This window comes from Microcaecilia unicolor, chromosome 1 (assembly GCF_901765095.1).
Source record: "Microcaecilia unicolor chromosome 1, aMicUni1.1, whole genome shotgun sequence".
Lineage (NCBI taxonomy): Eukaryota > Metazoa > Chordata > Amphibia > Gymnophiona > Siphonopidae > Microcaecilia > Microcaecilia unicolor.
Window position 1 is genome coordinate 630,662,548 of NC_044031.1, and position 72,089 is coordinate 630,734,636.

Genomic DNA, 72,089 nt, shown 5'->3' on the forward strand with positions numbered 1-72,089 from the left:
GAAAAGGTACAGCGAAGGGCGACGAAAATGATAGTGGGGATGGGACGACTTTCCTATGAAGAGAGGCTGAGAAGGCTAGGGCTTTTCAGCTTGGAGAAGAGACGGCTGAGGGGAGATATGATAGAAGTGTATAAAATAATGAGTGGAATGGATCGGGTGGATGTGAAGCGACTGTTCACGCTATCCAAAAATACTAGGACTAGAGGGCATGAGTTGAAGCTACAGTGTGGTAAATTTAAAACGAATCGGAGAAAATTTTTCTTCACCCAACGTGTAATTAGACTCTGGAATTCATTGCCGGAGAACGTGGTACGGGCGGTTAGCTTGACGGAGTTTAAAAAGGGGTTAGATAGATTCCTAAAGGACAAGTCCATAGACCGCTATTAAATGGACTAGAAAAATTCCTCATTTTTAGGTATAACTTGTCTGGAATGTTTTTACGTTTGGGGAGCGTGCCAGGTGCCCTTGACCTGGATTGGCCACTGTCGGTGACAGGATGCTGGGCTAGATGGACCTTTGGTCTTTCCCAGTATGGCACTACTTATGTACTTATGTACTTATGTACCCCGAACTAGATAGAACTAAACCGACAGGGAGGGAACTGGCCAGAACAGAGAGGGGTGTGGCTCGATTATGTAGTATCCTTGACCTAGTGGATGTGTGGAGAACTCTACATCCAGTGGAGAGAGATTTTACACATTTGTCCAGGGCCCACTCAACCATGTCTAGAATAGATTACATACTGTTATCACCTGAGTTATTGACCAAGGTGGAAGAGGCTCATATTGGACCTATAATGATTTCGGACCATGCATGGGTTAAAGTCTGTTTGAGGGGGGGAGAGGGAAGGCCTGCATTAGGGTCCTGGCGATTTCCAGCTTCACTATACAGAGATAGTCACTTTCTGCCTTATTTGATAGAAAAATGGCGTGACTATCGAGACAATAATACGCAACACAGGGAGGATCCCATTCTCTTCTGGGAGTCCGCAAAGGCGGTTCTAAGAGGAGAAATCATATCTTATGTAGCATTCAAAAGAAAGGTCAGAGATGGGGAGGTGGCAAGATTGGAAAGGCAAGTGACATCGCTTAGGAGACAATATGGCCAAGGGCATTCACTAAATATTAAAGCACAATTATTAGAAGCGCAGCAGGCCTTAAATGAACTCCTACAGGAGAGAATTCAGAAATCAACTACCTATTATAGATACCAGCTATACAGGTTTGTGAATAAAAGTGGGCGGTTACTGGCTAAATTGGTTAACCAGAAAACTGGGGCTAAAATTTTTTTAACCATGATAGACGAGGGAGGCAGGTGGACCCATACTGACCAAGAGATCAATGCGGTGCTGGCAGCATTCTTTAAAAAGTTATACTCATGGCAAGCAGACTTAGTAACCCCTAGTAGGATATATTTAGATAGTATTGATCTGCCACAAGTCTCAGAAGGGGACTTGGAGGTTTTGAACACTCCAGTGACAGCAGAAGAGATTGAATGGGTGGTTAAACAAAGCAAACTGAATACAGCACCAGGACCGGATGGAATGAGGTCCGAGTTTTACAAATTGCTGGGTGCGGAAATCAGCCCGGTGCTCACAGAGGTATTCAACACATCAATACAACATGGTTGTCTACCAGCACATTCAAATAGGGCACAAATTATAGTCTTACCAAAGCCAGGCAAACCAAGGGATCGCCCTGAATCTTATAGGCCAATATCGCTATTAAATGTAGAAACAAAAATGCTGGCTAAAATATTAGCAAATAGGCTATCGCGGTTTCTCCCTGCTTTGGTCATGGAACCGCAGGTGGGGTTCACTTGTGGTAGGGTAATAGCAAAAAACATGCGAAGAATTTGGGCTGCATTGGGAAGTGTAAAGATGGAGCACGTCCCAGCAATGTTAATAAGTTTCGATGCCGAAAAGGCATTCGACAGAGTAGGGTGGGAATTCCTTTTTGGGGTGCTAAAGGCATATGATATTACGGGACTATTTACTAAGGCAGTGGAGGTACTATATACTGAACCAAAAGCGCAAGTCTATGCTAATGGGCAGTTAGAGTGGTTCCCAATCCAGAGGGGTACAAGGCAGGGCTGTCCGCTGTCACCTCTTCTCTTCATCCTAGCTATGGACCCCCTATTAAGGGAAATACAGAGTAATGTAGATATTAAAGGGGTCCAGATTAGAGACATCACATACAAGACAGCGGCCTTTGCAGATGATCTCCTGGTATTATTAACAGAACCCCGGAGATCATTACCATACTTGATGGAAAGCTTGCAGGAGTAGGGGACTTCTCTGGCTTTAAATTAAATTACTTAAAATCTGAAGCACTGGCAAATACAGAAGAACTAAAAAGCGGGTGGGGTACTACGTTCCCTCTTTGCTGGGCACCGGGAGAGTTTAGATATTTAGGCACCCGATTAGCTATGGATACTCGGCAACTTTATGGCCTTAATGTAGCACGGTTACTGAAAGACACGAGGGATCAGTTTTCTAGATGGACTGCCCTGCCTCTGTCTCTCATGGGCAGAATACATCTATACCGTATGATAATATTCCCCCGGTGGCTATATATAATGCAGGCTATGCCGATCAAACTTCTGAGAAAAGATCTGGTACTACTCAGGAGATTGGTGGTATCATTTTGTTGGGCCGGCAAAAAACCCAAGATGAAGTGGCAGCATTTGGTGGGAGCTCAGAAGCATGGAGGTTTGGGGATGCCAGAAATGCATAAATATAATAAGGCCTGCTTATTGCGTCATCTTAGAGACTGGATCTTGGGAACCAACACTTATACAGATATAGAGCTGGAAAAAGCATACTTTCACCCATGGCATGTGAATTACCTGTTACACGTGACACGGAAAAAGATACCGACAAGGGTTAGGCAAAGTATACTATTAGAACCTCTGAGATGGGTATGGAAAGATCTGTTGGTAGGATGGAGACAAGACCCGACCAGCAGCGTCCTATTGCCGCTGCATGGTAATGATGACTTCTCACCAGGTAGAGATAACAGTATTTTCCGGCGCTTTAAGGAACAAGGAGTCACTTTCCTGGAGAGTTTTATCAGGGAGGAGGGAGCGCTGCTGACAACACAAGAATTCACAGGCATTTGTTCGGGGGGCTTAATGGCGCTTTTTGCGTACCATCAGCTTCTTCATTATGTACACAGGCTTCTGCAAGCAAGTCTACACCTTAGTTTTGGGAGGAAGTTGAGGGAGTATTTAGAGGGTGACGCTGCGGGGCAAATCTCAGTCTCCTGGTTCTGTAGACTTATGGAGACCGATCAGTCACCAAGGGAAGTAGCAGAAGTAGCAGCATGTTGGAGTGCAGACATGCAGAAATCAGTATCTGAGACACTTATACGGCGGTCATTGATGGGGGTAACTAAAATAGTACATAATGCAGAACTTCAAGAATGTCAATTCAGAACGGTGCACAGAGCATATTTTTCTCAGAGGAGAGCTTTTCTTGCAGGAGTAGTAGAGGAAGATAAATGCCTAAAATGCAAGCAGCCACGAGCTACCTTTACACACTGTATCTGGCAATGCAGATATGTTAAATCATTCTGGCAGAGGGTGGAGACCTTCCTTAGAGGGGTACTAGGGCATAGGACACGGGTTACATTTGAACGCATGATGTTTAATGTGGAGGGGCACGAGGGAGGGGGAACCAAGGATACACAGATGCTGACAAACAAAGCTTGTATATTGGGGAAAAATGCATTCTAAACGGATGGGTGTCAGACATGCCTCCCTCTTATTGGTGTTGGAGGAATATGCTCCATCAGCTTATGCTTTGGGAGTCCAGAGGGGTGAGACAGTCACCAAAAAGACAGGGGAGATTCTTGGCCATATGGCAACCTTACTTCAACATCATATCCAGCAGAGCATGCAGCCAAGTCCTGAATAGATTATCGGGGAGTACAGTGAGAAGAGGGGAATGATATCCTAAAAGACCAGCATGTAGACTGGAGGATGGGGAGGGTTGAGAGTTTAAAGAAGGGGGAAGAAGGTGGGGGGATTAGGGTATAGAATTAGGGGAGTTGTTGCGGGTGGAAAACTAAGAATATGATGACATAATTACTATTTCGCTATCGCTGTACTAGTATTTGTTTGTATTATTCTTTCTAATTGAATTCATCAGTGTTCAACTTGTTCAAAATGGTTATCTAAAGCTGTCATAAATTCAAATGTTACAACATAAAGAAAATACACTGGTGTGAAGTACAGTGTTAAAATGTTAAAATGTGGGAGATCACGTGATGAGATGAGGGGAGCGGACGTGCGATAGCTCTCCTCTGAGGCCTCGCCCTCCCACTCGCGCCCAGCGCAGATTGCCTTGTGACAAAACTATCACTCCACGGTGGAAGAGTGTTCGCGGGAGTATATGGACCAGTTCATTACCCGCAGCGAGCCGAATATGCCACCAAAAAGCGGGAAGAAGGATGAGAAGGCCCGACCCATCGAAACCAAAATGGCCGCGAGCCCTGCACCGGAGAAACACTCATTTGACTTTACTGAAGCGCAGCTACTGCAGATCACAACAGCAGTAAAGTCCGCGATGCAGCCCCAATTACAGCAGCTCTCCAGCCAACTTACCTCCCTCGAATCGCTGCTAGCTGATACTACAAAACGAACTGGCGAGCTGGAACAAAGGGTGTCGGCGGTAGAGGATGAGGAGGCAGGGCTGACGTCGCGGATGAAGGAGCTTAATGATCTGGTGCAGAAACATTCTCAAATAATGGATGAATTAGAAAATAGATCAAGACGGGACAACCTTCGGATTGTCGGCTTCCCGGAATCCACTCCGGAACAGCACCTCTCTGAAGTATTAGAAAAATGGCTCAAATCGGAATTTGCACTCTCTGATAGCGTCGAGCCATTGTGCCTTGAGAGAGCCCATCGGGTGGGACGTAAGACAGATCCAGGTCAACGGCCGCGAGTAATTATGATCAAAATACATAATTACATCCATAAAGTGGAAATACTGAGAGGAATGCGGCAGAAGAGGGACTCCTTGGTATTTGAAGGTGCTCCAATTAAAATATTTCAGGACTTCTCCGCATCGTTGCAAGAACGGCGCAGGGCTGTGTGCAAAGCTTCGGCACACTCCAAACGAAGATTTGCCTTGATATACCCCGCGATCTTAAAAGTCTACTATCAAGAGAAATGGCAGACCTATAGAGACCCGCAGGAAGTGCCAGAGGACTTAACCAAGGCCTCCCCACCGTGAGGACTAAAGACTATTACAGCTGAAGAGAAGTTAGGGGGCAAGTTGTACCAAATGTTGGAGTAGTGAGTATGTCTGTGGGAACAGGCTGTTAAGATATAGTTTTGACATTAGTTGTTTTTGAGTGCTGGACGGTGGGGGAGGGGGGGCCATCACCATTGATCTCCATAGAAGTTACAGTTAAGTGAAGGGAGTTATAATTTGAATAAGGGAATGGGACAAGTTAATGGGGAGGGAGGGTACTGTGGGTGGGGAGATGGGTTGAGACACATGACTTTTGTACTCTATTCGATTGACAAAGGTTTTGCAGGAGACACACATGGAATTGCCTTTTCCAAGCACGGAACAGGGACACAGACAAATAGGTCCCCCGGGTGAGGCTGGGCGCCTGGGGACGGGTATTTACTTTTCATTATCTGCACATGATAATCTGCTCAAACTCAATAGTCAAGTCAATCCGGTTCACTACGTGGAATGTGGGGGGTATTTCAACTCCGGTTAAAAGAGTGAAAATCCTAGCAGCTTTACGCAGGCATAAGACAGACATAGGGTACTTGCAGGAAACTAAGCTATCGGAGGAGGAACATGCAAAGTTAAAACGCCAGTGGGTTGGAGAGGTCCATTCATCATCATCGGGTGACCGTAAGGCTGGGGTGGCCATATTAGTGCGGAAAGGACTAGCAGCAAAATCAGAAGTAGTTGAAATGGACCAGAAAGGGCGCTATATCCAAATCCGGCTGTGGGTACATGACAGGGAGTTATTGATTCTGGGTGTATACGAGCCAAATGTATATGATCCCAAATTCTTTACTAAACTAATGAATCTTTGTATGCCCTATCAATCGAAGCAACTCATGGTGATGGGAGATTTCAATTTAGTGTCACACCCGCAACAGGATTGCTCTAATCCTCGCTCAGCACACAGAGGAGGCCCCAAAAGCACATGCACTTCCCCACTTTATGCAAACCCTTAATTTAATTGACGCATGGCGCGGCCTTCACCCGATGGAGCATGGTTACACCCATATATCACGTGCCCATGGGACATTCTCAAGATTGGATTATATTTTAGTTACTTGCACTACCTTCCCATGGGTCATCAATGCAGAGATTGGTCCGGAGGAGGTCTCGGACCACTCTCCTGTGTGGGTGGATCTGGAGACACCTCCTTTTACCAGCAGGCGAGGAGATGGCGATTCCCTGCTTATCTCTCCCAAAATAAAGAATTTAAGGAGTATCTAACTCAGAAATGGGAAGATTATGCTAAACATAATGACCAACATAGAGATCAACCAGGTTTATTCTGGGCGACGGCTAAGGCTGTGTTACGTGGCGAGATTATAGCCTATGTCTCTGCTAATAACAAAAAAATTGCAGCGGCAATATTGAAATTAGAAAAAGACCTTAAAAAAGCAAAGTTGCAGCATCTTAAGCGCCCCACCACATCCACAAAAGAACAGCTCCATACAGTTCAGGTGGCCCTTAACTCCTTATTACATCAATGTGCTTGTCGATTTTTGGCACACCAAAAATATAGGTTTCAATGCTATGGAAATAAATCAGGGGCATTTTTAAACGAGGCTGGTCAAGGCTGGGGGGCCACAGAGATCCATTGTTTCTCTTAGAGATCCTAGTGGGAGACTTCATAACAAGAGTGAGAAGATGGCCGAGATTTTCCAGAACTTCTTTAGTTCTCTATATGAGCCGTCTCGGTCGCTAAGCCTAGAAGAGACCAATAAATTTTTAGACCAAGTCCACCTGCCGCATTTGACCGAGCAAGAACAGGCTGATCTAGACCACCCACTAACCCTTAAAGAAATACAAGAGGCAGTCAAAACTTTACCTGTGGGATCGGCGCCCGGCCCAGACGGGTACTCAGGGGAGTTTTATAAAATGTTACCAACATCTGTTTACCCCCGACTGTATGAGTTTTATGAGCAGATTATCCGGGAGAACAAATTTCCCCAACACTTTTATATGGCATTCATAACATTAATACATAAGCCGGGTCGCCCACAGGATCAGGCAAACTCTTACAGGCCCATTTCATTAATAAACGTTGGTCTTAAGATCCTGGCAAAAGTCATAGCGAATCGCATGTCAAAGATTCTACCCAGAGTGATTGGGAAAGAGCAGGTTGGTTTTGTTAAAACTAGACAAGCAGCTGGTAATGTTCGTTGGTTACTATTAGCTATGGCGGCCAGCCAGCAACAACAACTTCCCACTTGCCTGTATTCCCTGGATGCTGAAAAAGCTTTTGATAAGATAGAGTGGGACTATGTATTTACGGTGTTAACATATATGGGATTTGGCGGGTGGATCATGGGGGCTGTAAGAGCCTTATATTCAGGCCCTGAAGCAACTGTGTTAATTAATGGAGCTCAATCACAACCCTTTCGTATGCAAAAGGGCACCAGGCAGGGATGCCCCCTTTCACCATCACTATTCATTTTGGCTATAGAACCCCTCCTGCGTGCTATTAAGTACTCAGTAGAGATCCCAGGAATAACAGTAGGAGGTGAATTAATTAAAGCCCTGTCCTTTGCAGATGACCTTTTGATAATTACCACTCAGCCGCATACTACACTGGGTAAGCTGCTTGACCTAATTCGTGTATATGGGGGTATTTCGGGTTTCACGCTAAATGTACAAAAATCAATAGGCTTAAATGTATACCCCACAGATGAGGGACCGGGCGAGTTGAGCACTCCTCTAACTTGGGCTGGGAGTAGAATTAGATACCTAGGTACATACATCACTCAGGAACTGACGAAGCTGTATCATGACAATGTAACACCACTGATGGAAATGACATGTCATAAGCTGAGAATGTGGAAAGATTACCCGTTATCACTGTTAGGCAGAATAGCGCTGTACAATATTTTGGTAGTGCCGAAATGGCTGTACCTTTTTCAGACACTGCCGCTCTTCCTCAGACTTGAAGACGAAAAGAAACTAAACAAACATTTACAATGCTTCTTATGGAGAGGAAAAAGGGCTCGTCTTCCTATTAAGACTTTGCATGTCCCGGTGGAACACGGTGGGCTTGGACTTTTGAGCATACGCCATCTTACCATAGCTAGTAGCATGCGACACATCTCTGATTGGTATCGGTCAACATCAGACTTTTCTGCTACTACAATAGAAACAGTGCTTACTCAAGATACCCATTTCAGTTGTTTACTACATGTGGGAGGAGGACCAATCCCGTCTGTCCTGGCCACTTCACACATTTTCCCCACAGCAAAAGCAACATGGAAGTGGATTTGTCACCACCATCAGTTTTCAGCAAGAACAACCCCGTTTCTGGCGATATGTGGCAACCCAAAGTTCCCACCTGGAAACATATATCCAGCCTTCGTCAGGTGGAAAGGGAAAGGTCTACAATACTTATTGCAAGTTCTAACAGAAGAAGGATGGATGCGATCATTTGAAGAGTTGCAAACTCAATTCTCGTTGCCTTCCTCTGGCTACTTTCATTATATCCAGTTAAGACATTATGTACACAGCCTACCTTGGGAGATGCTAACAGAAGATGCACAAGAAGAGCTATCATCAGCCTTTTCTCTCCAGGCACAAATCAAAGTTCTATTGAGGATGCACCACACACACATCAGAGATTCAGTACAAGAACCTAATTATACAGCATTGGCAGAAGCCTGGAGCGTGGATTTGGCAGTGTTAGTATCCAGGGACATATTGCAAGGCTTTGTCCTTCACATCATGGGCTCTTCAAAAATGGCGGGGTATCGGGAGATGGACTACAAGTTTGCAATGCGGGTGCATATGTCTCCACGTCAGGCATTTTATGTAGGAGTATCACCTGATGGGGCATGCCCCAAGTGTATGGCCCCGGGTTCAACATTGGGACATATGTTTTGGTCCTGCCCAAAAATTGTCACTTTTTGGACAAATCTCTTACGCTATATCTCGGCACTGTGGCACTCTAGATGGAGATGGGATCCACTTCTATTGTTTGGACGTCCATCTTTGACCACTCCCCATCCAGCGGGATATAAAAGATTTGTGAGCAGATCGACAATAATAGCCAAGTCATTAATCTTGAAAGAATGGATCTCTCCTAAAAGCCCTACACCTCAACAATGGCGGAGCAAAATGATTGAATACATGAAGTTTGAGTGGAGAGTGGCAAGGTCTGATGTAAAGTTTACAGAATTAGCATTTTTCCGTGTTTGGACACCTTTTTGGCAAACGTTAACTCCAGCGGGGAAAGGCCATCTTATGAATATGTAACTCCATATGTGTAAATTAATACCTGTACAGTAAGATGTGAATCATACTTATCTAGGGTAGGAGGTTTGGGGGGGGAGTTTGGGGAAGGGAAAAATTGTGAGTATATCTCTTGCACTTGGCAGTGACCGCTGCTCTTAAGGAGTTTATTGTCTTTAAGTTATATTTTGTATAATCCTCAAATGTCACTTTGTTGTACATGTTTTTGTTCTCTTTTTGATATGCTGTGCTTTCATAAATGACTCACAATAAACAGAAATGAAAATTTAAAAAAATGTTAAAATGTTGGAGTATAAACAGAGGGAGGGTGTGTGGGGGGGATATAATGATAAAAGTTTGATGACTGTAAGTAGCAAATTATCTTAATTGGTTACTTATGCATGACTGAGTTTTTGTACATTCAGAATGTGGAATGTGATTTTTGTCCGGAAGTGTCATCAATAAAAAAACGTTGAAACATAAGCTTTATGGACTCATTATTTGCTTCATACTCATTCTTGCATTAATCATTTATCTATTACATCTGTTTAAGGTTTAGTGTTTAAGGTTTAACTACATTTTAGTTATTTTTAGTGTTAAGATTAAGGTTTAACAACATTTTAGGTTTAACAACTAATGGAAGGACTGGTGACCAAACAACTCAATGACTACATAAACAAATTCACCATACTACATGAGTCACAATCAGGATTTCAACCCCTACACAGCACTGAAACAGTACTACTCACTCTACTAACCAAGTTCAAACAGGAAATAGCAATGGGCAAGAGCATTCTCCTCCTCCAATTCAACATGTCAAGTGCATTCGACATGGTTAACCATAACATATTGCTAAAACTCCTAGAATACTTCAGAATCAGTGATGGCACTCTCAATTGGATTAAGAGTTTTTTAACCACAAGAACATATCAAGTGAAATCAAAAACAAACATATCATCACCCTGGAAACCAGGCTGCGGAGTACCGCAAGGATCACCAATATCACCAATCCTTTTCAACCTCATGATGACTCCACTAGCCAAGACCCTATCCACCTAAGGCATCAACCCATTTATCTACGCTGATGATGTTACATTATGCATCCCATACAAACATGATCTGGCAGAAATCATGAATTCATGGGCAAATGCATTCCAACTAAAACTCAATACAGAAAAAACACACTGTCTCATCATCTCATCCCAATACAATACATACAAACCCACAAACATTAACACCCCAGGATACACCCTCCCTGTCTCAGACAGCCTGAAAATTCTCGGAGTAACAATCGACCCGTAACCTATCACTAGAGACCCAAGCGAAATCCACCATAAAGAAAATGTTTCTCTCAATGTGGAAACTCAAATGCATAAAACCATTCTTCCGAGGGAAATATTTTGTATCCTGGTACAGTCCATGGTACTAAGCCATGCAGATTACTGTAATGGAATCTATGCGGGATGCAAGGATCAAATCATAAAGAAACTTCAAACCGCCCAAAACACAGCAGCCAGGCTTATATTTGGAAAAACACGTTTTGACAGCGCCAAACCACTCAGAGAAAAACTGCACTGGCTACCAATCAAAGAAAGTATCAGTTTCAAAATCTGCATGACTGTTCATAAAATTATTTACGGTGAGTCACCAGGATACATGACAGACCTCATCGACCTGCCAACCAGGAACACCACAAAATCTACACGATCATACCTAAACCTCCACTACCCAAACAGCAAAGGACTCAAATATAAATCCACCTATGCAACCAGCTTTTCCTACCTAAGCGCACAACTATGGAACGCATTGCCAAAAGCAATAAAAACTACGCTCGACCACCTAAATTTTCGGAAAGCACTAAAGACAGACCTGTTCAGAAGAGCATACCCCACTGACCCAACATAAAAATGCCTGTTCACCTGCGACACAATGCAACCAAAGACCGTAACGAACATTACCTGACTCTTCTTCCCCCTTTTCCTCTCTAAGTTCCCCCAACTGTACCTACCATACATGTACCTCATGCTACTATAATATCACTTTGTATTCATTCATACCATGTATTTGTTCAGACCGTAATCGGTAACGCCGTTAACGGTTATATGTAAGCCACATAATAATTTTAGTTATTTTTAGTGTTAAGATTAAGGTTTAACAACATTTTAGTTATTTTTAGTGTTAAGATTTAGTTTTTTTGTTAAGATTTAGTTTAGTTTAACATTTTTTTAATAGTATTTGCTTATCATATAGTTTAGCTCCAATATTCGTTAAGATTTAGTTTTCTTATTTACAGAATGCTCCTATGTCACACTGATAACATACTACTGGTTGTGATCATTTATTTGCTGTGTTTTACTTTTAGCTTTACACTTGTGTTTGCCCTCATATTGTTTATGCTGGAGCAGTATCAATACATAGGAAAGATTTCTCTCACTGATTAATTTAACAGTACACCTCACCCATCAGATTTGTAGGTCCTCCAGAGAGATTTTTTCCAGGGAATGCTTGGTACCTCCAGTGGCGTAGCGAGGGTGGCTGACACCCGGGGCGGAGTGCATTATTACCACTGGCGCTCCGCCCTGCAGAGTGCACGTCGTCACTGGGAGCTGCGTTGGCTCTGTTGGTTCCCTGCTCTCTCTGCCCCCGGAACAGGAAGTAACCTGTTCCGGGGCAGAGAGAGCAGGTAACCAGCAGCGCCGACACCCCCCAGCGGCGTGCACCCGGGGCAGACCACCCCACCGCCTCCCCCTTCCTACGCCACTGGGTACCTCCATTAATAATCCGGTATTTCTTGTTTTCATCCACTTCCTGTGATTTGCTATCACAACCACTGTTATTTTCACTTTGGTTTCTCCTGGAGATATTTACATTTCATATTGATAACCTTTTTCTCTTAAACACATATCACATACAGTTTCCTCCGACTCTGTATACCATTTAACACTACAATGTTTGCTGCTAGACTTTTCCTACTATTCTTTTCCCCTACCCTTCTATACGCCCAAACCTTCCTCAATTGGGGTCAGACCGTAATGAAAAAGCCAAAGGGTGATGACAAATATTTCAGAACTTACCCCATTGTGACCACCAAATACCTTAAGGAGACTTCTGAGACTGTCACACTGCAATTTGACGTTTGCAATATTGACCTTTGCGGTGCCCTCGAAACCCAGAGGCAATTTGCCCAAGCCAAAACCAATGTTTACCTTTGTACATATAAGACCTTGAGATTCGAAGATTATGATCGTAATCCCTGTGCTTTGTGGAATGATGCTTGGTGGTATACAGGATCTAACCACCCAACTGAGAGCCACCCTCATTGGAATGAGCCCATCCGATCAAAAATCTCTATAATTCGGCAGCCCGTTGCTAATCCTAATTCCTGCAGTATGTCACGATGCAACCCCATACTGATCACCTTTAAAGGTGTAACCACTGCCATGAATGATACTTATGGTATTGGTCTAGATGTGGATGGAGGAGACCCCATTGGTCGCTTCCGTATCACCGTTATCCCCAAACCTCCTCCAGAAGAACCCCACAATCCTCTTCTACCTAATCTTTTTGATATCCAGTCCTTCCCAGGAACTAACACCTCCATTAAAGTTCTTTCCATTACAGATCTTAGAGATACCTTTGCCCTTAAAACTGGATTCACCGACTCCAATTTATGGCTAGAATGGATAAATTATACCACTAACAGTTTGCATGTTTCTGATTGCTATGTTTGTTCTACCCCTCGTCCTGAACCTACTGTTGTTCCCTTTCCCTTGGATTTTGATAATGACTTCAACGGTACCTTGTGCATTCTAAAGTTGTTACAGAGCCATACCCTTGCTGATCCCTATTGCTTGTCTCTTCATTTGCTCTTTCCTTCGATTTGTAGGAAATCTGTCCTCATGCTCCTTCAAAATTGGTAAAATCCTTCCCCTCATTGACTTTTCAAAAATTTCCACTCCCCGTGCAGATGTGTGGTGGTACCAAAACATTATATCCCACTTTACCTCCCAATTGGCAAGGACAATGTGCCCTAGTGCAATTTATAATCCCACTCGTTATTGCTACTCACCATACCAATACCCCCTCTCTTTCTAGGACTCGTAGGGAACTTAAAGGCTCATTTGATGACAGAATTTATCTTGATTCCATTGGAGTACCAAGGGGGGTGCCAGATGAATTCAAGGCCCGCAACCAGATTGCTGCTGGTTTTGAATCCATATTCTGGTGGGTTACTATTAACAAAAATGTTGACTGGATTAACTACATATACTACAATCAACAGTGTTTCATTAACTACACTAGAGACGCTGTACAGGGCATTGCTGAACAACCGGATGCTACCAGTTGCATGGCTTGGGAGAACCGGATGGTTCTCGATATCATGTTGGCCGAGAAAGGGGGCGTATGTACTATGTTAGGTGGCCATTGCTGCACCTACATTCCTAACAACACTACCCCTGATGGCACTATCACAAAAGCTTTACAGGGACTTACTACTTTGGCTGAGGAACTTGCTGAAAATTCTGGTGTTGATACATCCTGGATAGGATGGATGGATAATGTTTTTGGTACATAAGTATTGCCATACTAGGAAAGACCAAAGATCCATCAAGCCCAGCATCCTGTTTCCAACAGTGGCCAATCCATAAGTACATAAGTATTGCCATACTGGGAAAAACCAAAGGTCAATCAAGTCCAGCATCCTGTTTCCCACAGTGGCCAATCCAGATCACATATACCTGGCAAGATCCCAAAAAAGTACAAAACATTTTATACTGCTTATCCCAGAAATAGTGGATTTTCCCCAAGTCCATTCAATAACAGTCTATGGACTTTTCCTTTAGGAAGCGGTTCAAACTTTTTTAAAACTCTGCCTTTACCACATTCTCTGGCAACGAATTCCAGCCATTTTCTACAAGTAGCCAAAGGGGCGGGAGCGAGTGAGCTTTGCTCCTGCCCCCATCGCCCCCATTGGATGACTAGGGTATGAATGTAGGCTCAGAGAAGCTTATCAAGAGCAGGAGGGTAGGGGATTCTGCTGGGGGATGGGAGTTCTGACTGGGGGGAAGGGGAAGGGATGTGATAGGGCAGGGTATCAGGGACCAGAAGGGGCTCCCAGAGCTCCACAGATCTTTTCAATAGTTATGCGGGTCTCAGACAATATTCAGCCAGGGCCTACATAACTGCCTTATGCGGGCCCCAGCTGAATATTGGTCAGGACCCACACTACTACTACTACAAATCATTTCTATAGCGCTACCAGTCGTACGCAGCGCTTCGGCTCTGGCAGCCTCCCCCACTTAAATTAGCTCCGGATATTCAGTGCTGGTGCAATGACATGATGACCCAGCACTGAATATCTGAGGTTAATTCTGCCCACAGCTATCAATGTTTAAAAAAATACTGGCTGCTGTGAGATGAATATTGCCCCACAGACTACAAATAGGTGCCTTTTTGCTCTTCACACAGGTCACTGTTTATAAAATTACCCTTGTGTGAAGGCCATGTAGCTGCATCTTTTTAGCCTATTTTATAAAGAGACAGAGGTGACTATCCGACTAATATTTAAAACCATTTAACTAGCCTGGAACAGCTCCTGGACATTTAAATGACACTTAACCGGCTATCCGGCAACATTTAGCGAGAGATCGCTGGTTATCTCCCACTGAATATTGCTGGTTAGTGCTTAGCAGATAACCGGTTATATCATGCGATACAACTGGCTATCCGCTAATATTCAGTGCATCACCGGCTAAGTTTGGTTGCCAAATTAGGCCGCTGAAATAGCAGGTATATCTTTGGCCGGTTTAAACTTAACCAAGTTTTTGCAGCCCAAATGCATGACCCTGCTGAATATTGACTTGGCCAGTTAAGTTGAAACCGACCAAAAAATACCTGGATATTCAGTTCCAGTCACCGGAAATGCCTGGCAATGAATATCCGGGCTCAGCACCAACCACAAAAGGTAGCCTGGCTAACTCCCACAGTCTGAATATCGGGCCCTACATTTCTTTCTCAAATACAAGGAGTAAAATGACAAAATTTGTACTGAGATTGACATCATAGACATAGGAGCCAACTTTTCAAAATTATTGGGGGTGCTAAGCCCAATGGAAACGACCCCTCCCTGGACACATACAAGGAATTTTCTCAATATTGGGGGTGCTCAAGCACCCACAGCACCCACAGAGTTGGCTCCAATGATCATAGATATTTGCATCTGCTTAGGAGCAGGCAAGTATTAATGCATAAAGCTTACACCTACATCACAATTTCATTTGTGATGTTCCCAAACTCTATCTCTGAATACACCTACATGCAGGTCATGGAAAATATGTACTTGCATGGCACCACATGCACATTTGGGCAGTGTAACTCCTGGAGCAAAAAAAAAGGTCTTTATGTGAGAAAATATTTACAAAATTATTCCAGACTTTAGGCTACAATTCCCCACAGCTAAGGATCCACTGAGATTCTCAGGTTTTACCCCTCACTCCCCCCACAGCTAAGGCTCCTCTGTGCTTATCCCAGGCTTTAACTCTCACCCCCACCCATCCCCCCAGCTAAGGATCCTCTGTGCTTATCCCAGACTTCACCCCTCACACCCCCCACAGCTAAGGATCCTCTGTGCTTATTCCAGGTTTAACTCTCACTTCCCCCACAGCTAAAGATCCTGTGTGCTTATACCAGGCTTCACCTCTCCCTACATCAAGCTTAGAATGATCTGTTTGGTATGTGTGAGTGGAGGAAACGGGTGGGTGTGTAACACTTGCTCCACTAACTGGAGTAAAGGTAGAGGTGTTTATATAATTGTTATATGTTTACCTGTAGGTAGATATGCCTTGAATCATACGCGTCTGAGATTCTTTAGAAAAAGATTGTGCCAAAGTTTTATTGACAGGAACTGGAGGGTCAGGAATCGAATCTGGAAGGTCCATGTATATCAGCTGTTTAATGAATAAGAGTAACATTGAGGAAATGAGGAGCAGCAGCAGAGACCCTGCCAATGAGAAATATAACTGTAGCCACAGCATTGAGTCAATGTTATACATTTACATTTATTTATGCTTATATATCACTCATACCAAAGGTTCAAAGCGGTTTACAATAAGAGGTACCAAGATAGTCACTTGGAGGCATATTTTCAAAGCACTTAGACTTACAAAGTTATGTAGTAATCTATGGAACTTTAACTTTGTAACTCTAACTGCTTTGGGAAAATGAGCCCCTTAGGAATACAAATAATGTAAAAATAATTTCACATTACAGGACCTAAGTCTCAAGTCAGTCTCAGTCTCTATTATAAGCAACAAAATGTTTAGAAACTTAAGCTTTTAACCTTTTTTTTTTTTTTTAAAGGGGGAATAACTAGGATTATCACTAAAATACAAAGCAAATTCCATTCAACTTTTAGGTGCTTGATAAGCAAGAATTTTCTCACAAAACTTAAGTTGTTTTACACCCTTAACAGAAGAGAACATAAAAGGGGAGTTAGTATGAGTCCTTCTATTTCTAGAAGGAACTGAGAACTCCAAATGGGATAACAAACATTCAGCAGGGCCGGTCTTAGCAAGTGCGGGGCCCTGTGCAGACCAATTTGGTGGGGCCCCATCCTAGCCCTGCCCCGCCCTAACTCCACCCCATTGATAAGATTATTCAATTTTTAGAAAGTTTTTTTATTTATGAAATTTCAAATAAAGACAAATGAAGCTAAACTTGTACAAAAAACTGATTGAAATAATAAGCACAATGCTATCATGAACCCCACCCACCCCCCCCCCCCCCAGAAATTATTCAGTTCAAGTCCACTACAATTAGTGGTTCCAATTCTCATAACAAAGGAGAATAAAGGAAAAATATTAAGAAAAGATTCAGTACTTTCAAATTCCCCTATTACTCTGTAACCCATCAAACCAGAGAGGCAAGTAGCCAAAAAAGATGTAAGTGCAAGGTTCCCATTAAAGACAAAACCATAACACATTTACAGTACCTAAAGTCTCCATAAATCAGCTATATTACAGATAGACTGACTAACTATCCTAAATCTAGTCCTCCTGCTCCTGGGTGTGCTGCTTTGAAATCAGCCCCCCTGCTGCCGCGAATCTTCCATGAAGAAGGAAAGATTGACTTTTGTGCTTCCATTTCCTCAACCAGCATATGACCATGTAAATTGACCAAAATCTGAAGGACTGTTATTGAAAAAAAAAATACCCATTAGTATATCTAGTGAAAAAAGGACTACCACGGATGGTTCTCACTGGCCTTCAGTCAGAGAGCTATGTGCTCCATGTGTTAGGAGAACTTGAGGCCCACGGCTGCAAGGGTGAGGGCCTTGGGTCAGGGCTCCATATTATCTTTGGTCCCTGCAGGAACTGCTCCTGTCCCATTCTCTCTCTGCACACTGCTCCTGAGAAGAAAAGAGTCAAAAGGGTCCACCATCTGTCTGCTCAAAGGTCTAATAGGGGCTGTCCTCCCTTCCGATTCCCAAATCCCAATTGTAAGAGGAAATATACCAGCTGAAACAGAAATCTCTGCTGACCTACAAAATGTTAAAACAACAAAACAATACTTATAAAGTAACCTTTCTTGCTCTCTCTTCTGCAAAGGCTCTCAATATTTTGTTGAACTTTAATTTTTTAGCTTCTTCACTTTCTATGGATAATATTGCAAGGCTGTTCAGTCTATCTTGGAGCATGTTTGACCTTAGATATGATTTGATCAATTTTAATTTGGAAAAGCTCCTTTCCCCTGATGCCACTGTGACTGGAATAGTCAAAAATATGCGTAGAGCAATAAAAAAGTGTGGAAATCCAGTTGCTCTCTCATTCAGTGCAAGGAATTCCAATATTTACAATGGCTTTCCAAAAGACGAAGAAGGAAGAATTGGCTTTAGTGCTTCCATTTTCTCAACCAGCATATGACCATCTAAATCTGAATTGACATCATCATCATTTTCCTGAATGAGTTTGACATCAGTTAGCGCAATTTCCAATGCCGCAGCATATTTTTGTAATTCCTGTTTTGGAATTTGTTGAAATGTACTTAAAACGCCAAATAAATCAACATTTTTTCAGTTGCTTAAACCGTGGCTCCAAAGACTGCATAGCTTTGTCTAAGACTTGGTTGAAGCAATTTACCTTGTAAGCTTCCTTGGGATCGGTAATGGGATTATCAGCAGACTCATAAATAAAGTGTTGGGTTTTTTTTCGCAGTCGGTTTGTTTGGAAGTCATTTGCAAGCTCAGTTGCACCAACCAAGACTTGTTCAAAGCCAGTTTCTCTATACTGTTTCAGCCATTGCAAGAGCTTTTCAAATGAAGAAAGAGCTGTGGCAAGATGTACTGTTTTATTCTGTAGCTCTTTGCTGACAAAATTAACTTGAAACAGCAATTCATACCAGAAAACCAAAGAAACAGTGAATTTGTAATCTTTCATTTGGTTAGCTAATGATTCAGCTTCACTCCTTGCCTGTGCGTCCTCTGATGCTTCAGCTATTTCTATCAGTGCATCATAGAAATTGCCAGCTTGATACCTTACAGCCCTTACACTTTGTATTCGACACTCCCACCTTGTGTCAGAGAGAGGCTTTGCAGTAAGACTCCTCACATGCTTGCAAAAAACTGCCCACCTCTTCATGGTTGCAGAGAAAATCACATAAAGACACCGCAGTGTTCCAAAAAAAGTGATTGCATCAGGGCAGGTTTTAGCCATATCTCCTAGGATTAGATTGTATTGTAATTGTGACAAGCACATGGTGTAAAAAATGTTCTTGGATTTTCTTGTAAAAGTCGAGCCTGAACACCTGATTCCTTTCCTCTCATGTTAGCTCCATTATCATATCCCTGACCGCGGATATTACTAATGTCTAATCCTAATTTTTCAAGTTCATGCTTTAGTACATTGTACAAATTTTCTCCAGTGCTGCTGTTCACATCTAAAAACTTTATGAAGTGTTCATATACACCGGCTGGTGGTGCACTGGGTAATTTACCATTGGACAAGTATCTAATTATCAAGGACATTTGCTCTTGTTGGCTGATATCTGGAGTGCAATCAAGAATTACAGCAAAATACTTTGCTGCTTTTATTCGATGAATTATGTTATCCAGAACTGCATTTCCCATGATTCGGATTAGCTCATTTTGAAAATGTTTTCCAAGGTAGTGGTCATGAATTTCTTTACAGGAAATTCTTCAAAGATGCTCTTGAATTACTGGGTCAAATTTTCCCAACAATTCTATAAATCCCAGAAAGTTGCCATTGTGTGAACTTCCTAACTGTTCAACAGAGCCACAAAATGCCAAATTACGCTCTGATAAAACCTGAGCTAGAGCTACTAGTCTTTCCATAACTTGGTGCCATCGCTTTTTCTCTTTATTCATCAGTTTCTGTTGAACCTTGTCAATAGTTTCTTCAGCACTGAGTCGTCTCTGAAGTTCAGTGCAATTTACCATTGCCACTAAATGTCCTTTTGATTTTTCGTGTTCTGCCAATCTTATATTGACATTGGACCACTGGTTGAATCCAGTACTAGTCAAGGCACTTTTCACATCATTTCCAAAAATGCGACAATAAAAACAAAATATCTTGTTTGCTGGTACGGAGTATATCACCCATGGGCGATGAATGATTTCACCATTTGGAAGCTTTCTTTTGCAATGTGCTTTTGAGAAATGTCTTCCATTTTTGTTGCAAGGAAATTCTTCCAAAAGAATTTTAGGTGGTCCTTTTTTCACTAAACAGTCCTTCAGATGATGGTCAATTATTTCTGGCCAGGTGGCTAGATCATCTGATATGGTTAGACTTTCAAGACTTTTAGGGTTTTCATAATCTGCCACTGAAATGTTCAAACTTTCATTTTCCTGAAAGTGTTCTTGTTCTGGACTATCTTGATCCTTCATGTCATGGGTTTCTTTGGTCTCTGCTTTGACTAGTAGTTGCTTGATCAGACTGAGGTATTTCTGTGTCATCATTTGTTTCTTGGGCTTTTCTGTTGCTTTCTGTCAGCTCTGGCGAAACACCTTCTTCTCTACTAGCAACACTTTCATATCCCTGGCCTGCCACTTCAAATGTCTCCAAGTTGGCTCTTCTGAAATACTTATTTAGAGCACCTTTTTGCTTTTCTTCAGCAGTCTTTTTTCTTTGTTTATTTTTCTTTTCATAAATCCACTCAGGTATTTCCTGCCGGCATCTCAAGCTCGCTTTGTTTGACTCATAATATGCTCCTTATTTGCTGAAGGACATAAGGAAGGCAGGGTTAGTTCTAATTTGTAACTAAACAGAAAATTTGAAATAGTAGTCAATGTAAAATTAAATGTTTACCCAGCAGCATAAAAGCAAAAATAATATAGATATATGCAATAAAAATGAAATGAAAAGATATACAATAAAATAAAATGATGTGTAAAATATAATGTACAATATAAAAACACATAGACCACCAAGGTATTAAAATTGTTAAAAAATATATACCACAACTCTCTGACTCAAGAAGACTCCGACTCTGTCTGTCATCCATAATTGTCTGACAACACACAGAAAAAAAATAAGTAAAAATAAAATAGTCACAATTAATACCTTATACATCAATATACCAGCCATACGGAAAATGCAGACCGTCAACAATATGAAGCTAGCAAGGGATCATAATATCACAATACTCATGTAGAGCCACAAAACACCCTTTTAGAGGTAGTGTCATGATTTAGGCTAACGTGGAGGGGCATAATTGAACGAAAACGTCTATCTCCATGGGCGTTTATCTCCGAGAACGGGTCCGTGAAGGGGCGGACCGAACCGTATTTTCGCAAAAAAATAGACGTCCATGTTTTATTCGACAATTTGTGAGCTAGGCGTTTTTGTTTTTCAGTGATAATGGAAAATGAAAGCGCCCAGCTCAAAAACGAATAAATCCAAGGCATTTGTTCGTGGGAGGGGCCAGGAGTCGTAGTGCACTGGTCCCCCTCACATGCCAGGACACCAACCGGGCACCCTAGGGGGCACTTTTACAAAAACAAAAAAAAAGGTAAAAGAGCTCCCAGGTGCATAGCACCCTTCCCTTGTGTGTTGAGCCCCCCAAATCCCACTCAAAACCCACTGCCCACAAGTCTACACCATTACTATAGCCCTAAGGGGTGAAGGGGGGCACCTACATGTGGGTACAGTGGGTTTGGGGGGGTTGGACGACTAAGCATTAAGCAGCACAATTGTAACAGGTAGGGGGGGATGGGCCTGGGTCCACCTGCCTGAAGTCCACTGCACCCCCTAACAACTGCTCCAGGGACTTGCATACTGCTGCCAGGGAGGTGGGTATGACATTTGAGGGTGAAAATAAAAAGTTGTGAAACATCATTTTTTTGTGGTGGGAGGGGGTTAGTGACCACTGGGGGAGTCAGGGGAGGTCATTCCCGATTCCCTCTGGTGGTAATCTGGTCATTTAGGGCACTTTTTGGGGCCTTATTCGTGAAAAAACAGGGTCCAGGAAAAGTGCCCTAAATTCTAGCTACAAACGTATACTTTTTTTCCATGATCGGCGAAAGGCGCCCATCTCTCCTCGGCCGATAACCACGCCCCAGTTCCACCTTCGCCACGCCTCCGACACGCCCCCATCAACTTTGTACGCTTCCGCGATGGAGTGCAGTTGAAAACGTCCAAAATTGGCTTTCCATTATACCGATTTATTCGTTTTTGTGAGATAAACGTCTATCTCCCGATTTGGGTCGAAATCTAGGCATTTTTCTCTTTCAATTAAAAGGTGGATAGTAACATAGTAGATGACGGCAGAAAAAGACCTGCATGGTCCATCCAGTCTGCCCAAGACAAACTCATGTGTATACCTTACCTTGATTTGCACCTGTCTCTCCCAGGGCCCAGACTGTACAAGTCTGCCCAGCAGTTTTTCCCGCCTCCCAACCACCTGTCCCGCCTCCCATCACCGGCTCTGGCACAGACCATACAAGTCTGCCCTCCCCTATTCTCGCCTCCGAACCACCAACCCCTCTTCCCCCCACCTGCTCCGCCACCCAATTTTAGCTAAGCTTCTGAGGATCCATTCCTTTTGCACAGGATTCCTTTATGCATATTCCACGCATGTTTAAATTCCGTTACCGTTTTCATCTCCACCACCTCCCGCTGGAGGGCATTCCAAGCATCCACCACCCTCTCCGTGAAAAAAATACTTCCTGACATCTTTCCTGAGTCTGCCCCCCTTCAATCTCATTTCATGTCCTCTCGTTCTACCACCTTCCCATCTCCGGAAAAGATTCATTTGCAGATTAATACCTTTCAAATATTTAAACGTCGGTATCATATCACCCCTGTTCCTCCTTTCCTCCAGGGTATACATGTTCAGGTCAGCAAGTCTCTCTTCATACGTCTTGGAACGCAAATCCCATACCATTCTCGTAGCTTTTCTTTGCACCGCTTCCATTTTTTTTACATCCTTCGCAAGGTACGGCCTCCAAAACTGAACACAATACTCCAGGTGGGGCCTCACCAACGTTTTATACAGGGGCATTAAAACCTCCTTTCTTCTGCTGGTCACACCTCTCCCTATACAGCCTAGCAATCTTCTCGCTACGGCTACCGCCTTGTCGCACTGTTTCGTCGCCTTCAGGTCCTCAGATACTATCACCCCAATATCCCTCTCCCCGTCCGTGCCAATCAGACTCTCCCCGCCTAACACATACGTCTCCCTTGGATTTCTACTCCCTAAGTGCATCACTTTGCATTTCTTCACATTGAATTTTAATTGCCAAACGTTAGACCATTCTTCTAGCTTCTTCAGATCTTTTTTCATGTTTTCCACTCCCTCCAGGGTGTCCACTCTGTTGCAAATCTTGGTGTCATCCGCAAAAAGGCAAACTTTACCTTGTAACCCTTCGGCAATGTCACTCACAAATATATTGAACAGAATCGGCCCCAGCACCGATCCCTGAGGCACTCCACTACTCACCTTTCCCTCCTTCGAGCGAACTCCATTCACCACCACCCTCTGGCGTCTGCTCGTCAACCAGTTCCTAATCCAGTTCACCACTTCGGGTCCTATCTTGAGCCCATCCAGTTTATTCAAGAGCCTCCTGTGGGGAACCGTGTCAAAAGCTTTGCTGAAATCTAAATAGATTACGTCCATAGCACGTCCTTGATTTAATTCTCCTGTCACCCAGTCAAAGAATTCAATGAGATTCGTTTGGCACGATTTCCCTTTGGTGAAACCATGTTGTCTCGGATCTTGCAACTTATTTGCTTCCCGGAAATTCACTATCCTTTCCTTCAGCATGGCTTCCATTACTTTTCCAATAACCGAAGTGAGGCTTACCGGCCTGTAGTTTCCAGCTTCTTCCCTATCACCACTTTTGTGAAGAGGGACCACCTCCGCCGTTCTCCAGTCCCTCGGAACCTCTCCCGTCTCCAAGGATTTATTAAACAAATCTTTAAGAGGACCCGCCAGAACCTCTCTGAGCTCCCTCAGTATCCTGGGGTGGATCCCGTCCGGTCCCATGGCTTTGTCCACCTTTAGCTTTCCAAGTTGCTGATACACACTCTCTTCCGTGAACGGTGCTCTGTCCACTCCATTCTCAGGTGTACTTTTGCCAGTCCCTCGCGGTCCTTCTCCAGGATTTTCTTCAGTGAAAACAGAACAAAAGTATCTATTAAGCAAATTGGCTTTTTCTTCATCATTTTCTACATAGCGTTTCGCTGTATCTTTTAGTCTCACAATTCTGTTTTTAGTCTTTCTCCTTTCACTAATATACCTGAAGAAGTTTTTGTCTCCCCTTCTTACATTTCTAGCCATTTGTTCTTCCGCTTGCGCCTTCGCCAGACGTACCTCTCTCTTGGCTTCTTTCAGTTTCATCCGGTATTCCTCCCCGTGTTCCTCCTCTTGAGATTTTCTATATTTCTGGAACGCCAACTCTTTAGCCTTTATTTTCTCAGCCACTTGCTTGGAGAACCATATCGGTTTCCTTTTTCTCTTGCTTTTATCTACTCTCCTTACATAAAGGTCTGTGGCCCTATTTATTACTTCTTTCAGCCTGGACCAATAAATTCTGAATAAAATACTTTTTTCTACCTTTGTTGTCTGATCATTTAGTTTTTCTATTCGCTTTGGTACCAGTGTCTTCTGTTTTATGCAATGTCTTCTTTCCATTTGATATTTTTTCTCTCATCATGTCCACAATCCTCCTATGTCCTTATGTGTCCTGTCTACCATCTGTAGCCCTGTCCCTATCCTTTCTCCAGTTTCAGCATCTGCCTTCAAAGTGTTCTGATCCAGCCCTTAAATTCAGCAATTTTCCCTCCATCCATATCCAGCATTTCTCCTCACTCCCCTCCATCCATGTGCATCTACTTTCCTCCCCTCCCCTACATCCATGCCCAGCATTTCTCCTCGCTCCCTTCCCCTCCATCCATGTGCATCTCCTTCCTTTGTGTTTCCTTCCCTCCATTCCTGCCCAACATTTCTCCTCTCTTCCCTGCCCTCCACTCCATCTATGTCCAGATTTCTCCTCTCTTCCCTCCCCTCCATCCATGTGCATCTCCTTCCAGCAGTCTTCCATCCATCCATGTCCAGCAACTCTCCTCTCTCCCTGCCCTCTCCTCCATTATCCATATCTAGCAAATCTCCTCTCCCCTGCCCCCTCCAGGCTCCAGCCATCCAAATCCAGCAATTCTCCTCTGCCCCTGTCCTCCCCTCCATGTCCAGCAGCGATTTCTCCTCTCTTCCCTGCCCTCCCATCCATGATGTCTGATTCTCCTTTGCCTCCTAATGTCCACTTGCCCCAACCCCCCCCCCCCCCCCCCCGAGTTTGAGGTGCTACCCAGCCCCTGTGATAAGTAAGAGGCTGTCCTATCCTGGGCAGGCCCCTAGATGGCGCTGTTCCCCTAAAAATGTCCAGGAAAATGTCCGTGTGCATAGATGGAGGTCGCTAGGACCGGGGAGAGTCCTGGGATAGCTACAGGTACAGGCGGTTATGGGCTGGGTCCTGTTTAGCTATTAACCACTTTATAGATGTAAAAAGATGTTCTATTCTACCTGTGCTGCACTGCCTCCCATCCAGCCTCTGTCTGTTCTGTATCTGGTTGTTGGTCTCTTCTAGTAGCCACATGCAGGAATGCAGACATCCCTGGCTAATCACAAGCTGTGATAAGCTTTCGTTACTATGGCAGCCCAGTATCTGGAATATACATCTTTCTTCAAGTTACCTGAGATGGTCAAGGTCAAATGTACCAATAGGGTGTTGGCAGGACACCTATGCTACCTTCGATTGGTGTAGGAGGGGGGAGAGGTGACGACATCACTTTTTCTATAAGAATGCTTGCACACAAAGAAATCCTCAGAATTAGCCATATTTTGCAAGAGACTTTTCTCTGTCCTGATTCAGGGCATCATTGCTAATTGGCTATTCTCCAGGAAATATATTTTCCCTTCTTTATTTCTGCATTGCTTCTGGTAAGAACTATTTCTTCATAACAGAACTATCCTCTCCTTTCTTTATATTTTATCTCACTTCAGAACCACTGATATATTTCCTGCTTGAACCCCTGATATATTTCCTGCTATTTCTCTCTCTCTCTCTCTCTCCATACTTTCAGATAACATGTGCTGATCCCTACATGTTTTCAGATAACATGTGACCTCTCTCTCTCTCTCTCTCTCTCTCTCTCTCTCTCTCCCTCTCTCTCTCTCTCCCTCTCTCTCTCTAAGAAAGCCTGGTCTCAGGAAACACCTGTGATCTCTCTGTTTCTCTGTCTCTCTCCATACTTCCAGATAACATGTGCTGATCTCTCCATGGTCTTGGATAACATGTGCTGATCTATCTCTCTCATTTTCTTTGTCCTCCTTACAACTGTTCTTTATCAAATTAGTCTGATTGCTTATTATTATTACCTAAGCTATTGATATTAGATTCTGTACATGTGATATTATTTTTCCAACTGAAATTCTGTACATGTGATATTTTCCCAAGACTTTCAAACTGATATCTGAAGCTGTGCTGGTAAGAATAAAAACCACTTCTAACTCTCTGATTCCTTTAAATTTATTCTATGATATTTTTCTTTATTTTGGTACAAAGTGAATAGCATATAAACGCAGCCAGTAAATACCCCACCTGAGTTGTGAAAGGAAGAGAGAGAGCTGGTAGCTGAAGCAAGAGAATCCCCCTGGAAAGAACTGGCTAAACCCTATGGACTTGTGGTGGACTGTGTGCTCAAGGAAGAAAAACAGGCTGGGGTAAGAAGTCCCTAAAGCATTAGTGTTGGACTGTGTAGCCTCAGTACTTAGAGGAACTGTGTGTTCAAAGAAAGGACTGTGTGTCCAAAGAAAGACAGGACTGGGGGAGAAAAGATGCTCCTAGAGGGAGAGGGCCCACAGTCAGTCATCAAGCTTCAAACTTAATTATATACTTCTGTGGGATAAACTAGACTCAACAGCCCTCCTCTCTCCATTCCTGCCGTAGCCGATGGCCGGCCCAGCGTTTAAACATTTAACCTTATTATTATCTTTTTATTTTAAGTCGCACTCGCACCAACGATGGCTCATCTCTGACCAGGCTCCAGCTTTTCCCTTCCCGCTCAGTGACTCCCGCCCTCGCAGAAACAGGAAATACCTCATCAGAAGGCGGGACATTGAGCGGGAAGTGAAAAGCTGGAGGTGAGCCGTCACTGCAACTGTCTGTCGGGGCTGTCGCTGCAACTGTCGGGGTCCAGGGAGCTGACAGCGGCTCAGCGGCGGGTGGGCACCGGTGGCGGGAGCGGAGTGCGCCGAGCGGGATCATGATGGAGCGGTCCGAGCGGAGGTCGGAGGCAGAGTTGAGGCATGCCGCGCGGGGCCCCCTTAAGCGCGAGGCCCTATACGGCCGCCTCGGTCACCTCTGCCTAAGACCGGCCCTGGAATCACCAACTACAACAGCTGTCCTAACCCTTCCCTCCTGAGCAGCACTTGGAGAGATATCCTCAGTGCGAGAGGATAGTACATCCCCTGGTGGGCAGGTCCTGGCTACAGGAGTACTTCCTACTTCACCAGGGTGATGTTCTCCTTCTAGGAGACCTCCCTCCTCCAAGGTAGCACATGGGGCTACCAGAGTGGAGATGGGATGTCTCTACAACATCCCTGTAGGTCTCCTCTATGTACCTCTCTGTTTCCCTCAGCTCCATCAAGTCTGCTACTCTAGCCTCAAGAGAACGGACACGTTCTCTGAGAGCTAGGAGCTCTTTGCATCGGGCACACACATATGACATGTCACCAACTGGGAGACAATCATACATGTGACATTCAATGCAAAAGACTGTATATTATTTTTTTTATATATTTTTTTATCTTTGCTTCTATTGTAGACTCCTTAGGCGAGGCATGTTTTATGCTGAAATACTGTGCCGTGTCGAGACTTAAGTACTGATTTTATGTTATTTGCACTGTTCTATACATATCATATCATAGCAATACATTTTTAATCTCACTGATCCTGAGGATTGTCTAGCCTTCCTCCGTTCCCATTCATTTGTGCACTAATAAATACAGTTAACATGCATTAAACAGCTAATGTGGAATGTAACTGAAATGAGGAGAAGGAAAGGGCAGGGAGTGTAACACAACAGTTAACGCACAATAATACTAATGTGTGCTAACTGCAAAGGAGGCATTTACCAGACATTTAACTGCACCTTCAATGTTGACTGCTTCCATTTTATCTACTGCTGAATAAATGCACATTAATATCAGAACTGTTCTCCCCACATATGAGGAATGCCCTTTTTCATACTTACAATTACCACAAAGTTTTACTGTTTAGTAAATAGGCCCATAACTCCTCCCAAAGATCCTAAGAATCTACTGGGTTAGTGGTAACAGAATCCACTCCACCAGCCAAAAATTAAAAGCATCACAGATCTATATCTGCTCCATGCATAAGCCTGGACCCAAAGCCTGAAACAGCACCATCACATGATACAGCCTGATATGTATTACTGCAGGTAAATGTTCAGCCCAGAGACAGAGGGCTAATACTGATACCTTCACCTAAATCAGCTGAGAAGGCAGGGGCGTAGCTACGGGTGGGCCTGGATGGGCCCACCCAGTTTTGTCTGAGGCCCATCCTCACCTTCTCCCACCCCCGCCATAGCGCTGCCTCCTCTCCTGCACTTCTCGGTCTCTGTCTCCCACCCTCGCGGCAGCGCTTGCAATTTACTATCGGCGCTGCCTGCCTGACAGCTGACAGACGCGGCGCGATGACGTCCTGCTCTGGGGCCTTCCCTCTGCCGCATTGATTCAACTTCCTGTTTACGCAGGGCAGAATGCACACGGCAGAGGGAAGGTCCCGGAGCAGGACGTCGTCGCGCCGTGTTTGTCAGCTGTCAGGCAGGCAGCGCCGATAGCAAATTGCAAGCGGGCAAAGATGAACATGCTCTCAATCACCTTGATTCTTTCGGGTATTTTTTTTCCCCGGGAGCTATATTAAGACCTAAAATTGGCTAGATAATCGCATCAGTCTATACAGTTTACCAAGGTGCTTGCAACTACACGACCAGCCTGCTGGGACTAGTTCTGCGGTCTGTTACAAAAAAAAAATAAAAATCAACCTCTTAAGCTGCCGCGGGGGTGGGAGATGGAGACCATGAAGTGCAGGAGAGGAGGCAGCGCCATGGCAGGGGTGGGAGAAGGTGAGTGGAGGCAGCGCCGATAACTTTAAATGTGCTGGACAGACGTGTGTGTGTGTGTGGGGGGGGGGGGGGTTGTAGTGCCCACCCATCCAACCCGTTGGCCCACCCAAAAATTGCTTTCTGGCTACGCCACTGTGAGAAGGTGCTACCACATTCATAGATTCAAGACCAGATGCCAAGACAGTTCTGATTCCAGTACCTTCACTTGATATAGCCTGGGTAGGTATTTGTCAGCAGGGATGCGGTAGATGTGTCCCTGCATTCCCACCAGAAGATCCCCTCGGTCACTGCTGAAGGTCAGGCTGTCTGGGACTGCACTCAGTTGGAGGTGCCTGAAAGATGTTATGGAAGGGAGATACTCAGCTCATGTTGCACTGTCCTCACAAAACATATCAGCTGTACTACTAAATGACAAGTGAAACCAGAACAATATCTATATGACAAGATTCACTTTCTGAATTTTGAACTATTTTATTACAAATAAGCAAACAAGGAACTTACTGGCAGGGCTCAATCAAGGCACTGTGGCGTCCTGAGCCATTTTTCGCTTTGACACCCCCTTCCCCACATTGGTGCATACCCACCCCAATCAGCCCATCAGCATAATCCCGACTCGACCAAGGGGTCCCAAGGGCGACAGGGGCAGAATCGATCATAAGAATAGCCATACTGGGTCAGACCAATGGTCCATCTAGTCCATTATCCTGTCTCCAACACTGGCCAATCCAGGTCACTGGCAGAAACCCAAATAGTAGCAACATTCCATGCTATCAATCCCAGGACAAACAATGGCTTCCCCATGTCTGTCTCAATATCAGACTATGGACTTTTCCTCCATCCCCACTTCTTATTGGCCTGGTGGATGCCTTCTTCAAAATGGCACCACTAAAGAGTTCAAGTTGCCATATAGAAGAAAAAAAGCTGTTATATGGCAGCTTGAAACCTGCTCCTCCCCCCCACCAGCAGTAATACTGCAAGACTGTCGCTAGGGGTCAGCAGCACCATTATGAAGAAGACTCTAGAACATCCAGAGGCAAACCAAGGGCCGGGGCAGTAGGTGTGGTCTGCCCCAGATGAAGGCAGTAAGGGAGGCTGCATCAAGCAGTCATGGAGTTGCAGTCTACATGTGCATGGCTGTAAGTTCTGCCAGTTCCTTGCCCCTCTGAAGTTAACTTCCTGCTCTGGGGCAGAGGTTTGACAGAGCTGACAGCCACCCGCATGTAGACTGAGGCTCCGTGATTGCTCGATGCACCCCCCTTACTGCTTAGAGGAGGGGGTTGCTGTGCCTGGAAGAGGGGATGCTCCACCCCAGGTGGCAACCAAGCTAGGTACAACACTGAGAACATCAATACATCTACTGGGGAAACTAAACAAGTCAGATTACTAAACATCCCTACATAGAATTTCCATGCTAACAGAATCCCTGGTCTCAGTCATATGTTTAGAACATAGATACACCATCAGAGAATACAGAATAAGTGAAAACAAATTAAATGTAGAAATATATACACAAATTAAACTGAAACTTCAAGAAGCCATATTGTGCTTGAGTACAACACCACAGAAATAGGAGCTGCTACTCCCCATGTACTGTGCAAAATATAAAGTTAGCAGATATAAATTCCATAAATCAACATAGTCATAACACCAAATTGAAAATATTTTTTCTACTTTGTCTGTTGCCTGACAATTTCATTTTTTTAAATCATATTAGTTTGTCTCTGGTTTTTGCTTTCCTCCGTCTTTGCTTAACACTCCTTCCAGTGTCTTCAGTTTATCTAATACTAATCATCTCCCCTCATGTCTTCCTCGCTTTCTCTCTTATATCTATCTCAGTCTTTCTCTCCTATTTCTATCTCAGACACTGATTTCTACCTCTCAGCTTGCTTCCATTTAATTTTCTCTCTTTCCTTCTCTACCCACTAAGATGCTACTCCCTTACCATCTACTCCTCACTCCCTCCTTTTACTGCATCTACCTACAGCTTTTCATCTCTTTCCCTCATCCTAGCCACCAATCCCCATCTCTTTCTTCTTGCTTCTCTGTGTCCAGCATCTCTACCCTTCTGTCCAAAATTTCTTCTTCCCTCTTCTCCATTAGATAAGTGTTTTCTAAGTTGAAATGGATTAGAAGACTGCATAACCTTCTTAATTTTTTCCAATTTTAGAGCAGTTATTCAGAGTATGATAATGCCATGTTTTGATTACTGCAATAGTTTATTAAAAGGATTGACCAAAGGGCCTCTGAAGGCTTTGCAGGTTGTGCAAATACTACTGCCTGGGTTTTTTTTCAGGTTTTCACGGTATTGCCACATTTCTCCTCTTTTGAAGAAGCTTCATTGGCTTCCTATTAAACAATCACTTTTAAAATCCTACTTTTGGTATTCAAAGTGTTGACTTATTGGTGTCACCAATTATTGCATCAACTTTTCACATTCTCTGATGCACATTCATTAGAGATTCCCTCTGTTAAAATAATTAGATTGGAAGAATACTGCTCTATGATTTTTAAAGTAATCGGACCTAAATTGTGGAATAGCCTACCATTGAATGTATAAGCAATAAAGAATGTAGTATCATTTAAGAGAGGACTAAAAACAATATTATTTTGACAAGCTTTAGGCGACTAATCTGCTCTAATTTTTCTTTTAAGGAGCATTATAGTTTTAGAAACAGTCAACATGAGGTCATCAAAAATGGGAGTTATTAATTTCTTCAAGCATATTAGGATTGTGTGGGTTATAAATATTTTAAATAAATAAAACATTAAAAATGTGAAGGGGACGCGTTATCAATGTGGACTACTATTATGACAGGTTATTTATTTATTTATTTTATTTATTGCACTTGTATCCCACATTTTCCCACCTCTTTGAAGGCGCAATGTGGCTTACAAAACATCATGGATAATGGTAATGAGAAGAGAATAGACATTTGGTGTTACAGAAGGATGTTGGATTGCATGGTAATGGAATACATGATAGTTATAATAGAAGGCATTATTAACATTTCTGGATATATGTATGCATTTCACATGATTTGATCTTTGTGGTATATCTTGTCAAAGAGATGGGTCTTTAGTAGTTTACGGAAATTGGTCAGTTCATTGGTCGCTTTTAGGTTGCGTGGCACACATGTACTAGGGCAACACACACAGAAGGTGTTCTCTCCACGAAAGAACAACGTAGCAAGGAAAACAGTGGATACAAAAAAGTCCTCTCTCACGTGGTGTCTTCTGTGTGTTTGTGGATGACTCTTTCTCCTCCAGGCTGGTTGATAGTATTTCAATTTGCAGAAAGTTGATCAGTTATTATTTTTATCTACATATTCTCTTTCTTGATTGGAAGCGAATAGACCCCTGACGCAGGCCTATACGGCCGAAACACGATTCGTGTCGGGTCGTTGTTTTAATTGTTTTGAAAATAAAGAACTTGTTCCAGAAGACACCACGTGAGAGAGGACACATGTACTAGGGTACATATTTTGAATGTGATACATTCTTTGAGTGGGAGCCAGTGTAGCTTCTCTCGTAGGGGTTTTGCACTTTCGTATTTTGATTTTCCAAATATAAGTCTGGCCGCCGTGTTCTGGGCTGTTTGGAGTTTTTGGAGTATTTGCTCCTTGCAGCCGGCGTAGAGTGAGTTGCAGAAGTCTAGATGACTGAGTACTAATGATTGGGAAGAATGGTTTTACTCTTTTTAATTTCCACATTGAGTGGAACATCTTTTTGGTTGTGTTTTTCGCGTGATTCTCAAGTGTTAGGTGCCGATCAATGGTAACTCCAAGAATTTTCAGGGTTTCCAAGATTGGTAGATTTAGTTTTGGTGTTTTGATGGTGGTGAATTTGCTCGTGTTGTGTTGAGAGGTGAGTATTAGGCACTGGGTTTTTTCTGCATTGAGTTTTAATTGAAAGGCATCTGCCCAGGAGTGCATGATATGTAGACTTTGGTTGATATCATTGGGAATTTCTTTTAGGTCTTGTTTGAATGGGATGTAGATCGTTACATCATCAGCGTAAATGTATGGGTTGAGGTTTTGGTTTGATAGTAGTTTGGCCAAGGGTGTCATCATTAGGTTGAATTTAGTCGGTGAGAGGGGAGATCCCTGTGGAACTCCACATTCAGGTGTCCATGTGGCTGATGTAATCGAATTTGATGTCACTTGATATGAACGTATGGTTAGGAATCCCTTAAACCAATTAAGAATGTTGCCTCCGATACCGAAGTATTCAAGGTTGTGTAGTAGAATTCCATGATCAACCATGTTGAAGGCGCTTGACATGTCGAATTGTAGAAGTAATATATTCTTGCCGGTTGCAATCGTTTGTTTGAATTTAGTTATGAGCGTAACTAGTACTGTTTCAGTGCTGTGATTAGAACGAAATCCTGACTGGGAGTCGTGTAGTATTGAGAATTTGTTTAGATAGTCTGTGAGTTGTTTGGTTACCATCCCTTCTGTTATTTTGGTTATTAAGGGAATGGATGCTACTGGTCTATAGTTGGTTAATTCACTCGCGTTTTTCTTTGCATCTTTGGGTATGGGGGTGAGTAGAATGTTTCCTTTCTCCTTTGGGACGAGTCCATTTTGTAGCATAAAATTCACGTGTTTTGTTAGATCTGTTATAAAGTGTTGGGGGGCCGATTTCATAAGGTTATTTGGGCATATATCTAGTTTGAATGAGCTTTGGCAAATCTTTTAAGCGTTTGGGAAATGAGATCTTCCGATATTATCTCAAATTCAGTCCAGATCCTATCTGCTGGGTATACTCCAGGGTCTGGGTCTAGACAGTCTAGGAGTGCAGCGTATTCGATGGGGCTGACAGGTATTTTAAGTCGCAGTTGTACTATTTTCTCTTTGAAGTACTTCGCGAGGTTTTCAGCTCCTGGTGTGTCTTTGCTGTTGTTCGTGACTGGTGTGGTGTCTAGTAGTTTATTCACGAGTTGGAAGAGTTTGTGTGTGTCCTTGTAATTTGGTCTTTTGGTTTGTCTTATGGTGTATTTATATTTTCTACGGAGTTGTTTCCAAGCATTAAGTGTGGGATTGTCTTTCTTTTTCTTCCATGCACGTTCTAATTTCCTAACTTGTATTTTGAGTTTTTTCAGTTCTTCATTGAACCATGGTATTGAGTTCTTTCTGTGCGAGGTTCTAGTTTGAATTGGGGCGATGTTGTCTAATATTGTTCTGCATCTATCATCCCAATCTAGGAGGAATTTGGTTGTGTCTGCCTTTGTTGTCCATCCGTTATAGTAGATCTGTTGCCAGAATATTGCCGGGTCTATTTTTCCTCTCGTGGTGTAGGTTTTTCGTTCTTGTTTTTTGAGTGTAGTTTTCATTCGCCATTGGAGGGAGATGTATGCTCTGTAGTGGTCTGACCACGGTGTGGGTGTCCATTTTGTATCTGCTAGTATAAGGTTTAGGTCTGGATTGAATTTATATGCAATAATGTCTAGTGTGTGTCCTTTGGTGTGTGTTGGTTGTGCATTTGGTATGTGAAGATCCCATAATTGTAGGAACTCTTTGCATTCTTGGGTGCTTGTTGAGGTAGGATCTTCCAAGTGCAGGTTAATGTCACCTATTATGATAAGGTTTGAAGTAGAGATACATGTGTTCGAGATGAAGTCCATGAGGTGTGTTTGAGTGTCTTGCCAATTGCCCGGCGGCCTGTAGAGTAGGATTGCGTTAAGGTGTTCCTGCAGGTTTGGGTGATTGATTCTTACTGATGCAATTTCAAGGATGGATTCAGCTGTGGTTGTGATAGTGAACTTGGATTTGTATATTATGGCTATACCACCTCCTCTTTTCCCGTTTCTTGTCCAGGGGGTAATTTTGTATCCTGGTGGGCATAAATCTAGGATTATGGGATCCTTAAGGTTTCAGTGATGAATAGGAGGTCAAGATTGTCTGTAGTCTGTTATAATCTCTGTTTTGTTTACTACTGACCTGGCGTTTGCGTATCCCAGTTGGATTGGATGGTATGGTTCGGTCTGGGCCGTAGATGTGTTAATTTTTATTAGTTGTCTGTTTTCTTGATATTTGGTTTTGTTGTTTCTTTTTTTCCCTTTCTGTTGATTATTTCCGTATGTATTTATTTTTCCTTTTAGTTGGTTGTTATTCTTTTGGTTTGGTGAGTTGTAAATGGGTTGTCTATAGGGTTTATGTATTGTGGGTAAGTTGTTGTTTAAGTTGGGAGTGGTCCATGCGTGGTAGATTAGGGGGAGGAAGTAAATTATCATGAATAGTTTTTTGGTATTCATGTTGGCTGTAGTTTGTGTACAATTTAAACAGTAAGCAGTACAATATACGCAGTACAGTATAAAAAGTGCAGTATAAGCAAAACAGTGTATGCAGTGCAGTATGAACAAAGCAGCTTAAACAGTAAGCAGTGTTCAATATAAACAGTGTCTGCAGTGCAATATGCACTGTTATTTTACCACAAGTTGTGCTAATTTAGCACAGGTACCATTTTATGCAATGAGACGCAAAACTTGTGGTAAAATAACCCATCTTAACATTAGCCCACATTGATAACTTCCCTCCTTAGTGTCATCCCTCCTTTTCTCTCACTCCCTATTCCCCCCTGCGCAGCATTACTGCCTCTTTTGCTATCCCTTCCATATATTTTTATTTTATTTTTATTTTTGTTACATTTGTACCCCGCGCTTTCCCACTCATGGCAGGCTCAATATGGCTTACATGGGGCAATGGAGGGATAAGTGCAGTGGTGTGCTGGAGTAGGCTCTCACAGGCTCGCAAGAGCCGGTTGTTAAGTTTTAAAGAATTTTAGGAGCCGGTTGTTAAAGAAGGGCCCTCCATGGCTACTTTAACAACTGGCTCCCAAAATGTGGGCTTGGGTCCCCTGTTGAATTCTCTTTTACTTTGCTGGTGGGGATGCTGAGCCCTGCCAGCCAAGTAAATAGACTACTGCTGCTTCTCGCTCCTTGTAGTCAGCTCTGGGCAGCAGGCTGGGACTTCTCGAGCATGTGAGAGAAGTTCCAGCATGCTGCTCAGAGCAAGACGTTGGGAGTGGTGGCAGTCCATTTATTGGTTTCCAGCAAAGGTATGCCTAGCATGCCCGCACGAAGGGAGGGAGGAGAGAGAGGCAAGTGTTGCTCCCCCCCCCCGGCCCTTTCAACTGCAGAGCTGGCTACGTCCGGAGAAAGAGTCTGTTGTTAAAAATTTACCAGCACACACCTGGTTAAGTGACTTGCCCAGAGTCACAAGGAGCTGCCTTTGCCTGAAGTGGGAATTGAACTCAGTTCCTCAGTTCCCCAGGATCAAAGTCCACCACCCTAACCACTAGGCCACTCCTCCACTCCAGCATCTGCCCTCTTCTTTCTCTCTTCCTGTGTGCAGCATCTGCCCTCCCTCTCCACTACCTCTGTCTCTCAATTCTAACCTTCCATGTCCAGCATCTGCACTCTTTCCCTATCCCTCCCAATGTCCAGCATATCCTGTCCATTTTCCTATTCTCCCGTGCCCAATATTTTCCCTCCATCCCTCTGTTTCCCTCCATGTCCAGCCATCTCTCCTCTATTTTCTTACAGCCCTCTGTTTCCATATGCTCCCAATGACGAACATTTATATCTATCTATGTGCCCCATCTCCTTTGTCCTCTGTTCAACATCTCCCTATACCCCTCATATCTAGCAACAACCCTCCATCTTCATATGTCCCCCAATGTGTCCCATTTCTTCCTTCCATCTCCTTATATCATCTGACATCCAGAATTTCTTCTCCCAATTCCCACCTCTTACATGTCCACTATCTGCACTCTCTCCTGATTTCTCTCCATATCCAGCATCTGTACACTCTCTCCCTATTTCCTTCACTCCATGATCTGGCATTTCTCCCTCCCTCCCTCCCATCCACCCCATGGTCCTATATTTCTTCCTTTTGTTTCCCCTCCCCTTCACACCATGATCCAACATTTCCCCATTCTTCCTCTTATTGCCCAGCATCTCATCCTTTCTCCCTTTCTCCATCCTCTCTCATTTTCTAGCATCTCTCTCTCTCACCCTCTCCTCCACTTCTGGGTCAAGATCCAACATCTCTCCCTCTCTTCCTCCCTCCCCTCCACCCTGTGGTCCCTCCATCTATCCTTCCTTTCTCACATTATCCAGCCTCTCCCCATTCTTCCATCTCCTCCACCTCTAGGTCTAGATTCAACATGTCTCCCTTCCCCTGCCCCGGGTCCAACATCTCTCCCTACTGTTCAGCAAGTCTCTCTCCCTCCCCTGTGCCCTGGCTGGATAAACCCCCTCTGTCTCAATCTACCCCCCCTCCCCACACACACTATCCAGCTGCTCCCCAGGAGAGGCAGCAACAGTGTTTCACAAGAGGCTACCTGTGCCAGAGTCTTCCTTTTGCTGTGCCATCACAGGAAGTCACATCAAAGGGGGCGGAGTCCAGAAGAAGGAAAATTCCAGCGCCAGCACAGGCAGCCTCTTGTGAAACACTGCTGATGCTGGTGCTAGGAAGGGGAAACAGGTGTAGAGAGGTACACCAGGAGAGCAGCCAGATTGAGGGGAGGAGGGTTGAGGGGGGGAGGTTGCTGGTCTCAGGGACAAAGACATGTTATGCCAAGGGAGCAGGGAGTTGGGTTCTGCAAGGCACCAGGTGAAGCAGGCTTTCGGCACTCTTCAGTGCTCACTACTCCATGCCTTGAGCTGGCCCTGATTACTGTAGATAGCTGAAACCAAGAGTGATGTGCTAAATCTGGTTCAACATAAGCATGTGAGTCTTTCTGTAGCTACTTCGGTTGAATACAAAAAACTGAATGAATAGATGATTGAATAATTGGTAAAAAGATGATGCAGATCTCCAATACTGCAAAAGAATACAGAATGACATTACATTTTTTGTGATGTCATTATGGAAACTCCGTGTCTGCCTGCCTTTCCTATTCTTCCTTAGGATAGAGTATTGTCATGCATGAAATAACAAACACATCAAACATTGGTATGCAATGGAAGAGACTGGATGAACTCACAGATCTGGATTTTGCTGAGAATATAGCCTTATTGTGGGAGTCAAGAGAGTTTGCAAACCTTCTCAATTAGATTAGAAGAGATTTCTGGAAAGGTAAGATTGATAATAAATAATGAAAAAAAAAAACAAGATTATACAGATTGGAATTAGTAGCCAAAAACAAATAATGACTGGGCAGAAACCAGTTGAGGATATAGAAATCTTGGCAGAATATTGCCAACCAGTAGTGACATCAGGGCAGATGTGAATTGTAGAATTTGAAAGGCAGCAGTAGCATTTTGTTAACTGTGCTCAATATGGTCAGCAAAATTACAGACCAAAGGTCCATCAAGCCCAGCATACTGTTTCCAACAGTGGCCAATCCAGGTCAAAAATATCTGGCACAATCCCAAAAAAGTGCAATACAATTTGCTTCTTATCCCAGAAAGAAGAAATGGATTTTCCCCAAGTCATTTTAATAATGGTCTATAGACTTTTCCTTTAGGAAGATGTCCAACCCCTTTTTAAACCTCCGCTAAGCAAACCGCCTTTACCACATTCTCTGGCAACGAATTCCAGAGTTTTGTAATTAAACTAAGGAATTCGTTGCCAGAGAATGTGGTAATTGGTGACACAATAACACAATAAGGTGACACAATAAGGCCATGGGTGTAGTTTGACTGTTTCATTTGGGGGAGGGGCAAAGGATGGGGCGGGGCATATTAGCATATTCATTTGTATATATATATATATATATATATATATATATATGCAAATGAATATGCTAATATGGAGAAAGGAAGGAAGGGAGAGAGAGCTGGCTTTTTTGGGAATAACAATAATGAATATGTATGAGATATCTCATACATATACATTATGGTTATTCCCAAAAAAGCCAGCTCTTTTTCCCTTCCTTCCTCCTTACCCAGCACTCCCTCTTCCTCTCCGGTAGTATTTCCCCACCCCCTTTTCCATACCATACCAGTGTAGACCTTAGAAATGCATAAGCTCTATATGTAGATCCTTCAAGAGGTAGTGTGTCATGATTTAGGCTCTACACCCTTTCTGATGTTTTGGTGCCACCTCAGTAAGGCCAACACACACTCTCTCCACTGCAAAACACTATACACAAACTTGTGCAAAAACACACTCATAACCTTACCAAACCCATAACAGCACTAATTCCAAGGACAGGACGAGCTAAAACCTTATGCGTGGAAAGGCAGCACTGTAATTACACCAGGCTCTAAAACACCAGTACACTACCTAGTGAAAAAAAAAAACAAAAAGGGCTGCAAATACTACACACTAGCAGAATACTACACCTTGATCACAAATGAAAAACACATGACAACAGATATGACACAAAGAACTAGAAATAAAAAAAATATGAAGGCAAAATATTGAACTGGAAAGTTACCTCAAGAAGTCAGACTCGGCATGCAGCAATACTAGAAAAATTGAAACTTACATGAAAAATATCAAGAATGCACATTTCTAAAAGCTGACGTATTCCAATTAATAAATTCTGAATAAAATATTTTTTCTACCTTTGTTGTCTGATCATTTATTTTTTTCTACTCGCTTTGGTCCCAGTGTCTTCTGTTTTATGCAGTGTCTTCTTTCCATTTGATATTTTTCCTCTCACCATGTCCACCATCCTCCTGTGTCCTTAGGCTTATTTTCGAAAGGGATCGCCAGCAATATTCTGACACAGACGGGGGCGGGCCCAGGAGGAAAGGAGAGACGCGAAGACTCAGAGGCATCAGCTGTTCTTGCCCATGCAGCGCCTTCACACAGAGGTGAGAGGTGCTGCGCGGGCCCGGTAAGGCGGAGGGGGGAGCGGTGGATGGGGGAGCGGTGGCGACGACCTCAAGGGTGGCGGCGGGGGTGGGGCACGGGGGTGGAGGATGGCAGGAGGCGGAGGCGGAGCTGTGGGGAGAAAAAGTTGAGAGAAAGGAAGAGAGAGGGGCCCGAGGCTGCTAAAGTTTTGAATTTTGTTTTGTTTTTTTGTTTAATTCAAGGGGGGGGGAAGCGGGGAGTAGCAGGGGGGGCAAGGCCGTCCATAAAGGATGCTCCTGACAAGCGCCTTTGCCCCCTCCCGATCCTTTTTTTTCACTTTTTCACATAGATGCAGGGGGAGCGGGCAGCAGTAGCGACCTTGGGTGTCAATAAAGGTCGCCCCTGACGCGCGTTTTCGCCCCCCTCGCTTTTTTTTGGGGGGGGGGGGGGTTACATTGAAGGTTTTACTCGGACAGCCCTAACGACAGGTACAGACCTGTCGTTAGCTTTCCGGCAGTTTTCCAGCGTAAGGGCAGGCGGAAAACTTTAGTGCATCTCCTTTCAATAGCGTTTCTACACAATTTGCTCATCTGCATTCCGTTTTCGTTTTCTGCTACCGTCGTCGGAAAATGGCCTTTAATGCATGCCAAGGTTCAAAAATTCTTCGTTAAAGGGTCGTTAAAGTTTAGTGCATCTGGGCCAAAGTTTGAGCCTTGCTACTGTCCTTTTTAATACTCTTGGCTGTTAAGTTTCTACCTCTAGAGAAAGTTTCAGTTTAAATCTATGGGGAAAAGGGTTGTACACAATGGAAACTAGTTAATAATGCTTGTTTCTCTCTTTTTTTATTTTTCTGAGACTGAATTAGGCCTGTGGACCTCCAGACCTCCCTACCCTCTCCATAAAATCTCCACCACCAAAAGTTTTAAAAACCTTGTGGTCAAACGGGACCTGTATAGGTCCCCTACCTACCCCAGGTGGGCTGGCCTGGTGGTCTAGTGCCTCCCTAACCCTCGAACCCCTGGAACCTTAAATGGAGGAGGGATGCAGTCCTAGTCCCTCCTTCTATGAGCGCTGCCTCAAAATGGCAGTGCCCTGCCCAGTGGGTGGGACTTCAATACCATATATGAAAGTTAATCCCCGCCCATTGCACCCCAGGATTCAATGGGCAGGGCTGGCCACCACCATTTTAAGGCAGTGCTCATAGGAGAGAATATAACCATGTCCCTCCTTCATTGAAGGTACCAGGGGTTCGGGGAGGGAGAGGGTCATCGCTAGGCTACCAGTGATATTGGGGAGGGGCCTTGAAAGGGGTCCCACTGGACCGCCAGGGTGTTTGCATTTGTGGGGGGTGCAGTGGACCCTCGGGCCCTAATGGGGGAGTTAGGGAAGGACTCTGAACCACCAGGGTATTTGTATTTGGAAGGGATCCAGGGATCCACTGGAACCCCAGGACCATATCCATTGGGGGGGTCCTGGGGAGGTCCACTGAACCCCCAGGGCTGAAAGTGACAGTCCGGGTGGACAGCTGCATCCTGCCCGCCCAGCTGCTGTCCTGCTTCCCCTCCTTCCCTAACATCAGCTCCAAGCTGGTGTAGGGTTTTAAGCGGTAGAGTGCTGTTGTTTAGCGTACTTTACCTTTGATCATGGGGCGCTGGAACGAAAGAACGCACTAGGATACACTAGCAAATATTAGCATGCTACTTGCGTTGATCTGCTGCGCACGCTTTCATTCCGGCACTCTGGATGGCTGATCATGAAGCGCAGGTAAATGTAGGCACTAGTCTGGCGCTAATGGCCTCTAGCACCTGCATTTACCTCTGATCATCAGCCAAGGTTTTCTCTGCAGGAATGGGCTCCTGAGCAGACAGACATTTTGTGTATGAATGAGGTTACTTCTGTCTTTGTTCTATTTTGTTATGCTTTATTGTTTTAATACAGTTCTCCTTTTACTCTTTCCTGTTTAAATTGTAGTTCCTTTCCTAAAAATGTACTTTTCCAATTTTACATTGTAAGCTGCTTTGATTCTTGCAGACAGGCAGTATATCAATTTATAATAAACAAACAAACAAACAAACAAACATGTAAATAACAAAGATTTTGGATCTTGGGCAAGAGGTGCTATGGAGCCAGCAGGATATTACCTCAACAGCCTGTTCATAAAAGTCCAAATTTTCACTGATCCATCTCTGCTGGCTGAGGCAAAGAGCTTCAGTCGATGAGCGCCACAAAGTCCTGAGAAGAAGAGAGAAGATAATATAATTATTCACAAAGGACTAGATTCAGTAAAAATTGTGCATCGAATGCTATTCTATAACAGGTATCTGCACTTTATAGAATGGAGCCTAAGCGCCTAATCCGTGCCTAACTTAAGATGCCTGCGTTTATGCCTACTGAAACCAGGTGTAAATGTCAGTGCCTTAATTAATGCCAATAATTGGTTGTTAGCAGCCAATTACTGGTGCTGATTGGCTCATTGATCAATTAAGTCACCATATATAGAATCTGGGGGAAAATGTCTCAAGATAATTCCTCACACTTTTCTTGCGATGCATTACTGCTCTCACTACTTTGCACCCCATGTGCAATCACTGCTTCTACTCCTCCCCCCTTGTGCAGCATCGCTGCTCCCACTTTGCCCTCCATACTGCATTACTGCTCTTAATCTACTGCACCCCCTCTAAAATTCCCTGCCTGTTCTGAGCCTGCTGCTCCTGTTGTCACCCAGTGTGCTGCACTGCAGGTCCTACTTCTTTCCCACGTCAAACAACATCACTGTTCCTTCAATGTATTCCCAATCTCATAGTATATTGCTGCTCTTGCCTTGTCCACCTTCATTATTCCTATCTCTTTCACCTTCTGTTTCATCACTGCTTCTGCCCCATCCCCGCATGCACTGCTGCTGCATCCTCCTTCTTTATAGCTTTGTTACTCTGCCCAGCTTCCTCCCATACTCTATTGCTGCTTCTGTCTCCTCCTGCAGTACTGCAGGACCTCTCTTAGTGGTCCTTTTACTAAGCTGCAGTAAAAGGGGGCCTGCGCAAGCGTCAGCGTGTGTTTTGGGGGCTGGTCATTTTTTGGGAAAAGAAATGGCCATGCGGTAAGTGAACCACTTACCACATGGCCATTTCAGTGGGGAGCCCTTCCCGCCACCCATTGAGATGGCGGTAAGGCCTCCCATGCTAACCCAGCAGTAACCAGGCAGCACCCTTAAGTTCCAGCAGTACAAAAATCTAAAAATTACTGTAGCGCCGGAAATGGCACGTGCTGTGGTAGCCTGGTGGTAGTTCCAGCTTGCCACACACTAACCCTTTAGTAAAAGGGCCCCTTAGCCTCATTCTATATCATTGCTTCCATCTCCTCCAACTTACTCAGACTTCCTTCCAGTGTAGTGCATTGATGCTCTTGTCTTCTCTCGCCTTTTCTCCATGTTCTGTATTGCCACTTTGCCCATCCCCCTATAATGTTTCATTGCAGCTCCTTGTGACTCTGGGCAAGTCACTTAACCCTCCTTTGCCCCAGATATAATTTCGATTTTGAGCCCACTAGGAGCAGAGAAAGTACCTCTATATAATAAATGTAAACACTTTGATTGTACCTAGGGTTGCCAACTTTTTTGACAGAGAAAAACCCACCATCTACTGTTTCATGCACCTCCTTTGCTCCACCTGTGCCCCTCCCTTGTCCTACACCATGCCCCACCCCGTCTCTTGCCATACCTATTGTGGTGGCCTACCCCCACTCCTCTACAACCAACTGTCCCCAGTGTCTCTTTTCTGTATTTCTATTTTTCTGTTTCTGTAGTGTTCATTTAACATTTCTTCTCTCTCCATGTCCACCATCCATCTCCCCACTGTGTCCCTTATCCGTCCTTCCAGCATCTCCTCTCTATGACTCTGTCCCTGTTCACTCCCCTCCAGCATTTGCCCTGCGTTCCCATCTTTCATTGTGTTCATCATCTGCCCTTTCAGAGTCCCTGACCTTCCCCTGTTTCCAGCATTTTCTCCATGCCCCAATTCCTCCCTTTTCCAGTACTGCCCTATGCCCAGCATCTCTTTTTTCTATGTTCCTGTCTGACTCCCTCCCCTGTTTTCCCTTCCTCCCACACAACCCACCCTGGGACATGCATTTCTCCTTGTCCCTCCCCTGACCCCCTCCTTATGGTCTTCTGGCATCTCTCTCTCCCTCCTTCCCTGGGTCCTGCCTGTCTCCCCCTCTCCACCCCCCCCCCCCAAATGGTCTTTCTCCCACCCACCACCATATGACAGATTCAGCATCTCTTCTCCCTCCCCCCAGGCCTTTCCCCGATGGATCCAGCATCTCTCCCTCCCCCTGATGATTTCAGCATTCCTTGATTATCTCTCCCTTCCTCTCCAAGTCCAGACAACATCTCTCCAATGGCCTCTGTTTTCCCCCCTCCCATGGGTCCTACCTTCCAGGGTCTCTCCTAGGTCCTGAAACTGCCTCTGCTGATGAGGCATCCTGAGTGGATACCCACGTGCTAAAAATGTTTCAGTAAGATTTTTTGCATGATGTTTAAAATCATCGAGGGAGGAGCAAAGTCTTCTTAGTCGTAAAAATTGCCCTATCGGTAAGCTGTTTTTCAGATGACAAGGATGGAAGCTGGTATAGTGTTAATAGTTATTACGATCCATCTGCTTACAATATGATTTTAAACATCATGCAAAAACTCTTACTGAAAATTTTTTAGCATGTGGGTATCCACCCAGGATGGTTTGAAAAGCCTACTTGAGAGCACGATATGCCCAGCGTGAATTGCTTATGGACAATAGAAATCATGAAGAACAGAATCGATTGGTCTGTGTACTACCATATTCGTCATTGGCGAAATTTGTTGTTCAGATTATTAGGTTCCGTTGGCATATCTTACAGATGGATACTTTGTTTATCGAAAAGCATATTATAACTTTCACACGTGCTAAAAATATAGGGGAGATACTATCCTGGAAAAAACACTACCGGGTAGTGGCTCAAGAAACATCATCTCATGCCAAGTGTGGACACTGTCAGTGGTGTCAGATCTCAATAATAGGATCAGTATGGAAAGATCTTCAATCACATTGTGAAATAAAAGCATATTACGATTCAGACTGTACTACTAGAATGTCAATTTACATCACTCAGTGCCCTTGTGACAAGATATATGTAGAAAGAAGCATGAGAGCCATAAAAATTCACCTTACCGAACATACATCTAGGAACCTCACAAAGAAAATAGAAGCCTCTTTGGTACAACATTGTGTGGACTATCAACATCAAATAGCGGAATTACATTGGTGGATTATAGATCAAGTAAAAGAGGGGTGGGAGGGAGGTGATCTAGAGAAAATCTTGAACTTTAGGGAACAATTCTGGATTTTTACTTTAAACACTGTGGAACCCTATGGACTTAATCGTGAAATTGAATGGATGACATTGATTTAAGAAATAGGATTTAAGACTTCCGGTGAGGTGGCCATCCTGGGCGGATGCGGGACAGAAGAGCTCCGCATGCAGCCTTGTAAAAGCTGGAGATTCGCCGCTGTTTTATCGCCCTTCGGAGGATTTGCTGAGGGGAGGTGAGAGATATAGTACTCTCTGCCTCCCAGAGCTGTTGGAGAGGGATCACGGTGGCGAGCGGTCGGAGGCGAAAGAGCGGTGCTCCGAAAGGCAGAGGTGGAGGCCTTGGATGGCGGTAGCGGGCAGAGCGGCAATCCTGGTCTAGACAGCTGGTCCTGTAGAGCTGGGAGATCGGGGCTGCAGCGGCTGGGCGATCGCTGCCTGGTCGACTGCTCCTGGGTCACGTGTGCATGGCAGCCTGCCAGGAAGAGGCTTCCCCATTGTTTGTGGCTCTTTGGAGGAGGAGAATAAATTTGGAGCCCAGCTGGGGGGGGCCACGGCTGCGTGGAGCCGGGAGTTGTGGCTGAGGCATGGTGGGAGAAAGGACAGGGCAGAGTGGAGCTGCAGGCCTTCAGGAGAGAGCAAGTGGCGACAATGGCGGAGCTACAGGCCTAGATGGTGGGCCTGGATGGGAAGCTGGCTGGCTGATAAGACTGTGGCAAAATAAGAAGGAATTGATGACACAAACTAGAATGGCAGCTTAAGTGAGGCGCTCCGTCGGGGCATTGTTTGAAGTGAGCTAATCCCATTGCATCAAGCAGCATCCCGAGGTGAGCACTGAAGTGGACAGGCCCCTGAGGAATGCCACCGAAGAGAGTATTGGAACAATTCTGTTTTACAATGGAGCAAGGCAAGAAAACGCCATGGCGTCGGCAGGGCCGGAACGGAGTGGAGTAAAGATGGCGGCAAGTCCCGCTGTAGCGGAGGATGAGTGTGTTGAGGATGGTCCCATGAGTGGCAAAATTGCAAAAACGGAGGTTATGGCTTGGTTTCAGGACCTGAAGGCTGACCTGGCAGGGGTCTGACAGGATATAAAAACTGCCCTGAGAGAAATCAGGGCCGAAATTCGTGACCTAGGAACACATGTCGGAGAGATGGAGGAGAGAATGGAGACTGTTAAACTGGACATGGGGAAACTGCATAAAGTGGCTAAAATGGACACGCGGGAACTACAACTCCGGGAGCAGGAGGAGCACTTGGAGAACAGGTCACGTCGCAATAACTTGCGATTTAAGAGAATCCCTGAATTGGACATCTTTAGCAATTGTGAAGCAGTGATTCAAGAATTGTGTGGGTTCATTCTGAACTCTGCAGATGGAGGCCAAGTGCCGGATTTTCGCATCCAGAGAGCACACAGAGTGGCAGGCCCGCAGCAGGAAACACAACAGAGAGACATAGTGGTGTGTTTTGCTGATTTCCTCACGAAGGAAACGATATTGATTAAAGCAAGGCAGCAAAAAGTAATTATATGGAAAAACTGTAAGATTGGAGTGTTTCAGGATTTGGCTTGGACTACATTGCAAAAGCGTCTTTCCTTCCGAGAGGCCACAACATATATGAGGTCAAAGGGGATTCAATATAAGTGGCTTTTTCCATTTGGAATGTGGCTAACTGTGGATGGTAAATCACGCAAAGTTAAGACACCGGATAAGGCATGGTCTTCACTGCACTCTTTGGGGTGCAGGGATATTCCAGCTCAGAAGGAGACACGGGAGGCTGACAGGGAACCCAAAGAGGATTCGGCGTGGCAGCAGGTGGAGGATCGGGGAAAGACGACTAACAAGCAAGCTTCCTGAAGGACTATAGATTTGTGTGGACTGGTGATGTGTTGTTTGAATTAGTGGGGAGGTTGGGAGGAGTATGGGATGCATGATTACAATGAAAGTGGGTTTATGTGGGGTGATGGGAGGGATAGGGATTAGCTTTGGAGAGGTTAAGGTCCCGGGACAGTACGTGGATTCCTGAAAGGATGGCTAATTTACTGATAGAGAGATCAGCTATAGGGAAGGGGAGAGTAGAGGAGGTTGGGGGAAGGATTGGGGATAAGTTGGAGCAGAGGAGTGTAGGTTTGGAACAGGGGGGAGGGCAGAGATCGTCTGGGAGGAAGGAAAGGGGACAAGGGGAGGGGGAGAAGGGGAAGGGAGAGACATTTTTGGTGGGTACATGGAATGTAAATGGGCTAAATAACCAGGGGAAATGCAGTAGTATTTAAGGTGTTGGGTAGGTTGAGGTGGGATGTAACGTTTTTACAGGAGACACATTTACGACCGAGAGATGCACACTTGCTGCGTCGTAGGCATTTTAGGGAAGTGGTGGTACATCAGGGGATATGGGCCAAAAAGGATGGGGGGAGTGGCTATTCTGATCAGGCAAACATGTGGACTTGTGATTAAAGAGGTGTTTCGGGAAAGTAGTGGGCGATGTGTGGGCCTCAGAAGGTGGTTGCAGGGGAAGGAATTGACACTGATTAACAGGTATGCTCCGAATGTGGGACAGAGGGACTTCTTTCAAACATTAAAAGAAGAAATCTCGGGATTTGTAGGAGGGCAGGTTGTGGTAGGGGGGGATTTTAATATTGCCCCGAATGCAAGGCTGGATCATTCAGCAGGAGGAGGACAGCAGAGTGGCTCTGGGAGGAAAGCATTGTTACAATTTTTGAAGGGGTTGGAGGTGGTGGATTGTTGGAGGTTGTTACATGGGGTGCAGCAGAATTACACCTTCTACTCACATGCAGCACAGACTTACTCCCGGATAGATGGGCTATGGGTACATTGCAATGGCTGGCATATGGTGGAGGCTGCTGAGATAGAGACTGTGTTTCTGATCACGCACCAATGTGGATTAAATTAACTGGATTGGGCCAATGTAGGGGACAAGGAGTCTGGAGACTCAATGAATCACTGCTTGGGGATGAGAAAGTGCGGGAAGATATTCAGCTTACTATTCAAGAATTCAGATGTTTTAATGATAATGGGGAAGTAACAGATGGGGTGTTATGGGATGCGCTGAAGGTAGTGGTGAAGGGTGTTTTGATTAAGTGGGGGTCGTGCAAAAAAAGGGAAAAAGGGCAACAATCACTGACTTTGCAGAAGAGGTTATTGCATTTAGAACAGCTACACAAAAGGAACCCTACACCACAGGTATGGGCAGACCTTAAGCAAGTGAGGGGGGAACTAGTACAATTGCAGATGGCGGAGGTGGAATTTATGAGAACCAAGCTTGAGCAACAGTACTTTGAGTTTGCCAATAGATCCAGGGCAATGTTGGGCTGTTATTTGCGGGTGCGGAGAGAGAGTTCCCTTATTCAAAAGTTGAAGGATGAGAGGGGAGGATGGCATTATGCTGACTGAGACATTGGAAATTGCTTTGCGAAATATTATCAAGAACTCTATACTGCTTCTGAGGAACCACCAATGATAGATATGGCTAGGTTTTTGGATCAGATTCCCTTACCATGCTTGGATGAGTCTGAAAGAGCTCAGCTTGGGGAACCCATTAGGTTAGGAGAGATACAGGGTGTGATAAAGCGGCTCCCTAATGGTAAAGCACCAGGTTTAGATGGTTATTCGGCGAGGTTTTATAAATGTTTTGTGGAGGAGTTGGGAGACCTTTTGGTGAGGGTGGGAAATGAAGCTTTGGAGGGTAGTGGGCTGCCAGTATCTATGTCTGAGGCTGGGATAACGGTTCTGCCTAAGCCTGGAAAAGATCCTGTGGTTTGTGGGGCATTTAGGCTTATTTCACTTTTGAATGTGGATGCAAAGATAATAGCCAAGGTCCTGGCTAACCGGTTGGCTAAGGTGTTGCCGAAATTGGTCCATATAGATCAATCTGGGTTTATCCTGAAGAGACAGGTAGGGGACAACATAAGGCGTACTCTCCATTTAATATGGGAGGCACAAAGATCCCAGTCTAGTACAGCTTTGTTGGCTATGGACACAGAGAAGGCTGTCAACCGGATGAGTTGGGGGTTTTTGCGAGCAGTGATGAGTCGCATGGGCTTGGGAGATAATTTTGGGGTGTGGTTGGCGGCTTTGTACACAGCACCAAAGGCGCACCTTAATATTAATGGGGGATACACTTCCTTTTTCCCAATAGGTAGAGGGATGAGGCAGGGATGTCCTTTGTCGCCCCTTCTCTTTGCCCTGTACATAGAGCTGCTGGTGGTACTGATACGGCAGCATCCAGATTTGCAGGGTATTAGGGCAGGGGGGTTGGAACATCGAATTGCGTTATTTGCGGATGATGTGCTATTATATGTGGTAGATCCTGAGAGGACACTACCTGTGGTGTTGGAGATTTTTAGGGATTTTGAACGATATGCTGGTTTACGGGTTAATATGGATAAAAGTGAGCTATTGGGGATTTCTTTGAGGCAGGGGGAAAAAAGTAGATTGAGAACATTGTTTGAATTTAAGTGGGCCAAGCATCACATTCGGTATCTGGGGATTCAGATTCCTAGGAACTTGGGTAGGGTGTATAGCCTCAGTTATGGGAAAATAATAGATCAAATTTGGGGGGAGGGAGGAAGGGGAGGGAGAGGGCTCCAAAGTGCTGGGGGGTGTTCTCAACTTGAGTAGGGGTTGGAGGGGGATGGAGTTGGTTGGAGGGAAGGGAAAGGGGATGTTGTATGTTAGGGGCACACGGTTTAGTTGTGTTGTGGATATTGTTTAGGGGATGATTTTGATAGCATGAGTTCTGTAGCAGTAGACATAATGGATAAGGTGGTTCCAGATGTAGTAGTTTAATGCTTATGAGCCCCTGTGTGGGCAAATGTGAGCAGGATGTGCTCTCTTTTTGAGAAATTGGTTGTTGTAGAGTTATTTTAATAAATAAAAAACTTAAAATGAAAAAAAAGAAAGAAATAGGATTTAAATATTTTGAGCATTGGAAGATCAGCTGTTCAGCCGGGAGGGATGAGTGGCGTTAGAGGTCACGTGCAGACCGTTATGGCTATAAAGCCTGCCTCTAAAATAGATGGCAGCCATCTTAGAAGCCACGAGTAAAAAACAGTGTGGGTGAGTAACGGTCGGTTTTGGGTCAGGGTATAATAGCTCTGTCAGTAATTAGGAATTCACTATATTATTGTTCTGTCTTATAGGAGACTACCTTGAAACAGCTTAGAGCGAAACATGGATCTATGTCGGTGATATGTGTCTCCATCGTGTATTCTAGCTGAAAAAGCTAAGTAATCTGAATATAATGCATTTTTAAAATGCATGATAGAAAGAAGATTAAGCATAAGAATGTTTGTGAAATTACAAAAAAATATATAAAAATATGAACAATAGAGTAATGAAACTACTTTGATAGTAAAATAAGTAAAACAAGTAAAAACTTAAAAATTGGATTGATGAGGATTGCGGTGTCGCCTCTAGAAGCATGCTTGGCTCATAAAAAGCTCCTAGCCAATTAAGAGGTGTGCCCACTGATCTGATGGATCCTATTATGACCTGCTGATCATTTTTTTTACCTGTGTGTATATATCGATTTAAAAGTAAGCAGAGAAACTGAGCATATTAAGAACAAATTGATTCTGCTCCCTTCAGTATCCAGTGGTGTACCTAGGGTAGTTGACACCCGGGGCCGGTCATTTTTTAACACCCCCCTCCAAAATCCAGTACTAGGCATACCGAGAATACAAAACACTCAGGACCTATAGAGCAATTCTACCATACCATAACATGTCATTTCTATGAGTCACACAAGGAAAAGGAAAGCATCTTAAACACTACAGTGAGCACTAGAACATCAATTCACCTATTGTAAAATGAAACCAGACAGAATAGTATAGATCGTCAATCCTGCACAGTCAATGCCAACTGAAAGCCATGTCTTTTTCACAAACACAGATACACCCTAATCCACTATAGAATAAGTAATCATAAACTTTCTATTTAGACAAAAATTAAACTGAACCCCCAAGATGCCAGACTCTGCATACAATGCAACGCCACAGAAACAGAAAATGTCCCCTTAGTACTGTGCAAAATATAAAGACAGCAGATGTAAATTTGAAAAAACTAACAAATACCAATCACCACTTTACAAATTAAGAAATAGAACTAAAACAAATATAGAAAATAAAATAATATCATTTTATTGGACTAATACATTTAGCTTTCAGAGGCCAAAACCTTCTTCCTCAGGTCAATACAGTATAGTGCTGTTACAGTGTCCTATCCTGACCTGAGGAAGGGGGTTTTGCTCTCCAAAAGTTAGTCAAAATTTATTAAAATTAGTCCAATAAAAAGATTACCTTATTTACATGTTCTATTATAAACATTTATTAACACAGCTACAATACTACTTTATCCTAAAGCAAAAAATATATATATATATATTTTTTTTATTTACAGTTTGTTGTCTCTGGCTTCTGCTTTCCTCATCTTCTTTTCACTGTCTTCCTTCCATCAAGCATCTGTCTTCGTTCTTTCTCTGCCATCCAGTGTCTGCCTTCTCTGCTGTCCCCTCCATCCAATGTCTGCCCTCTCTCCCTGCCCCTTCCATGCATATCTGCCCTCTACCTCTGCCCCTTCCATCCACCATCTGCCCGTCTGCCCTCTCTCTCTCCCCCTTCCATTCACTGTCTGCCCTTTCTATCCCTTCCATCCACTGTCTGCCCTTTCTCTCTGCCCCTTCAATCCACCATTTGCCATCCCTCTCCCCCCATCCATCCATCCATCCATCCATCCATCCATCCATCCAAGATCTGTCCCCTCTCTCTCTCCCCCCCTTATTTTAGCCCCCAGTTCCAGCTCCCTTATCCCATCTGCCCCTAGTTCTAGCTCCAGCCCACATCTTCCACCTGCCCCCCCCCCTTTTCAGCCTCCAGTTTCAGTTCCACTCCCATCTGAGAAGCCCCCTCCACACCCCCCTTCTCCCATCTGAAACCCCCCTTCTCCCATCTGAAACCCCCCTCCCCACCCCCTTTCTCCCAACTGAAACCCCCCTCTCCCATCTGAGCCCCCGACCCAACCACCAGCTTCATCCAGAGAGGACAGCCCTCGTCTCCTGCCACCACCCTGTCTTTAAAGAAAAAGCTGTGAAGCGGCGTGGCAGGCAGCGCCTCGCGTCTGCCCTGCTTGTAAACAAAGTAAATCTCCATTCTCCTCGTCGTCGTTGGGCCTTCACTCACTGGGTCCTGCCTTCGCAGAAATAGGAAGTTACCTCAGAGGAGGGCGGGACCCAGTGAGTGAAGGCCCGATGACGACGAGGAGAATGGAAATTTACTTCGTTTACAAGCAGGGCAGACGCGAGGCGCTGCCTGCCATGACGCTTCACAGCTTTTTCTTTAAAGGCAGGTGGCAGGAGACGAGGGCTGACTGCAGCGCCAGCGGAGCACCCTCCCACCCACTGACACCCGGGGCGGACCGCCCCCACTGCCCCGCCCTTGGTACGCCACTGTCAGTATCTAAAGTTGTACATATGCCTATTGCTGTTTAGATACTCATATCCATGACAACAGTATGCAGGTCCCTGGAGCTGTTTTAGTGGGTGAGTGCACTTCAGACAGGTGGACCTGGTACGTTTGTGAAGGAAACCGCGAGCCCTCCAAAACCCACCAGAAACCTACTGTACCCACATATAGATTCCCCCCTTCACCCATAAGGGCTATGGTAGTGGTGTACAGTTGTGGGTAGTGGGTTTTGGGGGGCTCAGCACACAAGGTAAGGGAGCTATGTACCTGGGAGCAATTTATGAAGTCCAGTGCAGTGCCCCCTATGATGCCCGGTTGGTGTCCTGGCATGTCAGGGGGACCAGTGCACTACAAATGCTGGCTCCTCCCACGACCAAATGGCTTGCATTTGGTCGTTTCTGAGATGGACATCCTTGGTTTCGAAAATTGCTGAAAATCAGAAACGACCATGTCTGGGGACGTCCATCTCTAAGGACAACCAAATGTAAGGATTTGGACGTCCCTGGTGGTATTTTCAAAACGAAAGATGGCCGTCCATCTTGTTTCGATAACACGGGTTTCCCCGTCCCTGGATTGGGACATTTTGCAAGGACGTCCAAACTGAAACATGGACGTCCCTTTCGAAAATGCCCTTCTTTGTCTCATTAATCCATGCTTATGCTACTACTACTACTTATCATTTCTAAAGCACTGCTAGACGTATGCAGCGCTGTACACTTGAACATGAAGAGATAGTCCCTGCTCAACAGAGCTTACAATCTAATTAGGACAGACAAACAGGACAAACAAGAAATAAGGGAATATTAAAGTGAGGATGATAAAATAAGGGTTCTGAACAAGTGAACTTAGGTTAGGAGTTAAAAGCAACATCAAAAAGGTGCTTTTAGCTTAGATTTGAAGACGGCCAGAGATGGAGCTTGACGTACCTGCTCAGGAAGTCTATTCCAGGCATATGGTGCAGCAAGATGCTCTGTAATTTTGTTCTTTATACAGTCTCTATCATTTTGCCCGGTACTGACGTCAGGCTCACCAGTCTATAATTTCCCGGATCTGCTCTGGAACCTTTTTAAAAAATTGGCGGCCACCCTCCAATCTCCTGGTATCACGCTCGATTTTAAAGATAAATTACATATTACTAACAATAGTTCCAAAAGTTCATTTTTCCTTTAATTCAGTCACATTACTTTCCAGCTCTTCCTACTTTCTTACCTATCTATATGTTACTTTACCCTATCAATTATAATGTCCTATTATGTATTATGTTGACATTGTAAATAGTATACCATGCCATAGTTTGTATTGTTTTTGAATATTTGTACTGCTGTAATTGTCTATTGCTCATGTTTGATTTATTCTTACTGTACACTGCCTTGAGTGAATTCCTTCAAAAAGGCGATAAATAAATCCTAATAAATAAATAAATATGCTGACTGTGAAAAACTGGAAGACTGGGCATCCAAATGGCAGATGAAATTTAATGTGGACAAATGCAAAGTGATGCACATTGGAAAGAAAAATCCAAATCATAGTTACTTAATGCTATTCTTCATTGTTTGTCCCCGGTCTTTGTACTTTTTGAAAGAGTAAACAATTGATTCTCATTTACCAATTCTACTACACTATCTCCTTAAGCCTTTCCTCCTTTGAGAGGAGTCCCATGCACTTAACCATTTTTGTCACCCTGCTATATATTTTTTGAGATTACAGTAACCAGAATTGAACACAATACTCAAAGTGAGGTCACAACATGGAGCAATACAGAGGTATTATAATACCCTTTGTCTTATTTTCTATCCTTTTCCTAATAATTCCTAGCATTCAGTTTGATTTTTTGGCCACTGTTGAACACTGAGCAGAAGATTTCAATGTATTAGATCTTTCTTTTTGGGTGGTGATCCCTAAAGTGGAACCTAGTATCAAGTAACTATGGTTTAGATTATTTTTCCCCAATATGCATCACTTTGTATTTGTCCACATTAAATTTCTCTGCCACTTGGATGCACTTAGAATTTTTCAAGAGAAAATCCAAGGTGTATAGGAGGGGCACAGGCATTCCAAAGAGAGGGTTGACCACACTGAAAATTCTGGAGTGAACAATGTCATAACAGATGTTGCAAAAAGAAGTGACTACAAAATGATTTTGCTGAGATAAGCACAAAGCACTAGAGGGAGAATAAGGTATTAATAATCATGTTTGGCTGTCTATATGGTTGGCATGGTGAACTTGACAACCAACATTTAAGTATGGGTGATTGGGGCTTCCACAAAGTGGCAGGTGTGGCTCTGGTCACCTTGTTGGGCAGATTGGATGGACCATGTGGTTCTTTATCTGCCATCAGAGAGGTAGGGAGTGGAGCCAGAAGTGTGGATTTTATGGCTCAGAAGTAGTAGTTCGTATGTGATGTGATGTGTGACTGGCAGCCAGGGTTCTTAAAGAAGAGGAGTAGTGTGGTCATATTTCTTGGATCCTGTGATAAGTCTCACTGCAGCATCTTGAACTATTTGTAGTCTTAGTATATCTTATACTCTAAGGCCATACAAAAGAGAATTGCAGTAATCAATGCCAAAAATGATCAGAATGCGGACAGTGGTTTTGTCAAAAAGGTGATTTACAGAATAGATCATTGAGTTTTAAAAAGGAGAACTTTATGACATTGGAGATTAGATTTGGTGTTGAGAAGTTAGTGACAGATCAATGAGGACATCAAGAACCAAAATAAATGGTTCATATTTCACTTGGGAGCCTCCCAAAAGGATAGGAATGATTGTTGTAGAGATCAGGTATGTGAGATCAGAAGACCCCTTGATTTCTGGGGATTGAGTTTCAACCTGTTCTTATGGAGCCATTATGCAATTGCTATAAGTTTGGTGTTTAAAGAATGTATTTGAGATGAATCATTACAATCAAGGCTTACTAAGATTTCTATATTATCCATGTAGATGCAGAAAGTCATTTCCAGGGATTGGATAACTTTCAGGAGAGGTGATAAGAAGATGTAAAGAAGAGAGGCTAGGATGGAGCCTTTGGGGACTCATAGCTTGTATGGTATGGTATTGATGTTGTATTATGCCAGTGGATTGTATTCCATCGGTCATAAAGCTAAACCAGTCTAGAACACTTCCATTGGTACCAATCTCACACAATCTAGTAAGTAATAGAGTGTGATATAAGATGTTGAAGGCTACATATAGTTTAAGGAGAAAGAAAGACATACTGATCTCAATTCATGTTTTCAAGAATAAAAGTAATAATACCTAGAAGGGTAGTGTTGATGCTATGTGTCTTCCTAAATCTACACTGATGGAAATGTAGAATATTAGTCTTTCAAATGAAGTCATCTAAATGCTCAAGTACAATGTGTCACGTCTGTGGCTGTGACCACCCTCAGACTTACCTTGTTCCTGGGGGTCAGCTTCCTAGCTGGCTCCTGTTTCTTCTGTCTGTCCTTTCTGAGCTAGCTCTGGCTCTCTGTGCTGTCTGCATCCAGCAGCATGACACTGATTGCTTCACTATACTGCACCTGTGGGTGTTGCCTGGGTTCTCTCTCTCTCTCTCTCTCTCTCTCTCTCTCTCTGTGCTGGCTGCTTCCAGCATGACTCTAATTGCTTCACTACACTACACCTGGGTGTGGGAAGCCTCTCTGTTTCACTGTGCTTTCTGCCTGCTCGGTGGTTTGTGCCTGAACAGCCTCCGAAATTACTTAGAGATTGCTGCAGCTGCGCCTCTGGTGTTGAAGGGCTTTATTAAGCACTTAGAGACTGCAGCCTTGGCCTTTGCATCGTCTAAGGTCCCTGGTATGTTAAAGTGCTCTGTGCACTGCTACCTTGTCCAGTTCAGTGTGAATTTCTAGCTTGTGACTCGTTAGCTTGGGCATAGCTTTTCTTGTTGGCTTGTGTACAGCTTTACTAGTTCTCCTGTGTGTTGAGTTGTGTGAGTTTCTAGCATATGACTAGTTAGCTTGAGCACAGCGTTGCTTGTTAGCCTGTGTACAGCTTTACTAGTTCTCCTGTGTTTGCTCAGTGTGAGTTTCTAGCATATGACTAGTTAGCTTGGGCACAGCTTTGCTTGTTAGCCTGTGTACAGCTTTACTAGTTCTCCTGTGTTTGCTTAGTGTGAGTTTCTAGCATATGACTGGTTAGCTTGGGCACAGCTTTCCTGTTAGCTTGTACAGCTTTACTAGTCTTCTTGTGTTTAGCTTTCTGGTTTTCCCGTGTGTGTTTTCTTTTGCTTCTGGAGCTTCAGCCCTAGTCCTGTCTGTTGCCAGTACTCCTTGTTACTGGAGCTCCAGCCATAGTCTTGCTCCTTGACCTGACCATTGCCTGATTCTGACTACTCTCTGCCCGCTGTCTGACCTGACTACTGCCCGGACCCGGATATTCTCTGCCTGCGGTCAGACCTGGCTATTGCCGGAACCCGGACATTCCCTGCCTGTCTGCCTTGCTTTTGCCTAGGTGCCTGGGGGCACTTCTGTATCATGACTCCTGTTGTTCCTGCTTGCTAGTTCCAGTTCCAGTTTTCCTGTAAGCCCTGCCGGCTGCCCAAACCTGAGGGCTCAACCCTCGGGGAACGGTGGCTAAGCATAGGTGAAGCCTAGATCCAGTGTGTACCAGTCCAGTGGATTCCAGTCCAGTGCGCACCCATCCGGTGCATTCCAGTCCTGTGTATCCCTGTGCAGAACTCCAGTCCGGGGTTCCAGTCCAGCCTTGCCTCGCCTCTGCTTTGAAGGTGACCTTGCCTGCCACTGCCGCTCCACGGTAGTGGCCCAAGGACTCACGAACCCAGTGCTCCCGGGGAAGAAGCCTGACAGTATGCCAAGGCCCTCGAGAACGCGACATTAGAGGACAGAATGCAAAGGCCATGAGTCCGGCAAGATCATCGGTCCAGGTGGGCTTCCTGCCCATGACTTTGTTCCCTGGGTGTAGTTTCTGATTTTGACTTTGATCCGGCAAGATCATCGCTCCCGGTGGGCTGCCTGCCCATGACTTCGTTCCATATGGACAATTCGGGTGCAGTTTCTGGTTTTGACTTTGATCCCTATGTCAGCCCAGTTTCTTTTTTGGGTCCTTTTATGACACTTCGGGAGTACCGAGATAAACTTCTGTCTGATCCAGCCCTGAAGGATACTCCTGAAGCAGCAGCCGAAAGAAAGCGTCTCTGGTGGCGTCTGGTCCGCCATAGCCCAGTTTCTGACATGAATCCTGCTATCTCGCTCTGTGAGTACCGCCTCAGACTGCTGGAGGAGCCAGCTCTGCGGGATACTCCTGAAGCTGAGGCCGAAAGAAGACGCCGGGGAATTCCTCCGCTCAGGCCTCTTCAGCAGAGCAGCCTGCAGTACCATAGCGGGTTAGTTCCGATTCGGGATTCCAGTCCGCCGGCGCTGAGTCCAGTCCGAGGAGAGTTTCAAGTGGAGCCTTCGAATCCTGTTCGAGTGAAGCCTCCAATCAAGCCTCTGAGTTCATTCCGAGGGACGGTCCTGACCAGGTCTCAGAGGTCAGGCCGAGTGAGACGTCAGACCAAGCCTCTGATTCCAGTCCAAGTAATGCCGCCACCTAGGCGCCTGAGTCCAGTCCAGGGGGTGCTTCATACCGAGTCCCCGCTTCCAGTTCAAGTAACGATTCCACTTAAGCCTCCGAGTCCAGTCCGAGGGAAGCTTTCGATTGAGCCTTTGATTCCTGCTCGAGTGGCGCTCCGGGCCGAGCCTCCAGTCCTCGTTCAAGTGGCACGCCCTTTGAAACCTCTGAGTCCAGTCTGAGGGGTGCTTCTGACGGAGTCTCCAAGGCCTATGCAAGTGGCGCTCCAGGTCGAGCCTCCGGTTCTTGTCCAAGTGACCCGTCCGGTCAAGCTACTGAGTCCAGTTCGAGGGGGGCTTCTAACCAAGCCTCCAGTGCCAGTCCGAAGGGTGGTTCAGGTGGAGCCTCTGCTTCCAGTCCAGAGGGCACCTCCAATCAAGCTCCTAAGGTCAGTTCGAGTGGTGCTTCAGACCGAGCCTCAGTTAAAGTCCAATTCGCGGGGCGCTCCCAGCCAAGCTCCTGAATCCAGTTTGAGGGGCGCTGCCAGTCAAGCTTCTGATTCCAGTCCGGGTCCCAGTTCTGGTTCAGCTACTGTTCAGAGTTCCTGCTCCAGTCCAGACTCTGATTCCAGTCCGGGTCCCAGTCCCAGTCCAGCTCCTGTCCAGGGTTCCAGTTCCACTTCAGACTTGGATGCCAGCACGGGTCCTAGTCCCAGTTCCGTTCCTGATTCCAGTGTGGGCATCCAGCCCATAAGTTTTGCTTCAATTACTGCTCTTGAGGATGAGATGACGTTCCAAGAGGACCGTGATAGACCTTGTTCTGATTCAGTCTTGGAGAATACCCCCGAAGCTATAGCTGAGAGAAGGCGTGCTCAACGGCTTGGGGTCCGGAGAAACCCATTTTTTGCATTTCACCATGCTAGCATGCTCTGGGCATACCATGGCCGTTTCCTCTTGGACCCTGCTCGGCGGACGACTCCTGAAGCTAACGCTAGAGAGACGTCCCAGTCCGGCCAGAGGGGTGCGTCCAGCCCTGTAGCTGAATCTCTTCCGAGTTCCAGTATCAGCCAAGAGGCTGAGTCCGTTTCCAGTTCCAGTTCCAGCCAGGATGCTGAGCCCGCTCTGAGTTCCAGTGCTAGCCAAGATGCTGAGTCCGTTCCGAGTTCCAGGATCAGCCAAGATGCTGAGTCCGTTCCGAGTTCCAGGATTAGCCAAGATGCTGAGTCTGTTCCGAGTTCCAGGATCAGCCAAGAGGCTGAGTCCGTTTCCAGTTCCAGTACCAGCCAAGATGCTGAGTCCGTTCCAAGTTCCAGTTCTAGCCAAGATGCTGAGCCTGCTCAGAGTTCCAGTTCCAGCCAAGATGCTGAGTTTGCCCCGAGTTCCTGTGCCAGTCAGGGGGCTGACCTCTTGCTGAGTTCCAGTTCCAGTCAAGCTCCTGAATCCAGTTCCAGTTGCAGTCAAGTGTTTGATTCCAGTCTGGGTTCCAATCCCGGCACAGCTTTGGATACCAACCCAGGTTCCAGTTCCAGATTTGCTTCTGTTCAGACTTCTAGGTCCTGTCAAGACTGGGATGCCACTTCGGGCCTCAGTCCAGCTTCTGATGTCAACTGGGGTAGTGGCTCCAGCCTTGTTCCTGCCACTACATGGAATTGCCAAGAGGTCCAGGACGTTGTGGGTTCCCTCAGGGAAGGGTTCCTTTTGAATTTTGTTCCTCTTGATGCATCCAAGTTCCTGAGTTGGCCCAGCGGTGATTCGAAGGAGCCTCCAGTTTACAAGTTCCGCTCCTGTCTGCCAGTGCTGGACTTCTTTGTTGCTTCCAGTCCAGCGATCCATGTCTGGGATTTGAAACCCATCAGAAGGTTTCACCACAGCTACCCCTGGACACCTGAAACCCCCATGGAGACCGGAGGGGGGGTCTTGAGGGGGAGGTACTGTCACGTCTGTGGCCGTGACCACCCTCAGACTTACCTTGTTCCTGGGGGTCAGCTTCCTAGCTGGCTCCTGTTTCTTCTGTCTGTCCTTTCTGAGCTAGCTCTGGCTCTCTGTGCTGTCTGCATCCAGCAGCATGACACTGATTGCTTCACTATACTGCACCTGTGGGTGTTGCCTGGGTTCTCTCTCTCTCTCTCTCTCTCTCTCTCTCCACCCGCCTCCGGTGCATTCCAGTCCTGTGTATCCCTGTGCAGAACTCCAGTCCGGGGTTCCAGTCCAGCCTTGCCTCGCCTCTGCTTTGAAGGTGACCTTGCCTGCTACTGCCGCTCCACAGTAGTGGTCCAAGGGCTGACAAACCCAGTGCTTCTGGGGAAGAAGCCTGACAGAATGCCAAGGCCCTCGAGAACACGACACAATGCATTTGGTTCATTTATAGGAAAAAGGGAGTTGATCAATTGGTTGATAATTTGAGGCTGTAGAGACATCACCTTTTGGGTCATTCAGGTTTGAATAGATGAATGCATGTTTCTAGAGAGATGGAACTAGCCCTCTCTCAAAACCCTTGAATACCATAGTGTGGAGAAAAGGTAATGGAATATTGTGAAATTGTTTGAAACAGCATATAGGAATAGTATCATTTGGTGCAGTAGGGATTTGATGGATACAATTCATGTACATCATTGCTCTGAAGCCTTGTCACAGTTAACATCCAAGTTTGAGTATATCCTCATTGTTTGGAATTGATATTCATGTGTGGTCTGCTTTATTGACTGATAGAAATGTACTGAGTATGTGGATTAAAGTGCCAGCTGGACTCCTAGCTTTGCTAGTCCCAGCCCTGACCTTCAAAACCCAGTCCAAGAAGTCTTTAATTAACCCACCATGATGCTCACAGGGCAACCTAAGGTTACACATGCAATCATTGTGCATGGCCTGGGGTCTTTAGTCTAATGTGGGCCCACACAATAGGTTTCCTCAGTCTAAAATACCCACTGTTCATTTTCAGGCTGAGTAGGAGCCACATCTCCAAACACCCTGCAGTTCAACTTCCTGCACCCCTCCAAGATTCCAATGATCTTCAAGTTGCTACAGCTCATATGGTTCTCCAAATCATCCAGTTTGGCTGTTTGTTGCCATTACGTGTCTACGTTTCCCAATGTCTGCAGCCTCACACTGCTTAGAGTCCCTCCCAGTACCACACCTAATTTTTCATTTCTACTACTCACTGCTGAAAACATTTCAAATGACTATGAAACACCATCCATTTTCTCACATAAGCAGTCAAACTTATGCTCCTTTATCTTTACAAGTGAGAAGAAATCCGCTGAAACACGGAGAACTCAAACGCCCCACGGGAAAAAACAAGGTGGGTAAAAAAAAAGTGGGAGAGCGACCAAGGATACCAGAACACTGGAAGATGTTCGTTAATAAACAACTTATTAATAATTTGAAGACTCGACACAACGTCGTGTTTCGGCCGTTCAGGCCTGCATCAAGAGTCTGCTTTACACAGTGCTGCGGAGCAATAATAATGACAAACCTTTGGAGATCCTACAGCAGACTCTAGGGCAAAGTATTGCTGAGTAACATCAGAAGCGTGCAGTGCTTCTGATGGTCCGCTTCTTCTTTTTTTTTAAAACAGTCTTTCTAAAGACTACTACGTCACAACCTGAAGGATCATCTTTCAATGTTACTCAGCAATACTTTGCCCTAGAGTCTGCTGTAGGATCTCCAAAGGTTTGTCATTATTATTGCTCCGCAGCACTGTGTAAAGCAGACTCCTGATGCAGGCCTGATGGCCGAAACACGACGTTGTGTCGAGTCTTCAAATTATTAATAAAGTTGTTTATTAACGAACATCTTCCAGTTTCTGGTATCCTTGGTCGCTCTCCCACTTTTTTTACCCCCTTTATCTTTACAACCTCAACTATCGTTTCCTCTACCATCACACTGATCTGGAGCACAGTGACTCCAACATTTTGGCTTCAGAGAGCTTCAACTTTGTCTTTACACTGAGATTTAGTCATAAGGTGGGTCACACAGTACTAGCAATCCGCCAAGACCTTAAACAAGGCACTAACAAAGAAAACCACTGAAACAGATCAATACAATTGCAGGGAGGGCCTCAGAATGTAAAGAGAGAAATGTCTTCCTCTCACTCCTGACCCCCAGTGGTAGTACCACAAAACTACAGCTAGGAGTTGATGGCACCATTTTGATCCCAGTGCCAGTAACAGCAGGAACAACTGAGGATTTTTCTTGCCCTGATCCCCACTACACCCCAGGGAACATGGAAGGTAGGCCCAGGAGGAGTCTAGGGATGGGTGGAGTACTTTCCGGAGGGGAGGAATAGACCTCTGAGGGAGCTCTTGGGTGGGGGGAGCTTCTGGGGAGCCTGACTTGGGGGATGCCTTGACTTGGGGGAGGTGCTTCAGCAGGGAGTGTGTGATTTGGGGGGGGGGGGGGGCTCAGGGAACAGCTTATCATCTCTAGCCGGCACCTTTAAGGTGCAACCTGGGTGCCTGCGTTGTGGCACTGAAACTTGTGTTATTGCCATTTAACACATGCTAAGGGGCAAATAATGTGCATTAGTGCTGTAATACAGCTTGATAACTAACCTCATAATCCCTTCCCCCATCTTATATCGCTGAACTCATCTCATCCCCATACTGTATCATTGTCCTGCCTCCTCTGCCACTTCCTGATCCAGGAATCACTTGCAGTCTAGGAGCAGACTGAGTTTGTTTTCCTTCCTTACTGGTCCATCTGGTATAGCCTAACCATTCCTACTTGTGTCCCTACTTCTTTCCATTTTCCTTGTGCACTGTGTCACTAACTCTCTCTTTCCCTCCTATGTTTTCCTCATTGTCACGACTAAAGGGCAGCACCATGGACCCTAGGCCTAGGTTGTGTGTGTTCACCTGTAACAACCTCCTTTCCCTTTGAACTGAGTTTTCTGATACAGAGGTTTCCAGGACTTGAAGGGGAAGGGAAAAGGGAATAGGATTTCATATAGCACCTTTCTGTGGTTATAATCAATGTGGTTTACATATTATATTGGTTGTACCACAGAGAGGTGGTATATCAAATCCATGACCTTATATAGGTACTTATTTTGTACCTGGGGCAATGAAGCACAAGCCCAGGTGTTCCTCACAGCATAAGCATAAATGCTAATCACCAGGAAGAGCTGGAGATGTACAGGAAAACTGCTCCAGAACACGCATAAACTCACCAGAACAGTACCAACAGCAAGGAATGATACCAAATAAGCAGGTAGGACCATTGTCAGAAAATAGGCACAGGTCTGGGACGGGCCACATTATACAATGTATACCAGATTGTGAGCCATTAGGGACAGTGCAAAGTATCTGTAATAGAAATTGTAAACCTGCATAGTCACCGCGGAATATCAAGTGCTGGAAATGAATAATAATTTAAAATAACTACTGTACTTATGGAGATCTTGGCAAAGTTTGTGGATGGCTCCCCCCAATCCAGCAGCACTTCCTCCCCCCCCCCCCCCCCCCCCCCCCCCCCCCCACCAGGCAGTGGTGCAGCTTACCTTGCTTCCCAGGGATAAAAAGCAGCATAAAGACATGGAACCACCATCAGTCTGTACTCGCCCTTCAGAAACAGGAAGTGATATCAGAAGGGGAGGGATGGCAAAGCTATCAGTAGCATGGAATGCTGCCACTTTTTATCCCTGGGAGGATAAAAAGTGGTAACAGGGGAGGAAAGATGCTGGAGCAGAGTGGACTCTGTGCTCAGAGCCTATTTTACTTATAGGCTCCTTTTAAGCTGGGCCCAGGATAGTTGCCCCCTTTGCCCATTGGTAAAAGCAGCCCTGGTTCTGAGCAGGCAGAACAGGATTAAAACTGAAAGGCAAGCCAAGGCCAGCAACAGACAAAACAGCCAAGAAAGTAAGACACCTACAAACTCACACGTGAGACCTATCAAAGGGTGAGGTAGAATGGGAGTTCCCTAGTATAGGAGGCCAATCAGAGAAGATGTATTCTCAGAGGACCAATTAGGTCACATCAGAGACCCAAGTGTAGCAAGCTGCATCTTGAAGACATGGCTAAGGACAACATAAAAGACAGGAAGAGCTCACTTCTTATGTGAGGAAGGCAGCTTGGAGGTAAGTGCATGGTATTATCTTTGCTTGGGTATTCTCCGTACTCATGTTAAGTACTGCCTCTACCCTAAAGAACACCCCACCTATCTCTCACTGAATCCTGCAACAGTGAAGCTTCTCCTACCTGTGATATCATCCAAGGGGTCGCTGTCAGGATGGTGGTCCTTGCGTTCTGAGGTGAACAAATTGTACTGTGTAATGCTGTAGATGGCCCTATTGGGATCCTGGAAGGCCAGGATGAGCAGTGACTTTACGACAGACATGTGTGCCACAAGAGTAGAACAATAAAAGGTGCTCAGCAGGCTCAAGCTGTCCCCTAAGTATGGGAAAACACGCCAGACCTTTACAGTAAGATCCTCACCTGGAAAGAAGAAAAGAGAAGATGCATCAGTGTGAAGCTCTACTCTAGTTTCATAGTTATTTTGTCTTGAATAATTTTGTTCAGTTGTGAGAAGCAGAATTAGTCATCAGGACCAAGGAGGATGTTATAATGCCGTTATATCGCTCCATGGTGAGACCGCACCTGGAGTATTGTGTTCAGTTCTGGTCGCCTCGTCTCAAAAAAGATATAAAGGAATTGGAGAAGGTGCAGAGAAGGGCGACGAAAATGATAAAAGGGATGGGACGACTACCTTATGAGGAGAGGTTAACATGGCTAGGACTCTTTAGCCTGGAGAAAAAGGCGGCTGAGGGGTGATATGATAGAGGTCTACAAAATAATGAGTGGGGTAGAGCGGACAGATGTGAAGCGTTTGTTTACGCTTTCTAACAATAATAGAACTAGGGGACACAAGATGAAATTAGAATGTAGTAGGTTTAAAACAAATTGGAGAAAGTTTTTCTTTACTCAGCGTGTGGTTAGACTCTGGAACTCATTGCCGGAGAAGGTAGTGACGGCAGCTGGCCTTGCTGAGTTTAAAGGGGGTCTGGACAGATTCCTGAAGGAAAAGTCCATTGATCGTTATTAAATTTTGGGTTTTTGCCAGGTTCTTGGGGCCTGGATTGGCCGCTGTCGGAGACAGAGTGCTGGGCAGCTACAACAGTTTAAACATTTTGGGGTCAATATTCAACATGGGCAAGAGAGGCTCCTGCCCACTTAAACCATACTGGGATGGCCAACTGCTATATTCATAAGTACACTGCCATACTGGGACAGACCGAAGGTCAATCAAGGCCAAATCCCACCTTAACCAGGCTTTCCATGAGGATCTCCAGAACTGAATGCTAGAGCTTTGGAATGTTTCTCTTTCCAAGGTTCCCTAATACACAGTGCAAGAAATTTATAACATGTATAGAAGCTTTATCATATGTAGCCAAGACTCTCCCCCAAGAACCAGGGGTGTAGCTACGGGTGGGCCTGCCACCCAATTTCAGCTCAGGCCCACCCAGTCTTTTGTAACCATCCAATCGGTGCTGGTCTGGCAGCAGATGCAGCTGCATGGCCTTTCATTCGCAGCCATGCCTCTAGTCCAGCAACAGCTTTACAGCAAACAACATCGCCACACAGAACAATCCCTCCAGTTGCACCTCGCCGGGTCCACTCTAATAAACAACCAAGGCAGAGGTGCGGGACCGCGGCTCTCTGCCTGCCGCTAATGTTTCCTCTGCCGGCCTGGAAGTTTATCTCAGAAAAGGGAGGACCGGTACAGGAAACTAGCGGCAGGCAGAGATCTGTGGTCCCGCGCCTCTGCCTTGATTGTTTATTATTGTGGACCCTGCAAGCAGGGCTGCTGAGAGGGGGCAGGGGGGCAAGATTCCCCAGGCCCGGCCTCCAAGAGAGGCCCGGTGGCGGCACTGCAGTGCTGTGCTGCTGCATCGCATCGGTCAGTCGGCCATGCTGGCAATGATGTTTTTCAGCAAGGCTTCAATCAAGTTCCCGGCCTAAAGTCACACACAGATTTGCTAGCAAAGGTGAGCCTTGTACTTATAATCAAGTCCTCTGACTTATTGTCTGTTACTGTAATAGTTAGGTCATATCTCTTCCTTCAAGCCTCTGTGGGTGACAGATGGGTGGTATCCTGAACTAGTGCAAGGCAGGTGCAATCAAGCAGACTGGGTTGGTCAATTCATCCTTTTGTCAGCATATGGTTTCTATATGTGAAGCACAGGAAAGCAAGACATGGGGCGGGAAGGGTTTCATTCATTCCAGGGTAGGGTTAACATAGGAGTGCTGGCAGGACACTTATGTACTTTTGTAGAACTTCAATGTACAGTGGATCGGATTGCATGGAGGACCACGCACTTGATCAGGCAATATCTCCTTCTGTCTCCATCTATCAATATCTGGTGATGTCTGAGAACCACCATTAATTGACATCCTTGCCTTTTCTTCCCCTAGCTTCTTTGCAGGCTTTAGTGTTACTTTACAAAGTACCTGGCAGTGAAGGGATTTTGTATTGCTATTATTGAGGTGCTACCAGAATTTGAATACATTTTCCTATGTAATTATAATGCAGGATCCTGCCATGTGTGTTGAGAGGTTTGCCATTGTAGTAGACTTATGTCTGGTCAATTTTAAGATATGGGATAATGTAATTATCCCATTATAAATTATAATGTAATTTAAAAATATCAATTTTTCCATTAAGTATGTATGTGGTTGTGTTGATGCAGGGCAGCTGTTGGGCACACTACTTAGAAATCCAACATCAAGTGCATTCTAAGGCATTATTTTGTAGTATCACAAGAAACACTACTCGTATCTATATATACAGCGCCCACCCATATTAGCTCTGGGCCCACTCAAAATCTCAGGTCTGGCTACGCCACTGCCAAGAACCCTACGACTCAGTGATAGAATGTTATGATCTATATCGTATGCTCTTCCTGGATGATCTTTATAAATAAATGACTGTCAGGATTGAAAGGGATCACACCTATTACCCTTGGGGGCTGAGTCTGGAGCTTTGTGGCTACAGCCATGCCATGGGGGCAAAACAGATCCTAACTATAAGTTCATATCATAAGAATGTATTATACCACTATTGAGAGTAGGGAGTTATTGAAGAATTTGGAGAAATGGCAGGATGACATTCTAGGGCAAGAGAAAAGTGTGGATAGCTTGAGAAATTAATAATTATTTGTGTTTGCAGGGCTTCGTGGCTGCAGTATAGCGAATGATACATACCTGTAGCAGGTGTTCTCCGAGGACAGCAGGCTGATTGTTCTCACGACTGGGTTGACGTCCACGGCAGCCCCCACCAACCGGAACAAAACTTCGCGGGCGGTCCCGCACGCAGGGCACGCCCACCGCGCGGCCGTCTTCCCACCCGTGCGTGACCGTTCCCGCTCAGTTGAATGACAAGCAAAAATGATCAAAAACGCAACTCCAAAGGGGAGGAGGGAGGGTAGGTGAGAACATTCAGCCTGCTTCCTCGGAGAACACCTGCTACAGGTATGTATCATTCGCTTTCTCCGAGGACAAGCAGGCTGCTTGTTCTCACGACTGGGGTATCCCTAGCTCTCAGGCTCACTCAAAACAAGAACCCAGGTCAATTGAACCTCTCAACGGCGAGAGTATAACAGAAATTGACCTACGAAGAACAACTAACTGAGAGTGCAGCCTGACCAGAATAAATTCGGGTCCTGGAGGGTGGAGTTGGATTTAAACCCCAAACAGATTCTGCAGCACCGACTGCCCGAACCGACTGTCGCGTCGGGTATCCTGCTGGAGGCAGTAATGTGATGTGAATGTGTGGACAGATGACCACGTCACAGCCTTGCAAATCTCTTCAATAGTGGCTGACTTCAAGTGGGCCACCGACGCTGCCATGGCTCTGACACTATGAGCTGTGACATGACCCTCAAGAGTCAGCCCAGCCTGGGCATAAGTGAAGGAAATGCAATCTGCTAGCCAATTGGAGATGGTGCGTTTCCCGACAGCGACCCCTATCCTGTTAGGGTCGAAAGAAACAAACAATTGGGCGGACTGTCTGTGGGGCTGTGTCCGCTCCAAATAGAAGGCCAATGCTCTCTTGCAGTCCAATGTGTGCAACTGACGTTCAGCAGGGCGGGTATGCGGTCTGGGAAAGAATGTTGGCAAGACAATTGACTGGTTAAGATGGAACTCCGACACCACCTTCGGCAGGAACTTTGGGTGAGTGCAGAGCACTACTCTGTTGTGATGAAATTTAGTATACGGAGCATGAGCTACCAGGGCTTGAAGCTCACTGACCCTACGAGCTGAAGTAACTGCCACCAAGAAAATGACCTTCCAGGTCAAGTACTTCAGATGGCAGGAATTCAGTGGCTCAAAAGGAGGTTTCATCAGCTGGGTGAGGACGACGTTGAGATCCCATGACACTGCAGGAGGCTTGACAGGGGGCTTTGACAAAAGCAAGCCTCTCATGAATCGAACGACTAAAGGCTCTCCAGAGATGGCTTTACCCTCTACACGATAATGGTAAGCACTAATCGCACTAAGGTGATTCCTTACTGAGTTGGTCTTGAGGCCAGACTCTGATAAGTGCAGAAGGTATTCAAGCAGGTTCTGTGCAGGACAAGAACGAGGTTCTAGGGCCTTGCTCTCACACCAAATGACAAACCTCCTCCACTTGAAAAAGTAACTCTTTTTAGTGGAATCCTTCCTAGAGGCAAGCAAGACACAGGAGACACCCTCAGACAAACCCAACGAAGCGAAATCTACGCCCTCAACATCCAGGCCGTGAGAGCCAGAGACTGGAGGTTGGGGTGCAGAAGCGCTCCGTCGCTCTGCGAAATGAGGGTCGGAAAACACTCCAATCTCCACGGTTCTTTGGAGGACAACTCCAGCAGTAGAGGGAACCAGATCTGACGGGGCCAAAAGGGCGCTATCAGAATCATGGTGCCATGGTCTTGCTTGAGCTTCAGTAAGGTCTTCCCCACCAAAGGTATGGGAGGATAAGCATACAGGAGGCCGGTCCCCCAATGGAGGAGAAAGGCATCCGACGCTAGTCTACCGTGTGCCTGTAGCCTGGAACAGAACAGAGGCAGCTTGTGGTTGGTCTGAGAGGCGAAAAGGTCCACCGAGGGGGTGCCCCACTCTCTGAAGATCTTGCGTACCACTCTGGAATGGAGCGACCACTCGTGCGGTTGCATGACTCTGCTCAGTCTGTCGGCCAGACTGTTGTTTACGCCAGCCAGGTATGTGGCTTGGAGAAGCATGCCGAACTGGCAAGCCCAACGCCACATCCCGACGGCTTCCTGACACAGGGGGCGAGATCCGGTGCCCCCCTGCTTGTTGATGTAATACATTGCAACCTGGTTGTCTGTCCGAATTTGGATAATTTGGCAGGACAGCCGATCTCTGAAAGCCTTCAGTGCGTTCCAGACCGCTCGGAGCTCCAGGAGGTTGATCTGAAGATCCTTTTCCTGGAGGGACCACAGTCCTTGGGTGTGAAGCCCATCGACATGAGCCCCCCAGCCCAGGAGAGACGCATCCGTCGTTAGCACTTTCGTGGGCTGTGGAATTTGGAATGGGCGCCCCAAGGTCAAATTGGTCCGAATGGTCCACCAGTGCAGTGAATTGCGGCAGCTGGTGGAGAGGCGGATGACATCTTCTATATTCCCGGTGGCTTGAAACCACTGGGAAGCTAGGGTCCATTGAGCAGATCTCATGTGAAGACGAGCCATGGGAGTCACATGAACTGTGGAGGCCATATGACCCAGAAGCCTCAACATCTGCCGAGCTGTGATCTGCTGAGACGCTCTGATCTGGGAAGCCATGGACAGGAGGTTGCTGGCCCTCGCTTCTGGAAGGAAGGCCTGAGCCGTCTGAGTATTCAGCAGAGCTCCTATGAATTCCAGAGATTGGGCAGGTTGGAGATGGGACTTTGGGTAGTTTATCACAAACCCCAGCAGCTCCAGGAGGCGAATAGTGCATTGCATGGACCGGAGAGCTCCCGCCTCCGAGGTGTTCTTGACCAGCCAATCGTCGAGATATGGGAACACGTGCACTCCCAGCTTGCGTAGATACGCCGCTACCACCACTAGGCACTTTGTAAACACCCGTGGGGCAGAGGCGAGCCCAAAGGGCAGCACACAATACTGAAAGTGCCGTGCGCCCAGGCGGAATCTGAGATACTGTCTGTGAGCTGGCAGTATCGGGATGTGAGTGTATGCGTCCTTTAAATCCAGGGAACATAGCCAATCGTTTTTCTGAATCATTGGCAGAAGGGTGCCCAAGGAAAGCATCCTGAACTTTTCTTTGACCAGGAATTTGTTCAGGCCTCTCAGGTCTAGGATGGGGCGCATTCCCCCTGTTTTCTTTTCCACAAGGAAGAACCTGGAATAGAATCCCTGCCCTTCCTGCCCGGGTGGTATGGGCTCGACCGCATTGGCGCTGAGAAGGGCGGAGAGTTCCTCTGCAAGTACCTGCTTGTGATGGGAGCTGAAGGATTGAGCTCCCGGAGGACAATTTGGTGGAAGGGAGGCCAAATTTAGGGCGTATCCGCACCGCACTATTTGGAGAACCCACTGGTCGGAGGTTATGAGAGGCCACCTTTGGTGAAAAAATTTTAACCTCCCTCCGACAGGCAGATCGTCCGGCACGGACACTTTGAGGGCGGCTATGTTCCCGTGGATCCAGTCAAAAGCCCGTCCCCGGCTTTTGCTGTGGAGGCGCAGGGGGCTGCTTAGGCGCACGCTGTTGACGAGAACGAGCGCGCTGGGGCTGTCCCTGTGCCTGTCGAGGCCTTCGGGCCGGCTGGGTGTACCTACGCTTGGCAAAAGCATAGGGCGGGAAAAACGTCCACCTGCTGAGGTGGATGCTGAAGGCGCCCGGTGGGAGAGCTTGTCAAGGGCAGTTTCCCGCTGATGCAGTTGGTCCACCAGCTGCTCGACCTTCTCGCTAAAAATATTATCCCCCCGGCAAGGGACGTCAGCCAGTCTCTGCTGGGTGCGGTTGTCCAGGTCAGAGGCACGCAGCCATGAGAGCCTGCGCATCACTATACCTTGGGCCGCAGCACGAGATGCCACATCACAGGTGTCATAGATACCCCTGGACAGGAACTTTCTGCACGCCTTCAGCTGCCTGACCACCTCCTGATAAGGCCTGGACTGCTCTGGCAGGAGCTTATCATTATCAGGTCCGCCAGTTGCTTCACAGTGTTCCGCATGTGGATGCTCGTGTAGAGCTGGTAAGATTGGATGCGGGTCACGAGCATGGAAGATTGGTAGGCCTTCCTCCCAAACGAGTCCAGAGTGTGAGACTCCCGCCCCGGGGGCGCCGAGGCGGTATCCCTCAAACTCCGTGCCCTCTTGAGAGCAGAATCCACGACCGCCGAGTCATGGGGCAAATGGGGCCGCATTAACTCTGGGTCCGAGTGGATTCTGTATTGGGACTCTGCTTTCTTGGGGATGGTGGGATTAGATAATGGTCTCAGCCAGTTCCGAAGCAGTGTCTCTTTGAGGACATTGTGCAACGGCACCGTGGAGGACTCTCTAGGTGGTGATGGATAGTTGAGGACCTCGAGCATCTCAGCCCTCGGCTCATCCACAGAGACCACAGGAAAGGGAATGCAAATAGTCATGTCCCTGACGAAGGAGGCAAAGGAGAGGCTCTCAGGTGGGGAGAGTTTCCTCTCTGGTGAAGGAGTGGGGTCGGAGGGAAGGCCCACAGACTCCTCTGAGGAGAAATATCTGGGGTCCTCCTTCTCCCCCCACGAGGCCTCTTCCTCGGTGTCAGACATGAGCTCATGCAGCTCAGTCCTCAACCGGGCCCGGCTCGACGTCGAGGCACTGAGGCCTCGGTGTCGTCGTCGAGCGGTGGACTCCCGCGCCGGTGGGGATGAAGCTCCCTCCATCGACGTCGACGGGGACTCCACCTGCGTGGCGGTCAATGGTGG